This window comes from Mytilus edulis, chromosome 7 (genome assembly GCF_963676685.1).
Source record: "Mytilus edulis chromosome 7, xbMytEdul2.2, whole genome shotgun sequence".
NCBI classification, from domain to species: Eukaryota; Metazoa; Mollusca; class Bivalvia; order Mytilida; family Mytilidae; genus Mytilus; species Mytilus edulis.
In genome coordinates, this window is record NC_092350.1 from 41,080,100 (window position 1) to 41,136,526 (window position 56,427).

A 56,427-nucleotide genomic window follows, 5' to 3' on the forward strand; every position below is an offset into this window, starting at 1 on the left:
GGTCGCAGACCTCGGACCACCGCTAATTTGAACCCCTGCGTCCAAATTGAAAAGATACGAAAATTTCGTCTTCTAATTCAAAATTGCCGCCAACAGCGTGATCAGTTGAACTTATATAATAGACTACTGACGTATATATACGTAGTTGACTACGTATTGAAGACAAACAATATTCCTACGACTTTTGCAATTTGGGAAATCTTAACTTCTTGTCTTTAGAGATTTTCGGCGATTAAATATTTCATACATTTGTTCTTTGACATCTTAACCAAAAGTTCAGGGGATAATAAACTACATAAGGATTCCTAATGTGCTCTACTTCCTATGTGCAACTTCAAAACTTTTGGGAAAATCGACGATCATTTACGGTTTTTCTGGTCATTTTTTTTGTAATCCAGAATGAAAAGTATGAAAAAACTGTCCAATAAGTTATAAATAATACAGTAGCCAGCTAGATGATAACAATGGCACGTATTTCAGCATTTATTGGGTAGCACACAAATCCAGGGTGCTCGCATAAGGCAGCTTAACTGCCTAAAAACTATGTTTGTACTGTGTAAAAAATTTATTTTCACACCATAAGTCTTGAAAAATAAACATTTTTCAATACTGAACACTACAGCAAATTATATCTTGTTATGTATGTACATGTATAAATATATCTATAATATGCTGAAAATTTTAATGAATAAAAATAAACAAGTATCATGCATCTCTAACTGGTATCATATTAAACTTCTGAAAAAACAATTGTCTATACAATGCAGTAATGAATGATTCGAATATATGTTACCAAAATTGAAATCATACATACAATAGAACCTAAAAATTCTGTAACAAACATTAAAAGCAATATTCAGACATTATAATTAAACATAATGTACCAAATTAGCCCTAAATAACAAACAAAAACATTATGCATGCGGTATATATATTTATTTACAAATGTAGTATATTGGATTTCATCACTGATACAGTACTTCGACAAAACAAAAAACACTGTAAGTTATCTAGAAGTCAACTAAGTCATCAACAATATGGTCATATTTCAGCAATCAACTCCGGATAATTTTAGTCATGAAATTCAAACATTTTTAAAATGATTTTACAAACAAGAATATGTGTCTATAACTCTATAATACACTATTCCCCATTAGAATTATATTTCTATGTATAGTGAACTAGAAATCAGTCTACACCCTTATTTGAGAGTATGAATTCACTTACTTAGTTGTTAATAATTGGATATGTCATTAGATCACAATAACCGAATTCCAAATTTCTAAAATAGAACAATTGATATAAAGAATTATTATGTCACCCGATCGACAATGTCGGGTGACATATTGCTTTTCCTCTGTTTCTTTTTCTGTATTATTATTATTATTCTTCCACCTTTTTTGTCCGGCAGTTTTCTCGGAGCCAATGGAACCAATCTTAATGATAGTTAACTATAATGAGGAACACAAAATTCCGGGTTGCAGTAGGTCTTAAGACCATAAAAATGGCTGCCGTTACCATGGAAACGGAACAATTGTGAAAAATTCCAGTTTTTGGTTTTAATGAATTATTTGGAGTTGCTTTAACTTAGAATCATTATATTTTGATACAATGTAGGTGCCGGGCATATACTGGTTTTGGATGATTTTGGCAATCATTGGAACTATCATATTGCCATGGAAACTACACCAAAAATTTCCAAAATATCAAAATGCTCCAAATTTAATAAAACTCCACAGTAACGATGAGCAACATTGGTAGATGTGCAATTTGGCGTTGGAATTTCCAAAATGTCTGCCGTTACCATGGAAACAAGTCAAAAATGGTGAAAATGCTTCAAAAACCTTAAAGTGGCATTTACTTTCTTAAAATGGTAGGTCAAATCCATTGAAACTTTGATGGTATGTTCCCTCCCATGTACCAATGTGGTATCTGCCATTAGACATTTGGAATGGTATCTGTTACCATAGAAACCAGCCAAAATGTCAAAAATTTCAAAAATTTCAAAATGCTCCAAAATTGATGAAACTTACTATATTTGTTGACTGTCAAGTCTACATGAGACTTTTGAAGTTGGAATTTCCAAAATGGCCACAGTTGCCATGGAAACTGCAGAAATGTCAAATATTTTCAAAATGCTCCAAACATAATGAAACTTAATATTATTGTTAACTGGCATGTACAGATGAGACTTTTGACTTGGGAATTTTCAAAATGGCTGCCGTTGTCATGGAAACAGAAGAAATGTGAAACTTTTGACAATGCTCAAAATGTACTGAAAATTTACTGAAAGATATATCGCAATGCGTTGATCTGCATTTACTGTTAAATTGTTTTCAAATGGCTGCCGCTTAGAGGCAATGGGGGGAAGGGTGACATCCGCTATTGCTTGCAATGGCAATTCTAGTTATTATTATTATTATTATTATACAATATTTATATAGCGCATTATATAATTTGAAAAAAATTACCCTAAGCGCTTAACATGAATAAACAAAAAATAAGATACATAAGGTAAAAGAATCAGTTTTTTTTTTATCTTTCAGCCCCTGAAAAGCACAATGTGAAACTGAAGTGACAGTAATAGTGTTGAATACATGTAATCATTTAATTATAGAAAAGGTATCATCCTTAAATAAAGAAATAAAGATTTAAATAGAAAATCTGTTAAAAATCTATAATTACTGGACAAAGGACTGATGGACAAAAAGAATGATAAACAAACCAACTGATATACATATAAACAGGCTGATGAAAAATAAACAAACAAATGGAACAATAAATAAAAATAATAAGATTATGCAAAAAGAGTAAAGCAATATGAAGTTTTTAAATTTTGGAATAGAACTGAATAAAGAAATTATATTGAATAAGGACAAAAATTTAACCTGGCAACAGGTTACAAATTAACCCAACTAAAAGTTGCTTCAAGGGTTCTTACATACGTGTAGATAGCATGGTACACTCCCAACACATGGCTTTGAACTAAAACCCCACTCCTACTTTCCTGCTTATTAATACAAAACAAGAACATTCGAGTACAAAATTATCCTCATCATATGTTTCCTATCTGTACCCAAAAATAAGTTCCTATTTTCAAAGAAAACTGGCTCTATGTTTGCCATTAATGGCACAGTATGAATTAAGCATAATTATATAGCAAAAAACGGCTGATTTTAATCAGAATGTCATAGAGAAAGACAAATTCATTCAATAACTAACAATATAAAATAAAATAATAAAATTTTTAAAGGGATCTGTGACTGGCCAGAAATTGCAGCTGTCATCATAGGACTTCTAAGGAGTGTAATATTGAATGCCAAAACCTTACGCCCATTTATCAGTGAAAAACAGAAAAATTGTATAGAATTAAAAATTTATCTTCAGATATTATTTCATGATCATGAAAAAGCTTGTACAAGTTAGGTTACATTCATAACAAAAGTATTAGTGTGTTCCACAATTTTAACCACAGACTGAGCCTAAATGATGATAAAACCAACGCAGATAATTGAATTTAGAATCATTGTCTGGCATCTTTAAGTTTTGATCTAGTCATGACAATAAAAGAATCCTCCTGCTCTTTTTGTATAATCCAATGAAGGATTTAAATGTCAGAAATTTAACAACGATAAAATCATATAATTTCTTCCTTTAATTAAAAAAACTTTCAAAAGGATTACATTCTGTCTAAAAATTTGGTTATTTAAAAAAAAAAGAATCAGATTGTTTTCTGCTATTTGTCATTAAAAATTGGTGGAGGACAGTACTATCTGATTGATTGTTGGTGTTTTAACGCCACCTTTAACTGCCACTTTTTATCTATTTTGTAGCAACCTGTTTTTATTGGTGGAAGAAGCCGGAGTATACAGAGAAAACCACTGACCTTTAATAGGAAAACTGACAATTCTAGTCAATTAAGATGGAGTCGAGTGCACATGCACAGGAAGGGTTCAAACTCACAACCTCTGTGTTGACTGGCTAGTGATTACAGTAGTAGAACTACTTAGACCACTTGTCCAACGACGCCCTTCTATCTTATAATGACAAACTGTGAAACTGTAATGGCAGTATTATGACAAACAAGCAAAAATAACAGTTATTAGCACATACTTACAACTTCTCATCCAATCAAATTGCTTGAATTTGCCTTCTAACTTTCATAGTATATACTTTTTCTGTGTACTACTTAAATACGTGTGAATGACCACAAGTGTAAGATTTCATTGTATCGTAATCAAGATATTGAAATAAAAATTGCTACTGGCTATTTTGAAAAAAAATGGTGTTCCAAATTAAACTAAATAGTTTGTAATTAGTTTTCAAATTAATTTTTAAACATCCCACTATTCAATCTTGGATCTAAAAATGTTTTTGACAATTAAAAGTTTCTTTCAATTAAATAGAGAGTAACAAATATAGTTCTTTATAACTTGATTAGAGTACAATGCCATCTAAAATTGTAATCATTTATCTTCCATGTAATTACTTTGTACCCAAAAATAGAGTGAACCATGAAACCTTGTGAAGGGAAATAAAAGCAATTTGATCAATTTCGTCATGAAATTGATTGATTATTGGTTGCTTAATGTCCAGTGACAGATATTTCATGCATGTAAACTATCCACTAGACTACCTATTGGTACATACCAGGGGCAGATCCATCCATTTTTAAAGGGGTTCCAACCCAAAATAAAGGGGGAGGGGGTTCAACTGTATGTTCTTATTGAAAGCATTGATCATCCCAAAACAATAAGCATCTTCCACTCCCCTCTTTTTGGATCTCCCACTGCAAACTATCTATATGTTTTAAAATTTATTATGTAAAGTAAATTACAGCTTTATACAAATGTACCAATAAACATACTTACACCAGCAACTATATCTTTTTCATTCTGGAGTCAATATCTTACAATGATAACAGTGAGTAGATTTTCAAAACCATGTAAATGAGCTACAGCTAGTCATCCAAAACATATCAATGAACTAATTACAGGATTACTCAAGTTGTAAATATGTGCTAATTTGGATAGTGTATAGAAAGGTATATACTATGAAAATAATAGCTTGGGGCAAGCCTCATGCTCTAATTTTCATAGTATATACTTTTCTATACACTAACCGACACTTAAACAGAATTTTAAATATTACAAAATAACTATTTATATGATAACAATTTTTCACTAATTATTGTAAAATCATGCAAGATCATTGATCAAAGTACAATGGATTTGAAATCAAAAATGTAATTCTTATATTGAATAAAGTATCATGGATTTGAATTCCCTAATAGCATTCTCAAATTGATCAACGTACAATGGATTTGATATTAATTATGGCATTATCATATTGGTCAAAGTTTCATGGATTTGAATTCAATAATCACATTCTCACATTGACCAGAGTATCATGGATTTGAATTCCCTTATGGCTTGCTGATATGGATCAAAGTTTCATGGATTTGAATTCACTTATGGCTTGTTGATATGGATCAAAGTTTCATGGATTTGAATTCACTTATGGCTTGTTGATATGGATCAAAGTACTATGGATTTGAATTCGCTAATGGCATGCTCACAAGTTTCTAATTTCCTATCAACTTCATATTTTGATTCTTCCAGTTTATTTTTGGTCTCCTTCATTTTTGTTGTCTCATCAGTTAATTCATTAATCTCTGTTTTGAGATTCTTCACCATATCTAGGTGGTATTTTAATATGGAATTTCTGCTTGCAACGGTCTCCATGTTAGATTCACATTTCACACAAACTTCTATAAATAGAAATATCATTTTATATAATTGTTGGATCTCTGAGCAAAGATATATATTAGTTAGGATTTGATAGGTATGTGTGGGTTATACAGGATCATATATTATTGAGACATAAACCAAAACAGCAACAAAAACTACCTAAAGACATCTTTAATCCTCATATTATCTCTAACTATCCATTGTCTATACAATATGACAAGCTCTAAATTGTCCTAAGCAAGTTTTAAATTTCTTTCAATACATACATGATATAAGAACCTATTTTTTGTATTAAAACAAAAGTGCACCTTACAATCAATATATGCATTAAATATAGTTGACCTATTGGTTATAGTATCTAAGAAACAAACACAACCAGGAAATTTTAACATTGCCCAATGAACTATGAAAATGAGGTCAAGGTCAGATGATACCTGCCAGTTAGACATATATACACCTTACAATCCTTCCATTCAACAAATATGTCAAGGAATCTGTGACAGAAGTCAAAGGCTCAACAAAAAAATGGTAAAATTATTTTGTTTGACAAGACAAAATAAAGGCATAAATCCTGAAAATAGTTTGAAAATAATTTGGCGGAGAACATGGAACACTTTAGAGATTTGGACATGAGTGTATAGTCAAATTCTCAATCATTCAACAGCTCACATAGTATAACCTCTGAAATGAAGTTGCCAACTGGCCACCAGACATGAACATTTAGTGGCCAGGAAATAATTTCAGGTTGCCTACATCTTTTTCCATCTAAACAACCCGTGTGGTTGCCAATCAGCTTTAAAAGTCACTCAGGCAACGATTTCAGTAGACTAAATTGAGGGCCGTTCAACCTGGACTGTTGGTAAATTTTCTGTAGCTAAGATGTTACCTTTGTACTGTTTTTCAATATTGTCTTTCTCATCCATATATGTATCCCTGTCTTTGTACAGTGTGTCTAGAAAGTCGTGTCTGGTATTTTCACTACACATAGATAGATAGGATAGTATTCCTTTGCCATTCCCAGAATCAGAGTCTATACTACCTTTATCAATATAAGAGGAAAAGTATGTTTAATACAATCCTGATAATCTTACTCAAATATGGAAGTACTCATGATGTGTTTTTGTCATTATATAGGAAGATGTGGTATGAGTGCCAATGAGACAACTCTCTATCCAAGTCACAATTAATAAAAGTCAACCATTATAGGTTAAGGTACGGTCTTCAACATGTTTGTATTGAATTATTTATGTATTAGATAATTATATCCACATTGAATTATCTAATATTGATAGCTTTACGCTGCATTAGAACAAAAAGGCACAGATAATTATTTAATAATACTTTATGCTAAAATGTCACATCTCAAATGATTATAAGTAATACAAGAGTTTCATTCGCCTCTATCACATGGCTCGGCAGGTAACAATTTCTAAATGTTAACCTCTTACACCATGTACACAAACATTTAAGGGGCACTATATAGCTACAGTTAAGATATAAAAAAATTTAAAAATCAAATATATTTTTTTTATTAAATCATGAATTAATGTGATATGATGAAATACTTATTCACTTTTAACAGCCACTTATACTTACAAGTAGAATGCTCACTTGATATACTATGAACTGGACTTGTACATGTTGTATTTGATTGTGCCCTGCAAAAAAAAAATATGGAAATACATATATTCCTTTTTTCCAATGCATGCATGCAATTCTATGGATTTCAATTATACCAGTAAAATAATCATGAAATCTGTGCAGCTTATACTTCTACTAGAAAAATATTGCAATTTCTGGGACTTTTGTTAACAGCGTACATGATATACTATACAATTATTGACTTTTGATGAGGTTGATACATTACGATTTATCAACTCAAGAGATATGATATTCACGTTGAGGTTAACAGTCAAGGGTATATGATATATCTCTTTGGTTAATAAATCATTGCATCAACTGAAATCAAAAGTCAACAATTGTTTTATTATATGACTTTTTATTCTTCTCAAATTTTCTAGTATTTTATCCAGATACTTTTAAACTGCTCAATAATTCTATACTAAATTTATCATCTGCTTTTGCTTTCTGTTTTTAGCCAATGAGAAATATTCAAGATTTTTTCATTTCATCTACTCAAATAATGACTGGATCAAATGTATTCTCCTACTTTTTCTTTCTTATAGTGCTGTCAAATATCACAATACTCTGAAAGACTAATTGACAACTTATCAAAAATTTTGGACGGCAAAAATTATTATTTTCTTGGAAAATAGCAAACTGACATGTGTCATCTGTCATACCCATGATACCTGCAGTTACATCTATCAAAGGTCATCAAGTTATTTGAATATATATATAATACTATGATTTCTCCTTGATAGCAACATTTCCTTCTTGCATTTTTTGTAAACTTGTAAGACAGGGACTTTTGTGCACAGTTAACTAAATTGACCAGATTTAGGTTTATCTCACTGTTGACGCATTACAGTAACCTATAATTCCTTTAATCCCCCTCGCTTTGACTTTTGTGTATAGCTGTCTTATTGGCAATCAAACCAGATCTCCTATCTTTATATTGGTTTCCTACCTGCATTATCAATTTATTATTTAATATCTTAGCACTAATCTCATCATTTAAACATATTTTTGACATTTTTAACTATAAACATGATAAAACCCAGTCTTCACAATCAACTTTTGAATCCACAAGCTTGAAACTCAATTTAACGAAAATTTGAGTTGGATTGTGTTGGCTTGTACAAAAGCTCAAAAGCAATTTTACAAGCCTGGGCTGGTGGTCTTTTGGTTCAGTGTGTCTGTTTGTTTTGCTCACACATCATTGTCAACATAATGGAATTTTATGCAACTGTCATACAAGTGAGAGGTTTAGCTAGCTATACATGCTATAAAATCAGATTTAATCCTCAATTTTCTAGACAAGAAAAAAACTTTACCAAGCCAGGAATATGACATTGGTTATCCATTTGTTTGATGTGTTAGAGGTTTTGATTTTGCCATTTGATTAGACTTTCCTCCTTGAATTTTTCTTTGAGTTCAGTATCTATGTCATTTTACTTTTTACAAAACATTTACCTCTGATCAGCTGGTGAAACCTCCATCTCTACTGAATCCTCGTCTTCTATCTGTAAGGCAAAATAAAATCAGATATATCAAACAGATCCTAATATCAAACTGGGAAAAAAATATATAGATCTAAATCTTAAAAAGAAAACATTATTTAATGTAGATTTGCTGGCTAAAACATACAACTCTTAATTTCAAATGTGATTTATCAAATGTTCCAAAAATTCTTTACCAACTAGTCATTGAGAGCAATTGATGAAATATGTTTTATAGTTTTTAGTCAGGAAACTACATAGAGGCTAGAGTAGAAAAGTTAGATTTTGCTGATCATAATGATCATAGGTCATGTAGGTGAAATAATATTGAAATATGCCTCTGGTGCAGATTTTCCCTCTGTGTTGGAGAATGGAGACAAATTGGTGGCCATCTTCTGTTTTCTGCCCTTTGGTTGGGTTGTTGTCTCTTTGACACATTCCACATTGCCATTCTCAAATTTATTTACGACATTCATTTAAAGAAGAAATTGAAGTTTAAATAAAATGAAATGCTTAGTGTCTTTCCTATTTATATCATGTATATCAGTTAAACTCCCCTCTTTTACATGTTTTATTTGAATATTATGTACATGTATTTACATTTTCAACATCCCCTTCTGGAAAACAATCAAAAAATATCTGTACAAGTCATGTATTACAATTGATCATTAAGCAGGGCAACTGAAGCACACCTTAGGGTGCAGGATTTTCTCACTGTGTTGAAGACCATTGGTGGCCTTTGTTTATTTCTTGCTCTTTGGTTGGGTTGTTGTCTCTTTGACACATTCCCCACTTACATTCTCATTTTTAAATGGGTCTATTTAGGGCTAAATATGGAAAAATATGGTCTTCACCAAATGTGGACTATCTAATCACGCTAATGTCAACATTTCTTAATGTCTTGTTCCCTGTGACAAATACCCCATTTCTTGTCTTCAAATAAAAATACCTTTATGTACTTGATTGGATGGTCTTTGTCATTATAGCTTGATGAAACTGAAAATACATCTTTCCTTTTGCAACCATTTGATGTACTAGACACTAATGTAATCGCTGGAGATTTTTGTGATACTGTCCTGTCTGAAACATGCTGTAAATTTGACTTATCTGAATATCTGGTATTTAAGAATTTGTCTACGATCGTACTCATTGTTGTATTTGGCTTTGGTAAAGTCTTTGAATGAGATTCACTGGTAATTGATTTTGGGGCATTTTCTTTTGGAATTTTTTTGACTGTCATGTGTCTTTCTTCATGACTATTACTAGATTTCAATGTGTCAACTGTGGATGGTATTGACTGTTTTAGAACCAACCCTTGAGATGTTAAAAAATCTGTAGCTTTTGATGCAGGAATAACACAAAATGTCTGTCTGGACCAAGGAACTCCTATTTCAGTTTCACAATCAGATGATTGAGTTAAGTAATTACTTGGTGTAATAGCATCATCAGTGTCAGTACTACATGGTGATTGGTGATTTTCTGTAGAAATTCGTTTGAAATGTGACACTAGATTTTGTTTTGTTATTTGACTAATTCCTTGATGAATATTCCCAGATACAGGAAAACTAGCCACTCTTTTCATTCTTGCATTTGTACCTCTCAGAACAATTGGAACATTTTTCGGAACATAACCAGGTTTGGTAGATATTCTATCGACTGGACTTCCTAAACTGTCAGTAATCTGAATTTGATTCCCTTTAATAGCATAATATACTTTCTGCTTCTTTTTTACAGGCTCTGGCACTTTTCCAGTGATTTGATTATTTGAATCTAAAGGTAAACTCAAACTGTTACTATGATTACTATCGGATATCTCTGCCACATTTATATCCTGTGAAATAAGAGAGTTATTCACTTTGCTCTGATGATCATGTGATGAATCAACCAACGTTTCATGTCTTTTGATGTTACAGATAGGAGCTGGTGTTAAATTTTTCATCTTTGTAAAAGAATCTACACTGCTGATACCACTAGAAGTTGATGTCACTTTAGTCAATTCTGCTGACTTTGCAGAAGGTTTTATTCTACTATCAGATCTTCCTTGGTTGCTAACACTTGATGAAGTTGATAAATTGGTTTCAGATCTAGATGAGATTATAATTTTCAAACCTTCCTTTTTTTCATGACTTGCAATTGGAGTTGCAGACAATGTGACCTTCCTTTGTAATGGTTTAATCAAACCTTCTTTGGACTCTGGTGAAGTTTTTGTACATACATGTAAAGATGAGCATGTTGAAGATGGAAGTTTTAAGCATCCTTCATTTGGTTTATGATTAGGAGAGATTTTCAAATCATGATCTGATGTAGAAGATTGCACTCTGTCATTTCCAAAGTTTGATTTTGTTCTTGTAATTTTTCGTATCAATTCTGTCTGTTGCTGTGAAAAACGAGTGTTTTGACAAACAGGTTGCTCTGTTTCTGTGTTAGGTTTGTTGTAGTCCATAGATTCTTGTCCCATCTTTTTCAACATTGTGGAGATCTTTTCATTACCACAGCTGCAAGCAATATCTAATGCTGTCATTCCCTGTTGATAAATAGGTTCAAAACATATTACAACCTGGGATTTAGTAAGATATTAAGGTAGCTATATAGTTTGAATAAGATCCAAGATGATTTGAAAAAGTTATTAAAAAAATTAAAGTGTACTATCTCTATTTTGTTCGAACTGCAAATTCTATCTTTTTTTACCTAGATTAATTTAATTCTTAAATTTGACAGCAATACAACAAGAAACAAAATAACCTGGGATTCAGTAAGCTTAATATATATCTAACATAGCTGCATAGCTTGATGAAAATCCCAGTTGATTTTAAAAAGTTATTAAAAAAAATAAAGTGTACTATCTCTATTTTGTCCAAATTGCAAATCCTAGCTTTTTTTTACCAAGATTACTTTAATTCTTAAATTTTACAGCAATACAACAAAAAACTAAATGAAATGGGATTCAGTAAGCTTGGTATATATCTAAGATAGCTGCATGGTTTGATGAAAATCAAAGTTGATTTGAAAAAGTTATAAAAAACATTAAAGATGCCTATCTGAATTTTTATATAATAATTTTTATTTTGACATATATTGTAAAATTAAATTCTTTCATTTCACAGCAATAAATCAAACTACCTAATAAGCTTGAACTAAATGTGAAGGTCAAGACTAGTCGAGACAGGTCGAGACTGGTTGAGACTGAGTTGAAACTAGTCAAGACAGGTCGAGACTAGTCAAGACAGGTTGAGACAGGTCGAGCCTTGGTCAAGACTATTTCAGACTACACAAAGATCATCAAGTACTGAATCAGACTAATTAAGTAAAGTCGAGACCTAGTCGAGTACAGAAGTACAGTTAAGTACAGTCAGGACAATGTCGAGACTAGTCGAGTAAAATGTGTGCTCGATTTTACTGGTCGAGCACAAAAACTGGTCAATTCAGACTCTGAGCAGTTTGTAGTGTATCATTCTTAGTACCACATGTTTTCCTGCAAATCAATAATCGTCTATTCACTGAAGTAGACAAGAAAATTTATTCAGACATATTACATATATCATAAACATTTTGGGTTGATATGCACAGGAACACAAACAGTCACTTGTGACCATTGAAACTACTCTTTGGATACTATCTAAGTCATTTTCATTTTTGATTCATTATATACATGAATGTGACAAAAAAAATTACCTGATTGTTTTTAAGCCCAAAATTAAAAAGTACAGGTTCCAACATGAATTGAATAGTATTATAGTTCTTTGAGAATCTGGCTAAAATATGCACTGGTGTATCACCACTGGCGTTCACACAGTTCACAATGCAATTCAATTCTGAAATGATAAAAAAACAATTTCCCAATTATCTCTGTTATATTTTCAATAAGGGAGCTACCATTTGAGTTTTAGAGGGTTTGGATCTAGGATGAACAATTTTTGTCCTTTTATTTTTAGTTGTTACCTCTGTCCTACCTTTTTTATTTTTCACTCTTTTTGGTCATGCCTTCTTTTTTTTTTTTAATTTATCCTGACATTTTTTTACATAAATTGTTATCCTGTTGGTTTTTTTTTGCCAAGTTGCTCATCCTGAGCATCAATCCTGCCTTTTTTTTTTAATTAAAACTCCTGTCCTGCATATTTTTCAAATTTCTTTGAGAAGATATTTTAAAGAAGAGTTCATGGACAATGACAACAAAGATGGAAGGATTGACAACAGAACCACTTAAGTGATGGCAAAAGCTCACTTTGTTGTTTTAATCTGAAATACCAGCAAATTTTGTGTACATCCATGTAATTTGGTCTCTGGTAGAAAGTTGTTTCATTGGCAATCATACCACACCAGCTATTTTTATACTATTTTGTAACTACCCTTTTAAAGAATTTTTCATAATCCAAGTTATATTTAGGTCATACTGTATAGAGGTCGATTTACTTGGGGTGTAAACTTTCGCTTATTCTCGCGGTTAGAACAAAATCGCCAATTTAAAAGTGCACATGCAAAGGTATTGATAAAAGTTTTGAATCTGCAAAAATAATAACCCCCAAAATATTTCGTAAACCTTAATGAAAATCGCGACATTTTACACCTGTTAAAATAACCCGCTGCATGATATATACTTACTAGGGTAATCTCCTTTATACCGGTATGTTTTTTTAAACCTGGTAATTATACTGTAAATCCATGAGATATAATAAGCCTGTTTGGTTTTGCTGATGTTATCTTGTAAAGGGAGACAACACATATGTAAAGGCATATTCCCCTCCTTATTTTTTACAGTAAGATTGTCTTTCCAAAAGATGGCAACCAGTTCCTTGATGATATTTCCCATCTCATGAAATGCTATGTCTTTGTTTTCCTGTAATAACTCTATCATTTTATGAAGGACTGAATATCCCTCTCCAGAACACTTTGGTCGATACATTTTTTCTCTACGCAGCCATTTAACTAATTCAACTTTACCTACAATAAAGTTCATAACTACAATAAAGACAACTTTCATAACCACAATCAAACTTCTCTTCACTACAATCAATTCAATATTCAAATACTGTGCATTCATTATCATTTGCCGGATTTTGTGGCTTGAACCACTAAATGAAAGGTTCAATGAACAGCAATTGTCTATAGCTATCATGTCTATAGGCTTGTATGCAGACTTCAGCAAAACTATGAAATTAAATATCCATGAACATGTAAGTTTTCCTTAATGCATGAAAATTGGTCCCACGAAAAAAAAAATCCACAGTGAATACAATTGTTTCAAGATATATCCGTTATTTTCATGTAATATGAGCTCTTTAGTCTGGTTGTTGTCTCTTTGACATATTCCCCATTTACATTTTCATTTTTATTGTGGAGCAGGTTCTAGTGACCATTCTGGAGAACCTAGCTTCTAGTGACCATTCTGGAGAACCTTGATTCTAGTCACCATTCTGGAGAACCTTGATTCTAGTCACCATTCTGGAGAACCTTGATTCTAGCCATCATTCTGGAGAACCTTGATTCCAGTCACCATTCTGGAGAACCTGGCTCAACCTTACTACAGTTTTTATGTTCAGAGGCCTCTAGGTACAGGATTTTCTTGTTGTGTTGAAAACCCATTGGTGGCCTTGGGTTGATTTCTGCTCTTTGGTCAGGTTGTTGTTTCTTTGACACATTCTGCATTTCCATTCTCAATTCTATTACAAGGGCATTGTAACATCATTTATTTTACAGAACAGCTAGCCTGTATTCAAGAGGGTGTTTACAACAGACAAGTAATCATGCAAGGAATGAATTGCTTAGAAATATACATTGAGGCTGTTTATAAAGAAAATAAGCTATCACTTAAAACAAACATGTTTTGGCTTGTAAAGTCTATGCATGTCTTTACTTAATAGTGTCTTTATAGCTCAGACTGATCCAGACTGTCAGATTTTTGTGCCTAGATGTGTATTGCATTATAAACAATGAATTGACAAATGTTTTGTATAATTTATATTTCAACTTAACAAATTTGAGTGATTTGAGGCTAAAGAAATTGTCAATAAATTCATAACAATTATAGTACCAAGTGCAGCAGCCCAATGGAGCATGGTAAGTCGATACTCTGGATTAGGATCAGGAATATCTCCATTCACATCCAATCCTCCAGTCTGAAAAATAATATCAGCTTTTATTGATACTTTAGCTAATGTCAGATAATCTTACACTATGTAGTCTATATATATCTTTCAGTCTGAGTGACACTTTTCCCTGAAATTCTTGATAATCAAGCAAATTTTTTTCTCAGGTATCATATACATATATTTCAATATTGTTGATTGGGTTTGTGTTGATCAGTATTTAGTTTTCTATGTTGTGTTTTGTGAACTGTTGTATGTCTTTTCACATTTTTTCATTTTTCATTGTTTTTTTGGGATGACATTTGAACTTGTGAATCTGAATATCCCATTGGTATCCCCGCCTCTCTTTTACATGTTTGTTTACAAACCTACATGACCTACTTGAACACCAACTAAATTAAAAAGGTCTTATTAAATCTGACTCACCTCCTCACACATCAATGTTTTAATCAACTTATCTAATGCAGAAAAATCTGTACCAGTTCTTTTTATGTTAACCATTTCTACTATAATAGGATGATGTTTTGTTTTGCAGTCAACATAACAAAACGGGGGACATAGCAAATGTTGTGTTTCTTCATTATCTGATGCCATCCTAAAATATAAAACAAAGTTTTCAACATGCATATATCATAATAAAATAATGAATAATCTATATGGGCAGAATCCATTTGCGCAAATTACAGTTTTGAAAAGGTATCTTTCTATTTTTTCTGATGGTATAAAAAATTCAAAAACTAATAAACACCAAACGAATGGATAACAACTGTTATATTCCTGACTCGGTACATGCATTTTCTTGAGAACTTTTAAAAATTCAACTCATCATAACCGGGACTATTATACTAGAGATCATAATGACTAGTTTAATCAAATCAACAGTTTATAATTAGTTTGTTTATTCAACAAGTGTCTCAGATGATTGTGAACTAAGGTTATGTCACTTGTAATCATTTAATTCAATCAAAATCCTGAAAGTTAGGTGTGGACTAAGTCATGTAAGTTAAGATTAAGTAATAATTTACAAAATTGTAAAAAATTGTAAACGTTGTGTATGTAACTATTATTACACAGGATGAAAGACTTGAAAAAAAAATGGCAATCAATGCTGAGGAACGTTGATTGTATTAAATTCTGTTGTATATGTTTTTATTATAATTATACTCAATAATCTTGAAAACTTGTAATGAAAACATAATCAACATAAATGTTTTAAACTCATCTAATGAAAATATTCGTCAAAGGCCAACCTTATTTTTACCATACATTTGTACACTGTCACCTTTTATAATCTTTTTAATTTCATAAACTTTTATCAGTGAATTTACAATTCATATAATCATGATAATCAGGGACTTTCTATACTAAGTTCCTGATATAATTATACCTTATAAAAATATTTTTTTTATTTGGGATGGATCGATTTAAGATATGGGGCCGGATTGAAGTGGGGCTGGATCAACGTGGGCCGGATCAACTTTGAACGGGTCGACATGAAAGCGTCATTGTTAGTCCAAATAATTATTAAAACTTAAAATGCTACTTTAATTATTTTGCTATCAATGCAAACAAATAATTTTACCTATTAATATGTCATAATTATTTGGAGTTGCATGATCTTACACACACATATATAATATATTTTAGTTTTTCCAGTCAGAAAAAATATTTAGATAAATGGAAGAATTTAAAAATGACATGAATGATGCAGTACATAATATAGTTCTTTTTTTTCTGTTTTCTTGAAATATTGGACAGGTAAACAGAATGAAATGACCACAGTTTATAAACTATTTACCCTAAGAAGTTTTTAAAAAAGGGGGACTTCAATTAATCTTGCTCTTTTCTTTTGAAGGAGAGAATAGTCAAAATGAAATTCAACAATAGAAAACGAATTTAGGTAGTTCCAGACTTAAAAAAAATAAAAAATGTATCTATTAAAAGTTATTCATATTCTTTATTATTTTATCTTATGAGTTTTTATTTGATCAAGGTTTTTTCCTGGTTGAATAAATATAGAAAAAAATATAGTTATTTCGTTTCGTAACTGTTAAAAAAATTTAGAACTGAATACAGACAACATGGCAAACCGTTTTGCTTTCCTGCTCATTTTAGCAGTTATACAAGTAGACGTTTGTTTATCGTTTATGGCAGGGTTATATTGTGGACTTGATAACTGTTACGAGAGTATGCACATTTTATTCTTTTTATAGATATTGCTGAAAACATGATAACCAGAAAAAATGAACGTTTCTATCCACCATCTGCTAAAGTTAAAAAAATTAATCATGACGTCTTGGAAAGCATTTTTCATTCTTTGCTTGGACGTGTTCTGTTGTCGCTACATCTGCTAAATATATGTTATACAGAAATACAAATACAAAACATTTGTATAAGACTTTGTTGTTGTTTTACACAAATAACAAAATGTGATGCACTCAACACCTTTTGAGTTCTATACTGTGTGTGAGCTAAACTTAAGGCTTTCAAGGTTAAACATGGGGAAAAAAGTTGCCATTCATGATACTTGTTTCCAAACACTTGATACCAATCCATGATCTGTTTAAACATGTTGAATTAAGTATACCACCAATTTGAGTTGTTTTATGGCAGTTCTGCGTGACCCCACATGTGGGAATGGTATCAGGTCCGTTTGCGCCCAATATACTTTCGCACCCTACACGTTCGCACCTCACACTTTCGCACCCAAGGTCTGTTCGCACTCTACACGTTCACGCCCAATTTTAAATTCCAGTTGAATAATTGGAAAATCATGATTGTTGTTTTTAATTGCTTTCGTGTAAATACTGAATTTATTTATAGCTTGGTATGAGTAAAAGATTGAAGATTTTAAACTTGTAAAACACAAAAGATAATGTATTACAGTAGATTTCAGTCAGTATGTTGCTAATGGTAATATCTTTGGTTAGCTTGCTTGTTAGCTGAACCGTGAAGTCATTGTTAGGTAAGGTAAACTTCCCATCTTTAATAGAAGACTAGCCCAACAGATAAAAAATCTATATCTCAGTAGGACTAAGCTGCTTTAAAAGGAAGGTAGTATACCTTACCTAACCATGACTTCACGGTTCAGCTAACAAGCAAGCTAACCAAAGATATTACCATTAGCTACATACTGACTGAAATCTTCTGTAATTGTTTTTAACAGCTTGGTACCTTTGATCTGAAACTATGAAACAATAAAATATAGCAATACACTAACCAAAACATGATTAAGAGTTATTCAACACAAAATAAAACGTTGACAGAATCCCAATTTATTTAGAAAGTAATATTATTTTTTTTTAACAATACACTATCCAAAACATGATTAAGATTTATTCAAGGACATTCAACACAAAAAATAAATGCTGTCTCACTTTATTTTGAGGACAATTATACTTATAAGAATACTACTTGCCAAAACTTGATAACAAAGTTATTAAACACAAAGCCAATTTATTAAAATTGGGCGCGAACATGTAGGGTGTGAACGGACTTTGGGTGCGAACATGTAGGGTGCGAAAGTGAAAGGGGGCGAACATGAGTGGGTGCGAACGTGAATGGGCGCGAACGGACCCGGATTCTGTGGGAACGAGTAGTAAATTGGCATTCGTAGGCTATGCGTACCAGCTACCAAAATGCCATTGGATCAGGAATGAATCTTGAAATATACACAATCAGTAATGTGGGATTTTGAGAATTCAGTGAACATGGTGTCAGAATAGAATGGCCAATAATACTATAATTACACACATAATATCAACTGATGATAAAATGAAAATGCACATATTGAGAATAAAAAATTAATGATTTTTCTGTAAAAAAAAGTCATGAAGGTGTTTTTGTTCAACTTTATGTCTGTAAGAAAGGGAATCAAAGTGTATTCTTGTTTTGTTATCAAGAATTAATTACATTACTCTTATTTTAACATGTTTAATATGTTTAATCTTAATATATTTAACTATGTCCATCATGTCCATGCAAATATTATTTTTTTTACTCGTATATCATCTCTGTATTTACAAATGTATTTGTTTTATATTTTAGTTTTGGGTGTGACAAGAGATGCTACCAAGGTATGACTTATTGTATATACATTTGTATATCATCAGCTGACAGGGGACTTACTGAAATGAATGATTATAGAAAATCTGTCATTTTGTAGTTTTACCAAAATTTCAAACATTACAGGTTTAAATAATATCTTATCATTAGTTTAGCAGAATAAAGTGAACTTTTTGCTTGAATGCTTCTCTTAAGTACAATGAAGTAGCAAGGTTTATGCCTTTGATGGAACCATTTCGCTGTAAATTCTATGGTTGTTGAAAAAATGCTATAATAAAGGCTTTACAAGATGAACTGTTACTTTCTTGACAGATTTTCCACAGCAGTGGTAGTATTTTTCCTGTAGTTTTCAAGGTTTCATCTTACAGATTATGTTATAATATTTTGCTGTTCACGATAAAAATTTCACTGTTCTCAGGTGTTGAAATAAGTGTGAGGTTATTGAAATAATAATACTTAAAGAAGTGATTTTTAAAAAACATAATACAGCCTGTATATTACTTAAAACAAGTGATTTTTATGCCATTAAATCTCAAATTTAGTACAATGTCATCACCTGACATGACCCGGTCGTCCTATCAACACAGACAGATGTTGGTTATGTCATTTTAGCTACATAATTAGTCCCTGGTCTTGTATATTTAAAGCTACAATAAAATTAAATCACTTAGTCTAGTGATTTATTTGTACTACTTAAATCATGTAAATAGGTGATTATTAAAGAAAAACATCTCTTACTTCAAACCTTTGTGTGCATGTTACTTGAATCAGTGATTTAGAAAATCACCCATTTAAGTAAGTCCCCTGACTGATCATGCATATCTGAAAGACTAGCTGTTTGCATGTATTAGTCAGGGGACTTACTTAAATGAGTGATCTGGACCAAAACTGGGAAGGAATGGTTTAACAGCAAATGAAAGTTTGTTTTGTTAAGGACAAAAACATAACCAGAGGCAATCCCAGATATCTTCATTATAAAAATTATGAGATGTAGTATGACATGTTTGATTGACAATGAGACCAATTACGGCAATAGGTAGCTGTATGGACTTCAAAAATGAGCAATCTGTTTTAATTGGATGTAGCTTTTGACCATGTACAGCTCTTTAATAAATGTTCAAATAATTTATACTATATATTAAATAAATTATATTTATACTATATATTTTTACATGTTTAATGATGTATTTTATTTATATTTTGCAGACTGAAATCACAAAGGCCTACAGAAAAGCGGCAAGGAAATGGCATCCAGACATGCACAAGACAGAGGTAAGTCTTTGTTGAAATACAATGTAGGCAGATAAAAAAAAAATTTCATTATTCCAAGAGTTCAAAGAGGGATGAAAGATACCAAAGGGACAGTCAAACTCATAAATCTAAAACAAACTGACAACGCCATGGCTAAAAATGAAAAAGAAAAACAGAAAAACAATAGTACACATGACACAACATAGAAAACTAAAGAATAAACAACATGAACCCCACCAAAAACTAGGGGTGATCTCAGGTACTCCGGAAGGGTAAGCAGATCCTGCTCCACATGTGGCACCCGTCGTGTTGCTTATGTGATTACAAATCCGATAAATAGTCTAATTTGGTAGGTCACATTCATGAAAGGGAAGGGGATTGTAGTTACGACGTAAGGAACATATCCGATATCATTTGTGAAACGGTTATTCCATATAACAGTCAACCAACTCGTGATGGCGTCCGTAAAATTTACGAAGGGATGATTTCAACTTCACCATTTGGAACTCTTGGTTTAATAGCTTCCTTGTGAGCAGTAACCCTCTATCAAGAAAATCATGATAGGAAATGCAAGCACGGGAATATCGTATCAATTGGGAGATATATACCCCGTATGCAGGTGCTGCTGGAATGTTGCTACTTAGAAATGGAAAGTTCACAATTGGAAAGCTGAAATCATCTCTTTTGTCGTAAAGTTTTGTTTTCAACCGACCCTCATGTTTAAATGTACATGTTTACGTTACATTAAAACAAGGCAAAATAATTTATTGTCTGACTGTAATTAATACCTGTTTTGACAGTAAGTGTAAAAATATGTACAAGTAAACCTACATGTTGTTATAAGTACCAGAACCATTTGTTTTTGAATTTACACTTTTTATGCCCCACCTACAATAGTAGAGGGGCATTATGTTTTCTGGTCTGTGCCTCCGTTCGTCTGTGCGTCTGTTCATCCATCCATCCGTCCGTCCGTCTGTCCGTCCGTCCGTTCAGGTTAAAGTTTTTGGTCAAGGTAGTTTTTGATGAAGCTGAATTCCAATCAACTTCAAACTTAGTACACATGTTGCTTATGATATGATCTTTCTAATTTTAATGCCAAATTAGACTTTTGACCCCAATTTCACGGTCCACTGAACATAGAAAATGAAAGGGGGAGTTTCAGGTTAAAGTTTTTGGTCAAGGTAGTTTTTGATGAAGCTGAAGTCCAATCAACTTGAAACTTAGTACAATTGTTGCTTATGATATGATCTTTTTAATTTTAAAGTCAAATTAGACTTTTGACCCCAATTTCACGGTCCACTGAACATAGAAAATGAAAGGGAGAGTTTCAGGTTAAAGTTTTTGGTCAAGGTAGTTTTTGATGAAGCTGAAGTCCAATCAACTTGAAACTTTGTATACTTGTTGCTTATGATATGATCTTTTTAATTTTAAAGTCAAATTAGACTTTTGACCCCAATTTCACGGTCCACTGAACATAGAAAATGAAAGGGGGAGTTTCAGGTTAAAGTTTTTGGTCAAGGAAGTTTTTGATGAAGCTGAATTCCAATCAACTTGAAACTTAGTACACTTGTTGCTTATGATATGATCTTTCTAATTTTAATGCCAAATTAGACTTTTGACCCCAATTTCACGGTTCACTATACATAGAAAATGAAAGTGGGAGTTTCAGGTTAAAGTTGTTGGTCAAGGTAGTTTTTGATGAAATTGAAGTCCAATCAACTTGAAACTTATTACATATGTTCCCTATAATATAATCTTTCTAATTTTAATGCCATTTTAGATTATTACCCAATTTTTACAGTCCATGGAACATGGAAAAGGATAGTGCAAGTGGGGCATCCATGTACTTTGGACACATTCTTGTTTCTTATACTATAATTCAAATATTGAGAAATTGATAATTTATATTGTCAGAAACTGCAACAAACTTTAGTTGATAATAAGGAGATAATCAAATTTAGACTGAACAAAAAACAATGTGACAAAAATTAAAACGAAGAAATTTAAAGACAAACAACAACCCAAATTTAATTACATAGAAACTGATGATGAAGCAACACAAAACCAACCAAATTAAAAACTGTAGGTTAACTCATGTGATTCTAATGGCATTTTTTGCCACTGGCAATTTTTCTGTTATTTATTACAAGTGAAAACTTGTTGCTAAGTCGCTTTCGCGTATGTTACATTACGGGTCAACACAAGCATGACTGTGCCCATAAATCATTGTAGGAAGGATTTCATGTTTACCATATATTTGAAACCATAGTACAATAGCATTCTCAAAATTTAAAGTGTTGAAAAGGTTTGAACTTTAGTTATTAGTTTGAACATGCATGACATGTGTGAAATAAACCGTTTTACATAGCAGGGTTTCTGCTGGCGGTTGCCATTTTCACAATTTGCGAAAAAAATAATTATTGTGGCGATTAAAATTCGTCATTGGCGAAAGAAATATATATAACGATTTATTTTCAACCTTCTTGTTTATGGCAGATTTTACAGTATTGTGTTCTGTCTCCTACTTTCATGTTGCTAACGTGACAGAGACAAAAATGAGTAACGTTAGCAACATTTGGACATGTCACATGAGCAACAACATCTTTAAAAGTTAAAATGTATGCACACAGTGATGTTTAATATATATTACGCCTGGAGTAATAAAATTGTACAGTCTGGTTTAGAATTTCTAAATATACAGAATGTCATTTGCAGGTGTACTTTATATCAAATGAATACACAAGAAACCAATTCGTAATAGTAACATTAGCAACATCTACTATCATGACATTACGTTTTGTTGCGAACGTCTTTTTGGTGGACGGATTACATTTAAGGTCCTCTTGTAACGATATTACATACAACTTACCATCTTTGCTTCCCCATCATGTGAAGGATTACTGACTCCGAATCTATTTCTGCAAAGGGCGATATCGTAACTCCTATACAGGAGAGTTACAGATCTAAATATATGTTGCTCACGTGACACTGATTTGGACGGAAACGTCGAGCAGTAACGTTCGCAAAAAATAAAACAGCCAATGATATTGATTCCTCAAGTCCTTTGAACCCCTTACGTCATCCAAATTTAATATGATTGCTATTTTCAATTATTTATAAAACCCGGGATAAAAATAACTACAATGGGCTGTCTGAGAACCATCAAGAAAATTGCGATCGTGACATACCACAATGGACGGAAAAGACGTGACGTTAGCAACAATATTATTAAATTACCTTTTTTAGCCTTTACCAATAAAAATCTGCCTTAAAGTTATGATTAAAACACAAAAGAAGACTTTTTATTAAAATATAAGTCCATGTTAATAGGCTCCACTTATAAATAATACTTCAAAATTCCACTCCAAATAAGCTGGATGTCAGTAAAGTAGGTCATGATGTCTATTCCATGTCCAATATTTTGAAATTGAAAACCCTATAATTCTAACAAAAAACACAAACACAGAGTAATCTTTATTTTTATTTACTCAGAAAGACACATTTTATTCAATAACATAATGCATTACTCCATTACACAGTCTGTTTCACAGTTTCAGCAATTGCTTTTTTGATGGATACAAAAAAACAATATTTCCTTCTTATTGTAAAATCTGCCTTATTTACTTTTTTCGGGTTTCTCAGACATTACCTGATCAGACAATACTCGGAATTCAACTTGTTAAGATTTTGACAGAAAATCAATAATCAGCTGATTGCATTTTATAGCTATCCACATCAAAGGATTAATTAATAAAGGTGTTGATTGTATTATATGACAAAATGATATGGTTAAATGGCGCCTGTCACATGTTGCATAAAGGATTATTAACCACTTTGCGACACTCGTGTTTGAAGCAAAATTATGACATCTCCTCTCCTTCTTTTTTTATCATAGTCCAGAAAATCTATAATTGATTTGAGTGGGTACTTTGAAGTCGTTTCAGTAACACACTTGTTCCAAGCATAGTTTTACATTTTTACGATGGTCTAGAAAAGAAAACTGTTGTTATGAAGAAATCTATTCGAAACATTGGGGACAACCCCTTGAATGAGAGTAACCCTTTAATGTCATGACTACACCTCACATGAGGGATCAATTTCAAGTGATAAAAAACTTTTGTTATGTTGTAAAAACCACTTCTTAGTACAAAAGGGCAAATGTTTTTATTTTTGAAAAAAACTTTCCAAAAGAACTGTTCATCTTTCAGGTATCCAAGAATTTTTTATATTCCAGGACATATATCTTCTTTATTTTTAAAAGTAAGTGGCCCCCCTTCTTTTAAAGTTGTTCAAAATCAAATCAATTTTCCCTATAAAGTTCTTTTTTTTAAAAGGTAAATGTTTGGTATATATTCATTACAATGTAGACTCTAAGACAAGTTTGAGAGAATAATCATAGACAGCAATGGGGCAAACTCATCATATCTAGGGGGGGCTGGAAAAAAGGGAAAATTTTAAAAGGAAAATATATGTGTGTTACTTGGCGAAAAAAAATAATTAAGTGGGAAAAAATATATTGTTTTGGCGAAAGAGGTGGCGAAAAAAATAATTGACCCAGGGGAAACCCTGACAGAGTAAATATTAAAAGCTTTTATCCTCCCTATATCCTTGTAGTTATCATATATGGATTAGATAAATGTATTGTCATAGAAAAAAAGATCAAAGTACCTGCATTTTTATCTTTATGGATGAAAAATTTGGAAGGAAGAATTACAGCTATGAAAACCTTTGTTTTTATCTAATGATCTACACACAGTCACTTTTTATAATTTCTTTTAGTAAAGATTTGTATGTAAATTATTTATGTTGAGATTTAGCTTGTCAACCAGTCATTGTAAGCTAACCTTTAACCTAATTTACATACTTATGATCAATAAATTAACAATCCATTGTAAGAGCTAGATGGTATTTACATTGTGCATTACAGAAAAGATTATGTTAACATACACAAATTAACACTTTAGCATCAACATTTGTTATATATACTTATAAAGAAAGTCCTTTTTTATACAGAAAGAAGCAGCTACAGAGAAGTTTAGAGAAATAGGAAATGCATACGAAGTAAGTGATAAATTAAGATTTTCTCTTAAGTGATATATTTGGATTTTCAAATATTCCATTATTATAGTAGTTGTTGAGATGTTTGTTGTGTTTTTAGTTCCAGAGAAGACTCAGGACATTATGATTATAAGTCTCATTGATTTACTGGCTGATCTTGACTGTAAATCTAGTGAAAGGCTGCCTAGAACAATATTGATTCAGACATTAATTATTAATTAGGATATTAAAGTTTTATTTAAAAAGGTGTTTTTTTCAGAAATTTTCATATTTTGTGGGATAATTTGTTATCCTGTGTAGTTGGCTATATTATACTCTGATGTCGATTTGACAATTCTTGCTTGAGGTATTGAACATGCATATGAAAAAAACCTACTATATTAACACATTGGCACCTTGTTCATAGATATCCTTGTAGAGTGTTTGCCTTACAGTTTTCATAAGAGTATTGTATGTCACCATGTGAAGTTGGTCATACTTATTTGTCATCTTGATTTGAGATTTTCTGTTTGAGTTTTTGCACTTTGAATATCCATGGATTGTTACAGATTATCTACACCTTCTGACTGCATTCCATAGAATACTTCTGTTAGAGATTTTTTCCTGTTGTGTGTAAACTATCTTGTATATTTTAATATGTTGGTATAAGAAAATGTCATTTGATAACAGAAAAGTGTTAAGACATCATTTTCTTCTTAAGGTGGTACCCAACACTTTCACTTAAATTAATTTGGCTCGTTTAATTTTCATAAAATTTTGTCAAAGTAAATACTTTAACAAAAATATAAAAAAATTAAAAATTTTGAACCAACCGTTTTGTCAGAAAAATTACACTGGTTATATAGCAATTTGACAACCACCAATTTTGATCATTGAGAAGCTTAATATTCCTTTTACAACACAACGTAATTAAAACGTTTAGCTGACTTTGCAGAGTTATCTCCCTGTAGTGTTAGGTGTCCCCCTTGGTATCTTTTACCTCAGTTTAGTTAATTTGTCTTCTGATGAAGCATTGGATAGAAATTAGGATTTGTATCTTTCAAAGATTTTTAAAACATTGTAATGAAATGAATTCCGTAAGTGTTTAAGTTGTATCAAAATGAACATTCATTTAATTTCAAAAGGTAAAACATTTCAATTAAAAGGTTAAAGCAGAATGAAAACATTTAAAAGAAAAAAACATGAGTATGCATATTTCAGATTTGTCTTTTGAAGTTAGTGATTTTGAACTTGCATAAAATTTAAACATGATTTTTACATATAATGTTTTTATTTAAAGATACTAAAAGATGAGGAACAGAGAACTGATTATGATTACATGTTGGACCATCCAGGTAAATGTCAGAGAACTTTAAAAAGTGACGAAGAAAATAGTTAAACACATTACACAGAGCAAAGGATTGATATATTTTCTTAAATCTAATCTAGTCAATAGTAGTTATGTATATCAATTTAAATATTTCAAACCTGAGCAATGGTATTTTTGTATTAAAAACAACAGTTTAAAAATGACAAACAAACTAAAGCTCAAAAGAAAATAAATTAATTAATTACATATCATATAAATAGATTTGATTTTTTTTGGCAGAAGCATGAAAGGGAGATAACTGGTGATTAATTAAGATAGCTTGCTATTAAAAAATGTGAGAATTACTTTATATCGATCAATGCAATGAAAATAGCTATGCATTTTAATGTCTACCAAACAGATTGTCCAATTAGCAATATGTAAAAAAAACTGACATTCAAGAATTGTTATTTAAGAATTTTTTCCATGTTGATTCCAAAACATTTGAGATTTCATATACATAATTTTTCAGATGAGTTCTTTGCCAATTACTATAATTATTACAAGAGAAGATATGCTCCAAAAGTAGATCCTAGGATAGTTATTGGTGTAACAATTACAGTTATATCATTAATACAGGTAAGAAATCCAGAAGTAAATTTTTAAACTTTTGATAAGTCTTTCCATTTTGATGATAACAATCAATTAAAATGTTTTGCATTAAATAAAACAATATATTGAAATGAGAAGGTGAGCATGACTCCAAGGACCTAAAGAAAGGTTCTTTTCACAAAGCAAACAGGGATTATTTCGTTTGTGTGCTTTCGATTCTGTGGGTTATGAGACCTAGACCTGCAGACAGATCAAACATATAACCTTTTCTCTTGCTTTGAAATATGAAATATACTATTTAATTTCTTTTTCCAGTACTGGGGTGCTTGGAATAACTACAATAGTGCCCTGGACTATGCTTGTAAGGAAGCAAAATATAGACATAGGGCAATGGACATTGCTCAATCGGAGGGGCTCCTGACAGGAGGAAAGAACAATAGGAAAAAAGATAAAAGATCAAAGGTAATTTAAATATAGTATATCATGAAGGACCAACATTGTAAAAGTTGGCATAAAATTAAAGTTTCGATCAAGATACTTGCCATTATTTTATACAGTCAAACCTGTCAAATCAAGGCACTCAAGGGAAGGTAGGTAATTGATCCTTATAGAAAGATGGTTGTTTTAACAAATTGTTGGTGAGCCTAAAGAAAACACAAGCTTGATCCGTTAAAAGCAGTTCAATTCCTTTAAATAACGGTGTGAAGGCTCACAAGTCATCATTATATAGATTGTACCTTAAATCTGATTAATATCTGCAGGCAAAACATAAAAGTCTGGTCAACTGTTTTAATTAAAATGGGCAGACATTGATGATACTATATGTCCTAATCTTTTAGTAGCAAGGGAATATTGTTCTATATGATAAATTTCATTTGATGTCTTTTATCATAGGAAGAAATTAAGTCTGAAGAAGAAGCTGTCATAAGAAGTGTAATAGAAGATAAAATTCATATACAGTAAGTTTGTATGTAAAATAATTTGAGCCTTGATATATTGGCTTTAATTGAGTTATCTCCCTTAAAAAAAAAAAGACTTGAAGATATAATCATTCAGAAGGACATTTGATTTGACAGTGGTTTACTTCTGGAATTTGATCAGTGTATTTTTATTAGACAAATATAATAGAAAATGGAAACAGGGAATGTGTCTACGAGCATAGAACCAAAGAACATAATGAACATAAAGGATCTCAAGACCACCAATTGGTCTTCAACTGAGGGAAAAAAATCATGCATCTGAAGACAGGCTTCAACTGGTCCCTAAACACTATTGTATACTAGTTCAGAAAGATAGACACCAAACTAAACTCAGAAAGATACTAATGAACCAAAATTAAAAAAAAAAAAGACGAATGAAGGCTAACCCATCTCTCTATCTCTAGCCAATTTGGAATAAAAAAAAAACACATAGCAAAACACAGTAGTACACAGCTTATTATACCCCACGCAATGGGTTGCAGAGGGTATAATGTTTTGACCCGTCCATCCATCAGTCCGTCCATCCGTCAGTCCTGTTTCTTGTCATCACAACTCCTCTCAAACCACACAACAGAATTTCACGAAACCTTTTTAGATAATTAGGACATACTATGTAGTTGTGCATATCGACAGGAAATTACAATTCAATTTTTTTTCTAGGAGTTACACCCCTTTGAACTTATTTACTTTAATGTACTACTGCAACAGTTTGTCATCGCAACTCCTCTGAAACCACACAACAGATTTTCATGAAACTTTGTAGATAATATGGACATACTACGCAGATGTGCATATCGACAGGAAATTACGATTCAATTTTTTTTCAAGGAGTTACTCCCCTTTGAACTTATTTGCTTCAATGTACTGCTGCAACAGTTTGTCATCGCAACTCCTCTGAAACCACACAACAGTATTTCATGAAACTTTGAAGATAATAAGGACATACTATGTAGATGTGCATATTGACAGGAAATTATGATTCAAATTGACCCCAAATTGTCATTGGAGAAATAAAACACTTATTTTATTTCTCCAATGACAATGTTGGGACGTGGGGTATGTGAGCGTGCTCACTAAGGTTTTTTAATTTAAAATTATTTCATTAAAAATTAAATTTAAACAAAAACAAAATTCTCATTGTGTAGGATAATTATGTTAATAACATTATGTTATTTCTATTTCAGTGGAGGTTATGGCAAGCCAACAGTATATGATATATTATGGGTACAGATTGTATTTTTACCGTATTACTTAGTACTATATATAGGCTGGTGGTGTCGATGGATTTGGAAGTTTACCATTTGTAGGAATGAATATGGGGAAGAGGAGAAATTACATTTAATTCGAAAATTTATGAAATTAGCTACTGCACAATTTAATGTAAGTATTCAGACTAGTAATATTCTTGTGCATAGACATGATAGAGGTATTATTGTTTTACTAAGGATCTATAGGATGACATTTTCAAATCATACCATTGTAATGCAATATAGGATCTAAAATCAAAAGTTGATTTAATGGTTTGTGGAAGCCAGTTTCTAAAATAGTATGAATGGGATTTTAAATGTTTCTGGAATATTTTCAGTCACTTAACTGATTTAGATTTTTAAGCAGATCAAACTGTAATATATAGAACGATTTTTTTAAATGATTAATAAATTTAAATATCTAACATAATTTTTATTGATTTCAGGCTTTAGAAGAGCATGAACGAGAAGAATTTTTACGGAAAGAATTATGGAAAAAAGATAATTTTACTGTAAGCATAAATTTTATCAAAAATATAATCTTATTTCAGGTGCCAATGTGTACTTAAAAAAAATTCATAAAAACTGTCTTTTTTGTATATCAAATGTTTCAATGATCTGCAGTTATATTGTAAACTGTAATACAGAGAATTCTTTTAAATATCCTGATCTTCAATAATGATTTTAGAATTGGTAAGTTCATGAAAAGATTAAAGAATTTATTGTTGCTCCCATTGTCCAAATTTGTTTCACTGTATGGCTATTACTACAAAGTGAGATATTTGTTTTATTATTTATACACAGTATCTAGTTATACTTTAAATTTGGACATGAATCAAACTTGCTCAAAACTATGTCTTATTCCAAAGACTTATTTCAAAATCAATTATCTGTATACAATAAATACAACATAATCGATAGTCAACTATGTCACTGCTTTCTTCCAACTGGAGCAAATCACAACATGATTGCCTCCCACACTGCATTTTTGTACATCTTAAAGGCAAAATGTTTTGTTGAGGGAAAATTAGATTTTAAACAACCTTATCAATGCTTATAGATCTAGATCTTTAAAGTATGTTTTGAAATTTGATAAAATGAGTTGGCAAAATATACTACTTAGTCATTTATTTTAATGTTCTCAACTTTTGCTGATAGATGGAGAAAAGGGTATTTTTACTGGTATTTGATGACCTGGTTTAAACAATTTCTGCATACAGGCTTATATAAAATGTGTATACTTTGATCAACACTTACTAATGTGAGTCTTTTATTTAAAAAATCCATAAAAAATTATTTGTATCATGATATATGATCTGTTTTTATGATACCAAAACTATATGTTTATATTACAGAGTTGGAAGGAGAACAAAGAAGCAGAACAAAAAGCAAAATTAGCTGAAAGTGGACGTTATAAAAGTTACAGAAGATATATGAAGTCTGGTGGTCCTGGTCAGATGTCCTTTGGCCCAGAATAACATCAAAGATCTGAATAGCAAATTTTTTTTAATTTATTCTATTGGTGCAGAAGTTTATGTTTTTTTAACCAAGTTAAGTTGCAATATTTAAGTCACCTTACAATCAGGCAAAAACCAGTTGTAATATATCACTCATTAAGAACTACTTCATGTTTTTGTGCAGCAAGTAAGGCCCTATTCTAACCCCTTCAAAACTTGAGGAAGAAAAAAGATTTTTCAATACCAACTTTTCTATTATGATATTGTATACAATATTCATTTTGTAACCAGCAAATATTGACCCTAATGATAGTTATGAATACAGATTCAATAAGGTCGAATTATTCACTTGCAAGTGAATAATTCTCATCCTCAATGTTTCTCGCCTTATTTTGATAAAATTGAACAAGACTGGCTGCTAAAAGCAAATTATAAATTTCACTATTTCACTTTCATTAATGATCGAATAAAAAAATGAATCATACTTTAGATTTTTTATATATCTATTAGCTAGTGCCCCTTTAAGGCCATTCAGTATTGTCAAATACAGATCGTTTGATATAGATTCACTGCCAGATAGATGTTTAGGAATAAGCAAAAAGAACCCTTAAAGAGATTATTATTTAAATATGAGTCTTTATTCCTGTATTTGCTATCGAAGTCTCATTTGAAAAATGTACTTATATTTGCCTGATTTTTAGGGACTACCTTTATAGTAGAATCAAACAGAGTAGGTTGAATGTTTATTTGTGTATTTTAAGGGGCAGTTGGTATTTTTGTATTGTTTTAAATGTGGGTGAAAGTTTATTAATTTGTGTTTAAATGTTTAAGGAGTTGTATTGTATTCAAATATATAATGACATCTTTTCTCTATGACCTTAACAACAATGTAATTTAAAGCTTATTTTATAGAGTGTTACTGTAAATTCCGTAATTATTGCATGCATTTAATTTTGAAATTTTTTAACTATTGACAAAAATGATATGTTATTGTGATTTAAGGAAAATATTCATACATATACATTATTAATTATCAGATATAAAAATCATAGTTCTTATAGTTGTAATACTTGCTCCAGCAGAATTTTCTTTATTGATAAAGCCTCACACTAATTTCTGAATTTACAGTAAACAATTAATTGAATAACTTGTCCCATTGTTTCCTTTGTTATTATGTTCTTTGTTAGCGAATGTTGACTTGTTAGTTTGAAATATTATCTGTGTTAAACATATTTGTTATTTCATGTTATGTTATCTGAAATATGTTGCATGTTTTTGATCTATTTTGTTAAATGTTATTACAGGTAACAATACTTGTAAGAATTCTCAATTCAGTTTATTCTTTATTACTTTATATTAATCATGTTAATCAGTAAATTTAATATAAAAAGTAAATACTTTGAATTCTGTCTTTTTATATGAGTTAAGTTTTACCCTCCAACTCTGAATCATTCTTTTGTCAATTGTTTTATAATTTAATTTTGGATGTAACACGTCTTCTGATTGGCTGACGTTATTTTGTTATGAGCCCATAGACATAATTTAGTCATGTGACCGTGATGTCATCAATGTTTTTTCATGATTTTCTACGGTTTAAAATGGAATTTAGAATTAAATTATAAGAAATGACTGTAATATTTTTTCTATCTATTCGAAATAACATAAAAAAATGTGGTGCACACTGTTAAATAACCCGCTACGTGCGTTATTCAGTGTGCACCACATTTTTTATGTTCTTTCTTCATAGACAGAAAAAATATTACAGTCATTCCTTAAATATTATATCTTTTCCAATTTTTTTTCAAGAATTCAGCATTAATATTTGACAATTTAAGAAATTATTTAAAATATAAATAAGAACCTACAAACATTATAAATTTAATTTGTTTTTCTCTCTCAAAATTAGATATGAATAAGATATCACTATAAAGAATATGATTGAATAAAAAAGAGTTTGAGAACAAAATTGGAAAAGGAATTATTATTTATACTTGTATATCTGACAAATGAAATTCTCCTTTTCAAGATGTTAATTAAATACAAGTTTTATGTTGCTTTGCTTTGAAAGTTATATGGTGTCTGTTTTGTAAACTTTAGTAGTAGAGAAGATTTCTTACTCATTTTTAGTTCATGTTTATTCAATACAAAACCATAAATGAATAATGCTCAAAATAATAAGATATTCAGAAATTAAGCTAGTCATCAATATACCGTTTTATTATGCACTGTCTGAGTAATCTGACATTATCATTGAATACTATATATATAGCTAGCAACATATATGTCACATTGACAAAATCTTTTATGTGAATGAAAAATTACTTTAAACTCTCTGTAATGGTAATTTTAGAAAAGTTGAAAGTTAAAATCTACTTCACTACGCAATACAGGTTTATACATGTCAACATGTTATTGTTGTGAATATTTACAAATTCACCCTATAAGCATTCAAACTGTGTATTATTAACATTAATTTTGCTCATGGCTAAGAATTTGCCCTTTCAGAATCTAATGCATTCTGGTTAATTTTTCGAAAGTGTACACAAAATGTTGTGATTGATATTTAAACCTTCTAAACAATAGGAATTCAACCAATGGCTTAACTTTATTTTCATTTTTTGGTGTACAAACATTTAGATTTCTAACAGTCCTTTAGATTCTATAACGGCAAATTGAAAAGTTTCTATGGATAAAGAAAATGAAAGGAATGTAGTTACCTAAGAGTTTTACTGACTTTAGATGAGTTATTAATTAAAATATGTGGATTTCTTCGTCACAAGATTTGTTATGTAAACTGAAAGAGTTGTGTATATTTTAAAGGCAAAAGTACTTCAGTTTGTTACCGTGCGACCCTTTAGTATTGTGAATGATCATTATATATACTATCACTTTGGTTGAACAGATATTTGTTGAAATTTTAATTTTTATGAATGAAAAGTTGCAGTGCCATTAGAGTTTTTCCAATAAAATTGATATGGGATGGTTGAATATATTTCTGGATTTGAGGAACTTCTCATTTCTTTTTGCATATACTGGAACTCTTCTGAGCAGATTAAAATTATAAACAGGTTTTTAACTACATGATTAAGACTGTCATCAAACAAAAAACGTACCTCAAATAATTAAAGTTGTTTATAAAGTCTATAGAGGTTATTTTTACCGGATGATTTATTGAACTTGGAAGAATATGTTCCCAATTTTATTTTCCATACATATATGGAAACAAGATAACTCTCATAAACATAGGTTCATGTATCGTCTTTTTGTTTGATGTAAATAGTTTAAATGTTTGTTATTTATTAATCTTTCAATCAGTTTAAAAATAAGTAAATGTGCACAGTACGATCATTGTATCATAAATGAACTTGATAATTACTGAAAAATAACACAATTGTTTGTAATAAAAAAATTAACATATGTTTTTTATGACGAAAAATTACCAAAGATGTAATGTACTTAAATTGGTATTTATTGGTAAAATGAACTAAAATACTGTCAAATATACAAAAACAGCCTTAGTTAAAAGAATGCAACATTTATGAAATAATGAACTGTACTTCTGAATTGAAGTGTCAATGAGAGTCATGTGTTTAGTGTTGGATTATAGTTATTTGTGATATGTATTGATAAGTGTACCTCATGATATTGTTGATAATCAATGTGCGATACTTGCTGTAAATTTCATAATGTATATCAAAATATGTTTATTCCTAGTATTTTGATGTCTTCAATCACTCATGTTTGATGTATGAGTTATATGAAGCTAAACAAGAGATCAGTCAATTATTTTGGTAATAAATCCTTGGTTTACAAAAATTAATCATTGTGGCTATAAAATATAGTAATGCTTTTATATAATTTACAAATTCTTTTGTGTTGTTAAACCATGACTTATGAAGTAATGATTTTATGCACATATCCTTTTCTATTTCAAACAGAAATTTCAAAATATAGATATGTGTTGTACAAATAAAATACTGTATTTGTAAATGTGCATACAAGACATTAGTCTATCAGCTATCAGTATTTATATTTTGAATTGTGTTTATCATTAGTGCTATTATTGGTTATAAACTTGCTTTAAAATTATTTGATTAAAAACTGCCAAAATAAACTCAGTTTGATATATAGTAAATAATATATCAAAAAGAGTCAAGATCTCACCTAAAAGATGTTTTGCTATAATGAGAAAATTGAACAAAGATTCTTTTAAGGGTAAACTTTATTTTGATGTAAGGCCTTGGATGATAGTATATGTTTAAAATGACCATCTTCAATGAAATATGTCAAAGTGACTGAATGTGTCAAGACTACCGTATATTATCATAAGCATTCATCAATTAAACTTGCACAGTTTTGAAAGCAGTGAAAAATTTCCGTTCATCTGAATTTCGGGACCAATTAATGTCACAACATATCTTCTTGGTATTAAAATTACATTTTCTAACCTTTTACAAAACGTTATGCTACCATAAAATAGAAAATTATGTATGTTGACAAGTTGAAACCATATTTTGAAGAAACCTTTGTTAGTAATTTATCTTACTGAAGTAACAGTGAGATAATACAATGTTTCATATCTTTTGGTAAATAGGAATTAAAATTTAGGAAATGTGTTATATGCAGTATTTGTATGAATGTAATGGTGGTTTTGTAATTTGTCTGGGTATACATATGTTTTATGTGGATGTTTAATAAATTTATTGGTTATTTATTTACAATATTTTTTGTGTTTTGTACGTTGCAATAGAGGGTTTACATCTGTTCATTTTTCTGTCACACTCCCCTTGTAATTAAATTTTTCTCACACTTTTCAGGGAAGGTCAAATCAGAACTTCTTAAAAGGCTATATCAGAAATCCTATGAGCAGTCCATACCCTGTGATGTTTTTATGCCATTTATAGGCATTATGTTTTCTGGTCTGTGTGTCTGTTCGTACGTCCGTTCGTCTGTCTGTCTCATTTCAGGTTAAAGTTTTTGGTTGAGGTAGTTTTTGATGAAGTTCAAAGTCCAATCAATTTGAAACTTAGTAAACATGTTCTTTATGACATGTTTGATATGATCTTTCTAATTTTAATGCCAAATTAGAAATTTTACCCCATTTTCATGGTCCATTGAACAAAGAAAATGATAGTGGGGATAGGGCATCCGTGTACCAGGGACACATTCTTGTTTATGTTCTATTACTCACCAAATAAATAACATAAAATTGAGAAATTAAATGAGAAATATGTCAAAGAGACAGCAACCCGACCAAAAAGCAGATAACAGCCGAAGGCCACCAAAGGGTCTTGATCGCAGCAAGAAAAATCTATCTCCCGTAGGTGGGTCTCAGCTTGCCCCTAAATAGAAATGTGTACTAGTTGTATCATTAGTTACACAGTTGAACTTGGACATGATGTGTTTATTGCATAAGTGCTTAAACCATTTTTTAAACAAAAAAAATTGAAGAGAATGAAAATCTATATATTTGGAAAAATCAGAAACCAATCAAAAACACAATTTTAAGACTAAAACCTAGGGATATTCTTTTTAATTCACCTGACCCGCAGGCCAAATTTAACCAAACATGGCCAAAATCATTATTAGGGTATCTAGTTTAAAAGTTGTGTCCTGTGACCCGGCCAACCAAACAAGATGGCCACCATGGCTAAAAATAGAACATAGGGTTAAAATGCAGTTTTTGGCTTATCACTCAAAAACCAAAGCATTTAGAGCAAATCTGACAGTGGTAAAATTGTTTATCAGGTCAAGATCTATCTGCCCTGAAATTTTGAGATGAATCAGACAACCCGTTGATAGGTTGCTGCCCCTGAATTGGTAATTCTAAGGAAATTTTGCCGTTTTTGGTTATTATCTTGAATATTATGATAGATAGAGATAAACTGTAAACAGCAAAAATGTTCAGCAAAGTAAGATCTACAAATAAGTCAACATGACCAAAATGGTCTGTTGACCCCTTTAGGAGTTATTGCCTTTCATAGTCAATTTTTAACCATTTTTCGTAAATCTTAGTTATCTTTTACAAAAATCTTCTCCTCTGAAACTAATGGGCCCAATTAAACCAAACTTGGCCACAATCATTGTGTCCGGTGACCTGGCCAACCAACCAAGATGGCCGCCATGGCTAAAAATAGAACATAGGGGTAAAATGCAGTTTTTGGCTTATTACTCAAAAACTAAAGCATTTAGAGCAAATCTGACATGTGGTAAAATTGTTTACCAGGTCAAGATCTATCTGCAACAACAAAAGAGAGTTTTTAATGACCTCAGCTGGCTATACAACCTTTGCACAATCAACTGAATTTTGCAGAAATCATTAATAGGATAGATTGCCCTTATATGATAATTTTTTATTACCTTTTTGGTTTTTTTGGCAAAGTGGGAATGGGGGGGGGGGGGGGGGGGGGGCGGTGGTTGCGCAACAACAAAACAACTTCACAACTTTCTCATTACTTTGCATTTCTCGTTAGATAAATTTTACAAAATTCTCCCCTGAAACAACTGTCAAATTTAAACAAACTTGGTTTAAATCACCACTAGGATATCCAGGGACCACTGTGTATGTTGACCCTGCCTGCCCACGTGGCTGAAATAAAACATAGGTTTCAAACGCACTTTTTAGTATTATATCTCTGAAACTAAAGGACAGTACAACAGTTGCATTTATCATGCATCAATTGTAAATAAAAATATCAGGTGAGCGACACAGGGTCCTTGGACCCTCTAGTTGGTTATTATCTTGAATATTATTATAGATAGAGATAAACTTGTTTACTTTTACAAAAATCTTCTTCTCTGAAACTACTTGGCCAAATTTTACCAAACATGGCCTAAGTCATTATTAGGGTATCTAGTTTAAAAAATTGTGTCCGGTGACCCGGCCAACCAACCAAGATGGCCGCCATGGCTAAAAATAGAACAAAGGTGTAAAATGCAGTTTTTGGCTTATAATTCAAAAACCAAAGCATTTAGAGCAAATCTGACAAGGGTGAGATTGTTAATCAGGTCAACATCTATCTGCCCTGAAATTTTGAGATGAATCAGACAACCCGTTGTTAGGTTGCTGCCTTTGAATTGGTAATTTTAAGGAAATATTGCTGTTTTTGGTTATTATCTTGAATATTATTATAGATAGAGATAAAATGTAAACAGCAAAAATGTTCAGCAAAGTACGATTTACAAATAAGTCAACAGGACCAAAATGGTCAGTTGACCCCTTTAGGAGTTATTGCCCTTTATAGTCAATTTTTAACCATTTTTTCGTAAATCTTAGTTATCTTTTACAAAAATCTTCTCCTCTGAAACAACTTGGCCAAATTAATCCAAACTTGGCCACAATCATCTTTGGGGTATGTAGTTTAAAAAAATGTGTCTTGTGACCCGGCCATTCAACCAAGATGGCCGCCACTGCAAAAAATAGAACATAGGGGTAAAATGCAGTTTTTGGCTTATAACTCAAAAACCAAAGCATTTAGAGCAAATATGACGAATTTAAATTGTTTATCAGGTCAATATCTATCTGCCCTGAAATTTTCAGATGGATCGGACAACCGGTTGTTGGGTTGCTGCCCCTAAATTGGTAATTTTAAGGAAATTTTGCCGTTTTTTGTTATTATTATAGATAGAGATAAACTGTAAACAGCAATAATGTACAGCAAAGTAAGACCTAAAAATAAGTCAACATGACCAAAATGGTCAATTGACCCCCTAAGGAGTTATTGTCCTTTACAGTCAATTTTTAAGAATTTTCATAAAATTTGTAAATTTTTACTAACATTTTCCACTGAAACTACTGGGCCAAGTTCATTATAGATAGCGATAATTGTAAGCTGCAAGAATGTTCAGTAAAGTAAGATGTACAAACACATCACCAAAACACAATTTTGTCATGAATCAATCTGGTGCTTTTGTTTAATATTCACATATACCAAGGTGAGCGACACAGGCTCTTTAGAGCCTCTAGTTTGATTTTTTTTAAGTTTTCAGTATTGTTAAGTTATATTTTTTGTTAATTACAAACTTCTTCAAAACCAAGGAGAAGCGGACCTTACCACAAAACAATAACCTTGATCACTGATACATAGAATGAGGTCAAATTAAGGTGAATTCTGTTTGACGTGTCTTATTTTGCTATTTTATTAATCAAATGTGTTTGTTCTTTCCCCTCATAATCATGATAATGAGTGATCAAATCATGAGATAAATTAAAAAAAACCACACCTTTTAACAGCAACAGACTGAACATAGATGATGGACCAAGGTCGCCAGACATATGCCAGACGGAAAGTTTGAAACGTAATGCATCTGCAAACATGATATGAAGATATATATATGTGAATAAGTTTTGTTCTCATTTTTAGCTCACCTGGCTGGAAGGGTGGTCCGTAGTCGTCGTCGTTAACTTGTTACATTTTGAACTTCTTCTTGAGAACATCTGAATGGAATGGAACCAAACATGGCATGAATATTCCTTATGAGGTGCTAACCAAGTGTTGTTACTTTGTAGCCAATCCATCATCCAAGATGACCGCCAGTATGGGACTTAGTTTAACATAGGACCCTATGGGAAATACATACACATGTCTTCTATTAGAGAACCACTGAATGGAATGAAATAAACATAGCATGAATGTTCCTTATGATGTGCTGACCAAGTGTTGTTACTTTGTAGCCGATCCATCACCCAAGATGGCCGACAGCATGGGACTTTGTTTAACATAGGAACCTATGGAAAATACATACAAGTGTCTTCTTTGAGAGAACCAATGAGTGGAATGAAACCAAACATTGCATACATGTTCTTTTATGATGTGCTGACCGAGTGGGTTACTTTGTAGCCGATCCATCATACAAGATGACCGCCAGTGTGGGACTTGGTTTAACATAGGACCCTATGGGAAATACATACAAATGTCCTCTTTTAGAGAACCACTGAATGGAATCACACCAAATATAGCATGAGTGTTCATAAAGAGGTGCTGATGAAGTGTTGCTAATTTTTGTTGCTAATTTACTGTTCAAGATTGCCACCAGGATTAATTTAATAATTACAGGGCCAATATTGAACCAAATTTGGCCTCAAACATTATTTAAGTATATGTTATGATTTTTATCTTTTAATTGGATTTCAAAAACCCCAGTAGAGTCAGATGAGCGACACAGGCTCTTGAGCGCCTCTAGATCAGCAAAGCATAAATGCAGGTGGATCATTGGAGTTTGTAAATTGAAATCGGACCAGTATGTTTGATATACAAAAACAAATATTATAATTACAGCAGAATGCCTTGAGTATGTAAGTAAAGGTAGAATCTATGGTTTGCTTGCTTGTTAGCTGAACTGTGAAGCCATTTTTAGGTTAGGTATACTACCCTCCTATTGGAGTAGTCTAGTCCTATAGACAGGTATTTTGGTTATCTGTCGGACTAGTATACTCGTTAAGAAGAGTAATTAACCTAATACTGCAGTTCCACTAGGCCACGATCGCACTATGATAGGTGAAAAAAAAATATATTTTGACGATCGTGCAGATCACAGTAAGGTCGTAGTACGGTCGTGGTGATGTTTTCATGACCGCGATGAGCTTGGCCAACTTTGAACATGTTATATGGTTCGCTACTGACCCCTACGGATCCATAGAGGGTTAGAGAAATCCATTGAAGGTGAGGCCGGAGGCCGAATCCCCTATGGATTTTATTCACCCTTATGGTTCGTAGGGGGTCAGTAGTTAACCGTATAACGAATTTATCGCACGCTGGATTTCTGCTGCGTTTGTTGAAAAATAAACAATAAAACACAACAACATTAATGCAATAAAAATATATTTACACACCATATAAAGATCTTTCCTAATCATATAATTACATTTGCGCATTATATATAAGGATGTTTGCACATCATGAAATAATATTTTCACATCATATCAGGATATTTGCACATCATATAAAGGTTATTAAATGCTCAATATATAAAAGTAAATGCACATCATATAATGACAAGTGCACATCATATAATGACAAGTGCACATCATATAAAGGAAAATGCACATCATATTAGCATAATGAAAATTGGTATAATCATACAATTTTAGCGTTCATATACGCTTGAAATATTCCATCTATGTAAAACTTTGGGAGCAAATAAGGACAATATTGACCTATCTTTAAATCCAACAACTTAACGTTCAACAAATATTAAATGTGCCAAACACTATTAAAATCCCTGTAGTATATATCTCTTAATACCATAAATTATTTACCGAAGATTTGAAGATGACGTCTCGTGAATATTCATGATAATTAGTGTGATTGAGGAGTAAATTGAATAAACAAGTTAACGTAAAATTAATGGGCTATATCAGAGATTCTGATAATACTTTGCATACATCTTTGGCTCGTTACACTATAACGAAAAATCGAAAATATAATGCATTTGTATTTTATTTTTTTAGCTCACCTGGCCTAAAAGGCCATGTGAGCTTTTCTCATCACTTGGGTCCGTCGTCGTCGTCGTCGTCGTCGTCGTCTGTCGTCGTTAACAATTTTTCAAACATCTTCTCCTCTGAAACTAATGAATGGATTTGAATGAAACTTAAAATGATTGTTCCTTAGATTATCCTGCACAAAGTATGTGCTTCGATTTTTGATCCGTCAAAAAACATGGCCGCCGTTACTTAAAATAGAACATAGGGGTCAAATGCAGTTTTTGGCTTATATCTCCAAAACGGAAGCATTTAGAGCAAATCTGACAGGGTAAAAATGTTCATTAGGTCAAGATCTATCAGCCCAGAAATTTTCAGATGAATCAAACAAACCATTGTTGGGTTGCTGCCACTTAATTGGTAATTTTAAGGAAATTTTACAGTTTTTGGTCATTATCTTGAATATTATTATAGATGAAGATAAACTGTAAACAGCAAAAATGATCAGCAAAGTAAGATCTACAAATAGGTTAATATGACCAAAATTGTCAATTGACCCCTTAAGGGGTAAATGTCCTTTAATGACAATTTTTCACAATTTGTTCATCATATTTGCTAACTTTAAAAAATCTTCTCCTCTGAAACAACTGAATGGATTTGGATGAAACTTAGCATGATAGTTCCTTAGATTATCCTGCACAAAGTGTGCGCTTCGATTTTTGATCCGTCAAAAAACATGGCCGCCCTTACTTTAAATAGAACATTTTTGTCGAGCCTGCAACTTTTGTTGCAGTTAGCTTGATATAGGGATAGTGATCCGGCGGCAGAATTGAATAACTATATTTGGTACGTGCGTTCCTTGCAAGGTCCTCATGCCTGTCGGACAGTTTTCAATTGACCTCGACCTCATTTCATGGATCAGTGAACAACGTTAAATTTTCGTGGTCAAGTCCATATCTCAGATACTATAAGCAATAAGTATAGTAGATTTGGTGTATAGAAGAACTGTAAAGTGTACATGTCCAACTAGCAGGTGTCATCTCACCTTGACCTCATTTTCATGGTTCAGTGGTTATAGTTAAGTTTTTGTGTTTTGGTCTGTTTTTCTTATACTATATGCAATAGGTCTACTAAAATTGGTGTATAGAATGATTGTAAGGTGTACATGTCTAGCTGACAGGTGTCATCTAACCTTGACCTCATTTTCATAATTCAGTGGTCAAAGTTAACTTTTTTAGTTTTGGTCTATTTTTTTAACACTTTATGCATTAGGTCAACTATATTTGGTGTATGAAAATATTTTATTATCTATATGTCGGTTACGCAGGTTTTATTTGAACTTGACCTCATTTTCACAGTCCATTGCTAAGTTTTAAGTGTTTGTGTTTTGGTCTCATTTTCTTTATTTATAAACAGTAAGTCATATATATTTGTAATATTGAAGAATTGTTAGTTGTACATGTTTGCCTGGCATGGTTCAATATGTTCAATAAGGCATTGTTTACCAGGTGAGCGATCCAGGCTCTTGAGAGCCTCTTGTTTGAAATACTACCGTTTGAATTCTATCAAAATAAGTAAACATTTATATAGAAAGCACATAAAATCGGCAAAATATGTTCTTAAATGTGACTTGAAACCGTCAAATCTCCAATTTCCAATTTTCTTAAAAAAAAGTCCATTCCTTGCCCTTACACTGTTACTATATTAGAACGCTATTATGAAAGAGAAACAGACTCGATGATGCACATTTTTGTGGAAGTCGAACATTTGGAAAAGTCCTGATTTTTAAAATACATTTATAAACTAACGTGTTTTTCGTATAAACGAATAAAACTGTCTATCGAGCTGTGTTTCGTTTGGACATTTTAATAGTTCCTATAATAAAAACACATGTGTATTTGTAATAAACTAAGGCGAAATGTACCCTTCCGACTACATGTATTAAGGACTTCCGTGTTTCGTTTGGTCATTCTCGTGGTTCTGACAATGAAAACACATGTATATCTGTAATATACTAAGGCCAAATGTACCCTTCCGACTACATGTATCGAACACTTCAGTGTTTCGTTTGGTCATTTTAACGGGTCTAACAATGAAAACACATGAATATTTGTAATACACTTAGGCCAAACGTACCCTTGCGACTACATGTATTAATCATTTCTTAGTTTCGTTTGGTCATTTTAAGGGTTCTAACAATGAAGGCTAAATATGCCCTTCCAACTACATGTATTAAACACTTTTAATTAGAGTTATACGGAATCGACTAAATATATACATAATTCCCTCAATTAGCAATATTTCAAAAATGTTAATAACTTCATGATTCTAACAAAATACTTTAATGAGATGGATTCTCTAAGCAATGAAACGATTATAATAATACTTGAATATCAAACATTAATGATATTTCAATATTATCTAGTAAATTATAATACAAACAACCAATTACTCTCATTTAACATTCTGATGGTTATTCTTTAAGTAAATACAATTGTGAGCTATTGTATTTGATATCTAAATATAACATATATTTGTGGAAATATTGATTAAATAATAAATAGCTAATTTTTGACAGGCTTTGTGGAATATATAATCGGATCATGACGAATGACATAGTTTTAATTCATTTTCGAATGGTAACATTTTAATCCTCGAAGAAAATCAGTGTTTGACTTCGTTCTTACAATGAAGGCCAAACATTGATTTGTTCTCTAGTCCTGTCATGTAATGTTGTCATTTTAGTGTTATATTTAACATTGTCATTAAAGCGCTAGGTTTTTCTAGCCCCAAAACCAGGTTCAATCCACTATTTGTTTTTTTAAATATCCTGTACCGAATTAGGACAATGGCAGTTGTTATCTTATAGTTCATGTCTGTGAGTGTTGCATTGTTTTTTTTTTTTGTTGCACTTCAGTGTTTCTGTTGTTTCGTTGTTTGCCTGTTATAGTTGATGTGTTTACCTCAGTTTTAGTTTGTGACACGGATTTGTTTTCTCCCAACCGATTTATGACCTTCGAACAGCGGTATACTACTGTTGCCTTTATCTTACATTGCATTGAGTATTTTTGGTTTGGGGTCAAATAATTTCTCATTTCCATCGGCAGACAAAAATACCAAGCTGAAGTCCAAACAACACTGTAAACGATTTCTAGCTAGCTCCATTTGGACTGTTATCATCTCGGGTATACAAGGGACACTCAATGAGAACATTACTGGTAACTGATTATAATATTTTTTCATTCTAGTTTGTTATATTATTTCTATCAGGAATTACATTTCCTCTCCGTTCGTTTTTATTATGGAATTTTGCGTGAAAATGCTCATTTTAAACTATCTTGGTTTCGGCTATATACCATTATAAATGATGCCTTACTATGGTTTAAAAGTCCACATACTTATCATTGCATAATAGAAAACAGTTTCACAAAGGATAAAGGATGTTGAATTGTAAATTATAAATTATAATCTCGTAAGCAAGGAAACCTGATCAAACTAGACATTACAAGTCGATGACAAAGTTAAAACGTCATTATAGAAATGGAACAGAAAAAACTGCAACAATTGCGACAAAAGAACATGTGAAGTGATAAATGCCAGAATTCCTCCCCACAACCTTGTTAGATGTGTCTTTAGAAAAGTAACATATTTTAAAATTCAAACGCCACAGACTGGGTCGGATGGTATGTAACTATTCAAGAATGGAAGAGGGACAATAGAAAAAGTTAGATCACTACGTTTTTATCATAGATTCTAAATTTATGTTGATCATTAGCATTCATTTTAAGAAAAAATCTCAGGATATGAAGAAGACCTTCGTTTTTTTTTGGTATCCTTAATGAGAAAATACTTTTATTTGTCGTCTGCCTTCCAGTCTAGTTTGTTAGTTCTGCAAATTTGTTTTTCACTCATAACAGAATAGACCGAAAACATACAGTTTAATAATGTTTGTATAAAATTCAAATTGATCTTTCCTTTTCAATAATGACCAAAGTAGTTTCCAAGCTTATATATATGTGTTGATTTAGAAAACATTAAACTATCTATTGAAATCAAATATATCAAGTAAGAGTTTGCATAAATCACATCGTCAACTAAAATTAAAATTATTATTTATTTTCACTTAAATATATCTTCGATGATCCGGTATGTACCAGCTCTTACCAGTGGTTTATGTTTGTTTGTATTTTAATTCATACAATTAAGTTGTCAGTTGAAAGTAATACATTGTAAACGTAATTTTCTTCACGTCTATTATGTAGTTTCATTTGACATTTTTAATTCATATTGGCTATTGTGAAGTGAACAAAAATTAATAATATATTGATGTGAACAACTTGGATTCATGATTGAATTCTATTTCATTTTTCTGCTTTCAATTTTAAACTCCATTTATATTTTGCAGTAAAGGAAGACGCAGTTTATAAAAAATTATAACTTGCATTTTCCAATCTATTAAGAGAAATGGGTGTACAAATACATAATTATAAAAACATGCCTTTTAGTTTCCGTCATTTGAAGTTTAAAAATATATGAATAATATATATTTAATCATCAGTTCATAAGGTACAATAACTAAGACGCCAGTGCAGAAAAAATTGATCAGCATCAAAAAATGGATTCCGTTCATACATCTTAAGTTTGCGGTATTTTTGTTTTATTTGCTTGCATACATTCAACCTTGTGGCCTTCCAAACTTTTGGTTTCAAAAGCATGTGATGATTGTTATCCTCCCTCCTAAAAATAAAACACGTTTCGTATGGAAATTTCCATGTTATGCCTTTGATAAAAAAAAAGGTTATTTTAAGATCAATCTATAATTTATTTTGGGTATATGTTGAGGTACGCAAACTGTTTGTGGTATTAAATACTTCTTAATGTGGTACACTTTTATTGCATTATCCAGTACAAAACATCTGTCTCCAAATGATGATATACTCTTTGTGGTAAACATGGTTATCATTAACGAAGTTCGTCGGTATAAAACTTCTTTGATCGCAAATTTATTGCAGTGAATTATAGTCAATACTTTGCGTGTTTTTTTAATTTAATTATATTTAGTACTCTTTTGTAATAACATTTGCTCATGTAAAAACCATTTAATGAAAATAAGTTTTAAGTGATAACGTTTCTGAACATCTAAGAACTTTATAGTTTCACAAAAGGTTTTTACACTGGATGTTTTGCTTTAAAAATATTCAAACCATGTTTGATTGCGTGGATTTGTTTGTGACTGAAAATTTTCTTTCGAATTTTCTTGATTAAATTTGATGTTATAATTATTGAGCTGAATAAATGAATGTGTAAATGTTCCCTTTCCCAATATTTCTTTGTTCATTTGTTTTATATTATTGTTGTACTATCATTCATGAACCTGTCTTGTGATGTTTCAGATTCCGTGCGAAAAAATACGCTATACTGGTTATGCCAGCTATTTCTTTAACAAAAGTGTCAATGTTTTATTTTTTTTTCTCTAAAGATCTTCAATGTTGAAGATATATCTGTCTCCGAAAGAAGAGTATTTCAAAATAGCAGTAACCAACCCGTTGTTAAGCGGTTTTATTTTTGTGATTGGGAATGAACGTTTATTAATATGGTCCCATTTAGCCTTATTTTGGTTTTGATTAGTTTCAAATGTGTAAACACAGAAAACATCAAGTTATAAATTGCATAGCTCCCCAGCGTTTTTATGTGTTTACCTTCTATTCATTATTGGCAATCAAAGCAGAATCTTTGAAAGTCAATGATGAATCGACATAGTTGAAAAGCTATATTACCAGAAAGGACCTAAAATAGCCAAATCAATCGCAGGTCAACTTTGCAACGTTACATCAGATAAGGAATACCTTTAATAAGGACAATTTGATAATGTAAGGTTGAAGTAACATACAATAGAGGTGTCGCTACGCTTGAGTCGTTGTTGTTAATCTTTGGGGACAAATAAGGACAATATTGATATAACTTTAAACCTCACAACATAACGTAAAACAAATAATAATTTTGACAAACACTGTCTCATCCCAGTACTACATTTCTCTAATAACATAAGTTATATGCCAAGTATTTAACAACTCTTGAATCCAAAATAAATACGAATTAGGTGTTAATGAAATGACAGTTTTCCTTAAAAAGTTTAAAGTTTTTGTGAAAATCAAATATTTCGAAAATTCCTCATTATTTGGATATAATGTACATCTTTGTCGTATACGCAGATAAAAGTAGCCAAATTTGGTCTTTTTGACGGTTTTAACATCTTTCAAACAAATCTACAATATAGGCACACATGTACCCTTTGGATAACATGTACATTTATCAAAACATTAAAGTTGTACCAACTCTTCAAAATTTATATAAAGGTTTACAAAGTTACCCTCCATCCCATACAAGAAAAACAACAACAACAAAATGACAAAAAGCAAATTAGTCTTTGATAATTAGTCAGGAATATGACAGTTCTTGTTCATTTGTTTTTGATGTGTTTTGTTATTTGATTTTGCCATGTGATTATGGACTTTCCGATTGAATTTTCCTCTGAGTTTAGTATTTTTGTGATTTTACTTTTTTCTTTCGGTTGTTGGTGCTGGTCTTGTAAGTGTACTACAACACAACTAACTGTAGTAGTGACAACGCCAACAAAAAAAAAACTCTTCCAATTTTTTAAGAAACAAATATGTGACATATGACAATTTTAGCGTAATGATATGATTAAACCGTAGAATAGAGAAATTTAAGCTTCAAAGGGATAGCAAATGAAAATTGAAAGAGGGCATATTTGCCTACATTTCAAAAGATATTTTGATACTCAAAAGTGCTTAATAGGGCTGAAAGAACACATGTTATTTCCGGTATGAACTGAATCGTGCAAGTTCACATTTACCTAAAATAAATAAAGGGTTTATTCAAGGATACAGCTTATTATATTTCCGGAGTTACACGACGGGGTCATTCTAGAAGCATGAATGACTTGCCCCATCGGAAAAACTTAGTGTTCTATGCGGTTCGAGTTCCACCAGAAAAATCGTTGTCTACCTTTTTTGTCGTTATTTTTACTTCTTCGAGTTATGATTTTATGTATACCCCGATGCCCCTCGCCTCTTTTTTCTCAAATGGGATTTTTATATATTGCAACCCAATACTAGTGTATGTATCAGCAGAATGTTTTATCTGCCTTAATAATCCACCGATACACTATAAAAATAAGATATTAAAATATTCGGACCAATCTTTTGTATGAACTTTGAAATTTAAACTCTGTCTTAGCGGAACTTTACCTAAGGATTAGTTTTTTTCACTTATAGAAAATGCAATTAAACGATATTAAAACAATACAACTTAAAACAGATATGATATTTAAAATGAGAGTTTTATCAAATATTTATCCAGAAAATTGTCATACTAACAACCAATTACATTTGTTTAATTTCTATTGATAGTACTTTTAAGTAAATATGATTGCGAACGATTTTTTTTGATAATACAAACATAACGCAAAGGCACAAATTGGTGTAAATAGTTACAAAAGGTACCAGGATTATAATTTAGTACGCCAGACGCGCGTTTCGTCTATATAATACTCATCAGTGACGCTCATATCAAAATATTTATAAAGCCAAACAAGTACAAAGTTGAAGAGCATTGAGGATCCAAAATTCCAAAAAGTTGTGCCAAATACGGCTAAGGTAATCTATGCCTGGGATAAGAAAATCCTTAGTTTTTCGAAAACTTCAAAGTTTTGTAAACAGGAAATTTATAAAAATGACCACATTATTGATATTCATGTTAACACCGAAGTGTTTACTACTGGGCTGGTGATACCCTCGGGGACGAAACGTCCACCTGCAGTGGCATCGACCCAGTGGTGTAAATAGTTATCAAAGGTACCAGGATTATAATTTAGTACTCCAGACGCGCGTTTGGTCTACATAGGACTCATCAGTGATGCTCGAAATGTTTATTAAATAACAAAATGGTTGGAATTTACAGTTGTTTGCTGAATCTAATCGTATCACAATGATTGAAATCATTCTTGTTTTTAAATCAGATCTATTATGGTAATATTTCCTGGCATTTAAGTATATATCAGAGGGATATTCAAACTCATTTATATAAAAAAAAAATGACAACATCATAGCTTAAAAGAAAAAAACACCCAGATAGGACAGACAGACAAACAGTAGTGAATAAGTACTCAAAACACATCATAGAAAACTATAAAGACTACGCAACAGGAACCCCACCAAAACATGATGTTGAGCAGATCCTACAAACTTACTTATGAATAAAACAAAAAAGAATAAACAACTTTTGATTTTTTTTATTGAATTGCTAACATTGCTTTTCCCTTTTTAAAAGATGAAATGTCTATTATTGCAGATATTACAGATTTAACCATCATTCAACCAATATTTTTTTACCGATTCGGAGCTCAAATATGACATGTAAAATCATCTGGAGAAACTAACAAAAATCCATGTATTCTATTTGTTTGTTATGTGTATATGTGTCGTTCTTGCTTAAAAATACACATAAAGAGAAACTAGACTTTGTATGAAAAGGTATAAATCAAAGCATGACTTAACAAGTTGTGCTTCACAATACAATATATGTTTATTATAGTTGCTTAATAAACCTAATTGGAATTAAAATTTTCACTATTTTGATAACCGATCTGGATTAAAAACGAATATTCAATACTGCACCAAATATGTAAAAGTATATTAAACTCTATTCATCCAAACATACGTATCAAAGTTCATTCTTTTATAGCATCGTAAATAAATTATTCTTAATTATGATCAATTTGATAGTTTTTTTTTTTATCATTATTTGAAAAGGCGTATGTGTTGACTAAGGCTTACAACCTTTGAATAAACACCTTGAATGAAAATATTATTTTACACATTATCATTATTGTGTATCGATGTTCAAACATTATCGGAAATTTACTTGATATTTTTAATCTCTGATGCTCGAATAGTATAGGTTCAAGTTGCATACAATCCAGGCATTTTTACTGAAAGGAGTACCGGGCTCCATACAATATAAGAAAGGAAACACCCAGTTCTATAACGCATGAACAATTATAGTACTCAAATGGGAAATTCGAATCTTCCTTAAGCTGTGATTGAAATTAAACTTGAATGTAACGCCCAGTATCTTATGATGCTATTTGCGGTCTACAATGGTCGCTCTTATTTAGGCTAGAAATGAAGACAGTTTTATCTGGTTATTTAAATTCCGTTTGCAATCAAGAACGTTTTCTTACAATACAATTCAAAATAATCATCATGAAAAAAAACTAAACACATTAAAAATAAACAAATTGAAAAAATATACACATCAAACACTCAATTAAGACAAAAACTTGATAAAGAATTATTTGAAAAAATATATTATAAAAACAGCCACAGAAAACATCTATGTTTGGTTCAAACCATTGATTAAGGATTTGATAATCAACTTAAATAAATTATCACATGTGTTAAGTGTTCAACAACAGTATCATCTTTTACTTTAAATACTGTGTTAATTCGTCATTCAGTCAAAAACCAGGAAATTAAAGTATAATTCTTAAAATTGCTTTGTATTATAAGTGATACATTATAAATTCTGTTCGGACGTGCGCATGTATATGCATATGCGAGCAACGTTGTTATTGATATCGTACTTTGATGACAGATATACTTGAAATCCATTTAGAAAAATCTGTGTATTAATTTTCACATTATTTTGTACATTATTGAAAGTAAAATGCATAATTAATGTGTTTGTACTATATATTAATGTTAAAAGTCATAAAAAAAAAGTCGGATATGGGTTGAACAGTAAATGAAATTGAATTTGAACATTCTTACGGATGTACATTACAATCCATTTACGAAATATTTGCTTACAAGTATTCTATATTTTTGCATATTAGTATTTCAGAGGAAAAGTGAACATTGTGAAGATGCACCAGAGACTATTTTCTACTAAAATACATATAAACTAGAAATTAACCAATACAGTGTATAGCAGAAGCAAATAGGAACTCGTTATTTTGAATGTACTTGAAGCATAACTTAAAAGCTTAAAAAACAGAGAAAAGCCATGTCTTTTTATTAATAATCATATTAAACAATGAAAATATAATTATTATGCCCTATTTATGGGCATTATGTTGTCTGGTCTGTGCGTCCGTCCGTCTGTTTGTTCGTCCGTCTGTTCGTCCGTCCGTTCGCCCGTCTGTCCCGCTTCAGGTTACAGTTTTTGGTCGAGGTAGTTTTTGATGAAGTTGAAGTCCATTCAACTTGAAACTTACTACACATGTTCCTTATGATATGATCTTTCTAATTTTAAAGCCAAATTAGAGATTTTACTCGATTTTAACGGTCTACTGAATATAGAAAATGAAAGTGCGGATGGGGTATCGTGTTCCTATGACACAATCTTGTTTTTTTCTGTTACTGATTACTTGCAATGTTCTGAGTAAACCAAACTAATGGAAAAGTGTTTTGAGTACAAATGTACGCAGTTTTGTTTAAAAAATTGTATAGCGCCCTTAACTTTGAAAGTTTTGTTTCTGAGCAATATGTTTTCCTTTCATTTTCTCTTTTATATGGGTTCTTTTTTTTCTGTCTTTTTACAATGTGCTATTGTGTTTCCTCGTTCAGTTGTTAAAGGTTTCGTATTGCAGATACTGAACCAAACTGTAAAGTTGTAGTCATTATTTTGCTTTTGAAAAGACGCCAACGTGATTTGAATGAGTGTTATGGAATATCTGTGTCACAGATGACTACAAATATGTTCCATAAAAGTCGCCACTACGGATATCTTTAAAAAAAATGGACATACCAACTTAAACTCGAACAGTTGACCAATGAAAGACATGTAAAGACAAGAAAAAATATCTGACGAACATGTTCACACTTCAATCACCCCGTACAACAATATAGTTATCCTATTACTTGAAGTAGGTGAGAAACGTGGTTAAGGATAAAAAAAAAACATAATAATAAGGTCAAGGGTAGCTGAATCCTACCGGACTCACATGTCCACCATACAATAATTTCTTGCACCAAGTATAGTTGACCTATTGGTCATAGTATTTGAGAAACGGATATTACAATGAAATTTGAACATTAAGTACTGAAATGAAGCCATGGTCACGTGAAATCAGCCTGATGTGTCTACTCATACTATGCTATGATTCTTAGTTGTCCTATTTCTCACAATAAGTGATTATCTCGTGTAGTAAAAAACTAAACAATTTTTCTTGCAGCCGGTGAACCGTGGATATGAGATGAAAGTTAGAGAACAAATCTAAGACGAAAATTTCAGAACAATTTGTATCTGTATATCAAAAGAATACTCTGTTTTTTTTTCTCACTTTTTAACAGTTATATTTATTGTTTAAAAGTTATATTTATTATTCATTTTCAATAATGGCCCAACAGTTTGATAGCTGATACAAATGTGTTGATATTCAAAACTTTAAACTATTTATTGATGTTAAATACATTAAAAAAGAGTTTGTATAAATCAAACAATCTACTAAAATTAGTAGTTTTATTCATATAATCTGTGATCCATTACCAACCAGTACTCACTGGGTTTTTTTTTTAATTTATTCGATATAGTTTCAGTGAAATTAATACAGTGTAAAAGTAGATTTCGTGTCTTTTATGTAGTTTCATTTAACACTTTTAATTCATTTGGCTATTAAGTAAAAAACATTGATATAAAATTGAAATTAAATCTTTGGGCACATACTTGAATCCAATTTATTTCTACTCTTAATATTGAACTTCATTAAAATTTATTGTTTTGGGTGTGAACTTTAAAAGTCTATTTGCAAGGTATATTTTTTATTATAAGAGACATGAGTTATTAGTTACAAAAGAGAGAAAATAGGGTATTGAAGACTTTCAGATCGAGAGGTAGTGCATCGAAATTATTTCAAATAATATATTTCGTCTGTGTTCCAAATATTATTTGTATGTATGAAAACTTAACTAGCTATCAACTGCGGAAAGGGTTGATCGTTCTGCGAATGTTATGTTGATTTAATCATCATAACTATTGTTCGAAACCACAGGTGTTATATGCAAGGAAATAATCCCTCCCTTTTTATTTTGGTTATTTTGAGACCAATCATTTAATTAATGTCATGTGGGTCATAGTTAAGGTACTGTTAATGGTAACTGGGAAATAATTTATCATGGGATTTCCTTTTAGTGTACATTCCAATATTAAACGTTATTTTCTTTTAATGATGATAGATTCTATATGGTATACATGGTTATCGTTGACCGTTCTTTGACCTATGATTAATAATGTTTTATACATTGTAACCAAGATTAAGAGTTGTCTCATTCGCACTCATACCACATCTTCTTATTTATTTTATCATCAACAAAGTTCAGCGGTTAAAATTATAATTGGCACTTATTAAGTTTCTTTGGTCGCAAATTAATTGCAGTGAATTATAGTCATTACTTTGCGTTTAACAAAAGTATTGGTACTTTAACACATTACAGATACCTGGATTAAAAAGCTACACGCCAGACGCTCGTTTCGACTACAAAACTACAAACAATTCTTGAATCAAGATTTTAGAACGCCAAATAAGGTACATGTTAAAGAGAATTGCGCACCAAAACTTGGAAAGATTTGCCAAGGTAATCTATCTTAGAGTTATAAATCCTTATTTATTAGCTTAGCATATTGTACTGATAAACACATATTTATGGTCTCAATCACTATCAAAATCTAGAAGTATATTTCTATTACTACCAACAATTATTTACCGAAGATTTGAAAATGAAATGTCGTGGATACGGGGCGCCGAATGGGACTATTGTGGTTTTGTACAAAATTCAATTCTGTCATAGCAAAATCATTTTTGTCTTACAAAACTATGTGATACAGAATTGCTTTATGAGAACTTCAATTTTGTGATGACAAATTTCATTTTTGTAGACAAAATTCATCTTTGTAGACAAAATTCATTTTTGTAGACAAAATTCCTTTTTGTACACAAAATTCATTTTTGTAGACAAAATTCATTTTTGTGATGACAAAAGTCAATTTTGTCAAAAAGTTATGCAAATATAAACTTATTTGCATACAAAATTGACTTTTGTTACCTGATATGGAAATTAAAACACAAAAGTAAATTGTGTGAGACAAAATTCAATTTTGTCAATTTTGTCTCACAAAAGTCAATTTTGTCTCGCAAAAGTCAATTTTGTCTCGCAAAAGTCAATTTTGTCTCGCAAAAGTCAATTTTGTCTCATAAAAGTCAATTTGTGACGACAAAATTCAAATTTGTGACGACAAAATTCAAATTTGTGACGACAAAATTAAATTTTGTGACGACAAAATTAAATTTTGTGACGACAAAATTCAATTCTGTGAAGACAAAATTGACTTTTGTGAGACAAAATTCAATTTTGTGAGACAAACTTCAATTTTGTCAAAAAGTTATGCAAATATAAACTTATTTGCATACAAAATTGACTTTTGTTACCTGATATGGAAATTAAAACACAAAAGTAAATTGTGTGAGACAAAATTCAATTTTGTCAATTTTGTCTCACAAAAGTCAATTTTGTCTCGCAAAAGTCAATTTTGTCTCGCAAAAGTCAATTTTGTCTCATAAAAGTCAATTTTGTCTCATAAAAGTCAATTTGTGACGACAAAATTCAAATTTGTGACGACAAAATTAAATTTTGTGACGACAAAATTCAATTCTGTGAAGACAAAATTGACTTTTGTGAGACAAAATTCAATTTTGTGAGACAAACTTCAATTTTGTGAGACAAACTTCAATTTTGTGAGACAAACTTCAATTTTGTAAGACAATATTGATTTTGTCTCACAAAAGACAATTTTGTCTCACAAAAGTCAATTTTGTCTCACAAAAGTCGATTTGTATGCAAATTAGTTCACAGAATCCAACCTAAACTAATTTGCATACAAAATTGACTTTTGTCACCCAATTTTCAAATTAGGTAACAAAACAGTCTTCAAACTAAGCCCTTCAGAGTGAAAATTTCATATCTTCTCCCAATTATAAAATGGTTAAGTAGATATATAAATATGTCATCCACTACTGATTAGGGGACAGATGATATTACATAAAACAGATGTTTAAAACAAAAACTGAGTGTGTAAATTTTTGATAAACCCTCAAGTTAAGAAATTACAAAAGTAAAAAGTAAATGGCATGTACTAAAAGGTGGAGCGGAGTGGAGTGTTGGAGTGGAGTGTTGGAGTGGAGTGTTGGAGTGGAGTCATGGAGTGAAATTTACTAAACATATCTAAAAATCAATATCAATTTAAAAATCATGTATAATTGTTTGTTTTTTTAATTGCAGCACACAATAATTTTATATTATTTCATTTGACACATTTGATTATTCGTCAAAGTTGGACAATGTTTTGGGTAGCATTTTATTTTTATGACAACTTAGATGGAGGGGGTAATGTTGTTTATTGTGTAATTTATTTTACTGTCCTGAATTGTAGAGTATTTCTGATAAGAAGAGAGGAAGCAAAGGCCCAGTAACCTATGCAGTTTAAATTAATTTATGACGAGCTCACAAAACTTTTATTAAAATACACATAGTGCTTATGTTAATATTCAAATTGTGGTCCCTAGTTAAAAAACATGTATGTCTTATTCCCGACAAAATATGTTAGAATCAAACTGAGGCTAAAAAATCATCTTGTGATAAAAAAAATATTTTTGTTATCAATGGACTATGATATAATAAATTGTCAATCAACATTTTCACTTTGATGTTATCTTACATGTTAATTTAATGACTGTACTATTTAAAAAAAGTTTGTTTCTTCCAATTAAAAATAGATAAGGAAAATGTATCTACCATCGCCTGTCCATAGAACCCATATACAAAAATATCTTATAATTTGGTTAAATTTGCTAACTCCATGCTTTCACTCAGTGACTCTACAAAAAAAAATCCAGCACTCCAACACTCCATCCCTCCACTCCACCACTCCACTCCACCACTCCACTCCACCTTTTAGTACATGCCAAAGTAAATATTCTGATTTAGTTTTACATCTACATATTACCTCATCAGAT

General features: G+C 31.2%; 2 protein-coding genes across 2 annotated transcripts; one reads left to right on the forward strand and one right to left on the reverse strand.

Moving 5' to 3' along the window:
• Window positions 1-668: 668 nt before the first annotated feature.
• On the reverse strand, window positions 669-16,826 carry LOC139481464 (serine-rich adhesin for platelets-like). The gene is made up of 10 exons (XM_071264824.1): window positions 16,754-16,826; window positions 15,382-15,550; window positions 14,901-14,985; window positions 13,472-13,810; window positions 12,545-12,684; window positions 9,822-11,396; window positions 8,847-8,896; window positions 7,347-7,408; window positions 6,637-6,789; window positions 669-5,770 (listed from the first exon to the last, which is right to left on the reverse strand). The coding sequence occupies exons 2-10, from the start codon at window positions 15,547-15,549 to the stop codon at window positions 5,538-5,540; spliced, it is 2,805 nt and encodes a 934-aa protein (XP_071120925.1). The 5' UTR covers window position 15,550; window positions 16,754-16,826; the 3' UTR covers window positions 669-5,537.
• Window positions 16,827-16,998: 172 nt separating this feature from the next.
• Window positions 16,999-35,634, forward strand: LOC139481466 (dnaJ homolog subfamily C member 25 homolog). The gene is made up of 13 exons (XM_071264825.1): window positions 16,999-17,142; window positions 19,003-19,031; window positions 20,227-20,292; window positions 25,285-25,332; window positions 26,609-26,663; window positions 27,150-27,256; window positions 27,545-27,691; window positions 28,124-28,188; window positions 29,394-29,589; window positions 29,903-29,968; window positions 30,812-31,507; window positions 31,575-32,400; window positions 32,679-35,634. The coding sequence occupies exons 1-11, from the start codon at window positions 17,037-17,039 to the stop codon at window positions 30,932-30,934; spliced, it is 1,008 nt and encodes a 335-aa protein (XP_071120926.1). The 5' UTR covers window positions 16,999-17,036; the 3' UTR covers window positions 30,935-31,507; window positions 31,575-32,400; window positions 32,679-35,634.
• The last annotated feature ends 20,793 nt before the right edge of the window (window positions 35,635-56,427 follow it).

Coding starts and splice junctions, on each gene's coding strand:
- LOC139481466 (XM_071264825.1), top strand. CDS start 17,037: ATGGCAAACCGTTTTGCTTTCCTGCTCATTTTAGCAGTTATACAAGTA. Junction 17,143..19,002: donor ACTTGATAACTGTTACGAGA/GTATGCACATTT, acceptor TTTATATTTTAG/TTTTGGGTGTGACAAGAGAT. Junction 19,032..20,226: donor TGACAAGAGATGCTACCAAG/GTATGACTTATT, acceptor TATATTTTGCAG/ACTGAAATCACAAAGGCCTA.
- LOC139481464 (XM_071264824.1), bottom strand. CDS start 15,549: ATGGCATCAGATAATGAAGAAACACAACATTTGCTATGTCCCCCGTTT. Junction 12,685..13,471: donor GTATAAAGGAGATTACCCTA/GTAAGTATATAT, acceptor TTATCATTTCAG/AATTGAATTGCATTGTGAAC. Junction 7,409..8,846: donor GTTTCACCAGCTGATCAGAG/GTAAATGTTTTG, acceptor TTTTTTTTGCAG/GGCACAATCAAATACAACAT.